The following is a 60,948-nucleotide window of genomic DNA, read 5'->3' as shown; positions in this document are numbered from 1 at the left end:
TTTTTACACAGAGAAACTCTGTCTGGAAGAAAAAAACAAAAACAAGAAAAAAAAAAAAAAAAGCAGAGTTTCTCTATGTAACAGCCCTGGCTACCCTGGAACTAGCTCTTGTAGACCAGGCTGGCTTGAAATTCACAAAGATCCGCCTGCCTCTGCCTCCCTGGTGCTGGGATTAAAGGTGTGCGCCACCATGGATCAGACTACTTTAAGAGGGTTGATGAAGGAAGAGGTGGTGCTTGTGGTCTTTACTCTTAGGTTCGGCCTTCTTGGCATCCTTGGAGATTCAGGAGCCAGGTGGGGTGACGTGAGGTGTCCCAGCCTTTTTAGCACTCACACCCAAGGCTACTGGCAAATGCTTGCCTCATGAGAGTGACTGGGTGTCCAGATGACTCAGTGGGTAAACAAGGGTAAAGGTACTTTCTTTACAAACCCAAAGACCTGAGTTCCAGCCCTAAAGCCTGCGATAGAACTGACCTCCACCTCTGCGGCACACAGAATACCAACTCTTCTCTCTCTCTCTCTCTCTCTCTCTCTCTCTCACACACACACACACACACACACACACACACACACACACACATGCACGCACGAACGCAGGAGGGGTGGGAGTGGGGAATGAATTCTGGCACTTGATTGTAATCCCACAGTTTGGATTTTGAGGGGAAGAACTGCTTCTGCTTAAATTTGAGGCCAGTGATATGAGCCCCAACTCAAACCCAAGGAACAGATTTACTAGTTTAAGGGAGAGGAAAAAGAAACACACACACACACACACACGTTTATACGTACATGTTTATGTACATATAAAGAGAAATATAACCACTTTCTGAGTATTGTGACTTGATCTGAGGTAAGGGTATGCAGGTAATATGCATACCCAAAGACCTTAATTATTTGTTGGTTATTTGCTTGGTTTTTGTTTGTTTGTTTGTTTGTTTTGTTTGAGGGAAGGTCTCACTGTGTAGTCCTGGCTGACCTGGAATTTAGTTAGTTGATTAAATGGGCATTGAATTCTGAGAGATCCACCTGCCTTTGACTCTGGAGTGCCAGGATGAACGGCGTGCGCCACCGGGTTGGTTGATTTAATATATGTATGTTTGTTGAGACAGGGTTTCTCTGTGTAGCCCTGGCTGTTCGGAAACTCTCTCTAGACAAGGCTGGCGTCAAACTCACAGAGATCCACCTGCTGGGATTGAAGGCAATAAACCACCACCACCCAGCCTTATACTTGTTTATCTTATTTATTTATATTAACTTCTAGTGACTGTTTCCTTCTTCCTCTTTCTTTTTCTCCCCTCTTTCCTCCTAGGATTGAATCCCAGGCATCATGTATCCTTGACAGATGCTGTACCACTGAAAGACCCCACGGGTGGGCTATCTTTCAATCTAGGGAGACCCCCCCCCCCAAGGAACAGCGAGAACACTCTTCGGATGCAAACAGCAAGAGGCTTTATTCTGATACACAGGTACCTGGGGCGACCTAGTCTCTCGGAGGACTGGCGCGCCTTTAGGCTGGAGCAGTGGGTTTTTATAGGGTCGGGGAGCAAAAGCGCGGGTACAGAAGCGAGAAGCGTAGTTACAGGGTTCTGATTGGACAATTTAAATAAGGCTCGGGTTAAAAATAGGGACAGCTGGGTACTTTTCAGGGGGTTTCCAAGAAATCAGATATGTAAGTTAACTTCGTTTATCTAGGGTACAAGCTGTTTCTGCTCCCTTGCTCATGGCCGGGTGTCTGACCACAGATATCCTGCTTGGCCCCTCATTGCCCTTGTTTCTCTGAACTGAACTTTAACTAATCTTCCCTGTCCTTTGTGCTGGTAAAATTTCATGCCTTGCAAAATGGCGTTACTGCTGCTATTATTGAATGGGGGTCTTTCATTCCCCCCTTTTCCTTTGAACTGAATAAAATCTTTTATTTAGCTGACTCGGTTTCCTGCATTTTCAGGGTCGAATTGCTTAAGTTGGTGGTATTGTTGGGTCAAGACCAAGGCTTGTATGACTGCCATCCTGTCCTTCATGAACTGAACCAAACGGTTGAGGATACAAGGCCCAAACAGCAAGATTAATAGTATAATCATGAGGGGTCCCATTATGGACGAGACTAGGGTGGTTAACCATGGAGATCTATTGAACCAACCCTCGAACCAACCTTGTTGTGATTCAAATAACTGCTGTCTTTGCTTGATTCGTTCCCTGAGTTTTGCCATATTGTCCCTGACAACACCTGTGTGATCAGCATAGAAGCAACATTCCTCTTTTAGGGCTGCGCAAAGCCCCCCCTGCTGTAGGAATAGAACATCCAACCCCCGTCTGTTCTGAAGGACCACTTCGGATAAGGAGGTCAAGGACTTTTCTAAGGCACTGACTGATTTTTCCAAAGCCCTGATATCGGTGTGCATGACTGCCTGTAATTGCTGGAACTGTTGGGTCTCAACCAGCGCAGCGGCCCCTGTTCCTACTCCCGCAGCTATTCCCCCCACGGTTAGTCCTCCCAGCATGAGGGCCAGTGTGAGGGACACTGGCTCTCGTTTAATTCGTGGTCTCTCTTCAAATTGCTCATAAACATATGAGGGGGTATGATAGGTCACTCTGGGCCATAGCTCTATTAACACGCAATAATCAGAAGCTGCATTAAGGACCGTAAGGGAAACACAGGGAGTGAGACCCGTACTGCATGCCCAGTAGGTCCCGTTGGGTGCCACCAGATATCCAGTGGAGTTAGTCTGAAGTGGATGGGTACCATTGCACAGTGACTTATGAGTTTGAGGGACCGTTCCTATACAGGTCCCTCGACCCGACACCTTTGACAGGGTAAGTTTATGTTGGGAAGGGGATGCACAATAGGTCGTGGCCTCAGTTTGGTTGGTATAATTGCCAATTATAGCCACTCCCTCATAGTATGGGGGCCTGGAAACCAGACATAGCCAGCATTCTTCGGTTAAGTTTGGGCTGGTGTAGTTAAGGGTCGAATATGCCCCCCTGGATCAGATTGAGGAGTCTGTCCCCTGTACCCTGCGGAGGAGTTGGTCCTGTTGGGGTGTCGTTGTGCGTGGGTGGGACCATGGTGGTGGAGAGATTGTGGGCGGGAGCTGGTCTGGGTCTGGGAGGGGGTGCCGGCTGAGAAGGGGGCTTCTGTTCTGACACGACCGGGTTTGGCCCAACTGCGGGGGAAGGATTATCTTGGGCAAAGCTATAACTAAGGGTAATTATAGCTCCATGGTCGGGGCCGGTGGGGTCATAGCGTCGAATTCCCCAAGACCCGGTCAGGGCTGGCATTTGGTGTTGGCACCCGGTGAAGGTTAAGCGTATGTTTGGGCCCGTTGGGTATGGGGTTTGGTCCCAATAAGCTATCTGTAGGGGGTCCTGTCCCCGAGGGGTGCCCCATTTGGAGGCCAGCGATCCCCAAGAGGAAGTCTCACAGCCCCAAACATCACAATAATATTCACGGGCCGTGCTATATGCGCATCGCTTGTAGCCTGAATTCCCGGGGCATGCATACCAATCAGCGTTGTTGCCCGGGGTTGGTCCTCCCACAGCCTGAAATAAAGTTTGTAGACTAGCTTTCATTTCATCGGGGCATCCTAAGTTCTTGGGCCCCCTCCGGGTAGTAACATTAAGTATTACATCCGTGCCTGCCGCTGTGAGGGTCCCATGTGCTCGTCCCTACTGTGTGGGGTGAGGCGCCGCCTTCGCCTCCTCCCGTTATCAGTACCAACATAATCAGGAACGGGAAAGCCTTATCTTTAAGGGGTTTTGAGAGCGCTGAACCTTCCATGATGATGTTGATGTTTCCTCGTCCGATCGGGCTGCTTTTACGTGGGAGGCGTGGACCCAAGCCGCAATGCCGTCGACCTTGAGAGCAGTGGGAGTGGTCAGCAGTACGGTGTAGGGTCCCTTCCAGCGGGGTTCCAAGTTCTTTGTCTGATGCCGGCGGACCCAGACTGCGTCACCAATTTGGTAGTTGTGGGGTATCACTGGTCTGTCCAGCTGGTCTCTGTAAGCGGCAGCCAGTGGTTTCCAAACTTCCCTCTGTACGGCCTGGAGTGCCTGTAAGTGAGCTTGCAGAGAGGGACTGTTAGTAAAGTCTGAAATATTGGAGTCAAAAAAATTAATGAGGGGCGGGGGCGCCCCATATATTATCTCAAAGGGAGTAAGTCCATGTGGTCCTGGAGTGTTGCGGGCACGGTAGAGGGCTAGGGGTAGTAGGAGTACCCAATCTCTAGTGCCAGTTGCAAGCGTTAATTTAGTCAAAGTCTCCTTAATTGTTCTATTCATCCTTTCTACCTGTCCTGAACTCTGGGGTCGGTAAGCGCAATGTAATTTCCAATTAATCCCCAAGAGCTTGGCCACCAACTGACTTACCTGGGAGACGAAGGCGGGCCCATTATCGGTTCCCAGTACCTGGGGCATGCCGTACCTGGGGAAAATCTCTTCCAGCAGCTTCTTGGTCACTATCTTGGCTGTTTCGTGTTTAGTCGGGAAGGCTTCTTCTGCCAGCCTGAGCGCCTGGGTGAGCGCTATGAGTTCAGCCCGCTGGGCCGAGGTCCCAGTTGGAAGAGCTTCTGCCCAGATTACCTCGGTCTCGGTGATTACTGCAGCCCCAGCTCTCCGCTGACCATCCTGCAGAAAACTGCTCCCGTCTGTATACCAGGTGAAGTCAGCGTTCTGGAGGGGTTGATCCGTCAGGTCCGGTCTGGTCCCGTGCATTTCCGCAAGGATCTCGAGGCAATCGTGTTCCTCCCTTTCCTCCGGCAAAGGGAGCAGGGTTGCGGGGTTCAGGGTCACCGCAGGCCCAAAGTGCACCCGGTCCGTATCCAGGAGCATGGCTTGGTAATGAGTCATGCGGGCATTAGAGAGCCAACGGTCTGGAGGCTGCTTAACCAAGGCCTCCACCGCATGTGGTGCCAGGATGGTCAATGGCTGGCCCAGAGTTAATTTTTCCCGCGTCCTTGGTGAGGACTGCAATCGCCGCTACCATTCGCAAGCAGGGCGGCCACCCTGAAGCTACTGGATCGAGCTTCTTTGAGAGGTAAGCTATAGGACGCCTCCAGGGGCCCAGTTTTTGAGTTAGGACCCCTTTAGCATAACCCTGTTTTTCGTCCACAAACAGTTCAAATGGCTTAGTCAGGTCTGGGAGTCCCAATGCGGGAGCTGTGAGCAAGGCCCGCTTTATTTCCTGGTATGCCTTTTGCTGGTCCTCGCCCCAACTGAACAGAGTCCCTGTTTTGGTAAGTGGGTATAAAGGGGCTGCTATCTCAGCAAACCCTGGAATCCGTAGGCGACAGAACCCTGCTGTCCCCAGGAATTCCCTCAGCTGCCGAGGGGTCCCCTTCGGTCTCCCTCCTGTCTACCCTGTCTTTGACTGGAAACTACGGTGGCCAAGAGTTTGCTCATCTCCTTATGTCTCTTACGGTCCCTTTCTTTTTCCTTTTCCTCAGCTTCCGTTCTGCGACGGTCCTCTCTTTCCTCTGCCTCCTTTCTAAGACGATCCTCCCTCTCTTCTGGAGTCTCTCGTTTATTAAAGATTCTTTCTGCCTCCTTTAGTAGGTCCCTGAGCGAACTCTCCCTTAAGTTTTCTAGGCGCTCGAGTCTGCGTTTGATATCTGGAGCAGATTGCCAAATGAAAGACATAGCTACGCTAGTTTCTTGCCCTGGATCTTCTGGGTCATACGGGGTGTATCTACGATAGGCTTCTTTGAGCTGCTCTAAGAACGCTGAGGGAGTTTCTCCCGGTCCCTGCAGTACCTGTTTAACTTTCGCCAAATTGGTGGGGCGTCGGCCCGCCCCATGGAGACCCGCTATGAGCAACTGGCGATAGAGGATTAGGTGATTCCTACCTTCCTGTGTGGTGAAGTCCCAATTGGGACGTTCGAGGGGAAAGGCGGCGTCTATCTCATTAGGCAGCTGGGTGGGACGTCCGTCTGCTCCCCGAACCGCCTTTCGAGCCTCCAGGAGGACTCTCTGCTTCTCCTCCGAAGTCAGCAAAGTCTGCAGTAATTGTTGGCAATCATCCCAGGTGGGCTGATGAGTAATCAGGACCGACTCAATTAGAGCAGTCAGCCTAACTGGGTCTTCAGAAAAAGAGGGATTGTTATTTTTCCAGTTATATAGGTCGGAGGAGGAGAACGGCCAGTATTGTAGTTGGCCATTTCCTCCGGTCCGGAGAGGGAATGCCTGAGAGGAAGTAGAATCCGCGGCCAGCTGCTGGTCTCGCCGTCCCCTTAAGCGGGCTGCCATGGGGGACGGGGCAGCGGGAGATGGCGCGGCAGGCCCCTCGTTTTCATCGGTCGAGTCGGCCACCTGAGGCGGGAGGGCCTGTTCTCGGTAGGGAGGGGGGTCCTCCGTGAGGAGGTCTACCAATAGGTCATCCCCCGCGGGCAGAACCTGCGGAGGGGGAGGTTTGGTTTTTGAAGGGTCAGTAAGGGTTGGATATAGAGACGAGCGGATTGGGGGTCCTGCTGGAGAGGAGGAGACTGGAGGGGGTAAGGTGGGAGCAGATGGAGGAAGTAGGGGTTTGGGAGGGACAAAAGGCTTAGCCCAGGGTGGTGGATCTTAAGCCATTGCCTCCCAGGTCACGATATAGGCCACCTGGTCTGGGTGCCCATGAGGGCCGGGGTCCATCATTTTGGCTTTTGACCTGCGAGATAATATTAAGGTCGAATGTACCATCCCTTGGCCAGCCCACATTAAATGTGGGCCATTCAGATGAACAGAAAGTAACCCAACGCCTCTTCCGGACTTCCACGGACTGGTTGTTCGCAAAGTCCTGGACGTCCCTCCAGTGCTGTAAAGTCAGACTCAAAGGGGTAGTTAAGGACTGTCCCATATTTTCAAACACAGACACAGACAATACCAGACAAAGGAACAAAAAGACCAATGACAAAACACCAAAATCGCGCAGCGCGGCTTCAGCGTAAAACCGAAAGCAAAGTCTGAGTTGGAGATAGCGAGAGTCCGGATCTCTCTACTCCCAGAAGAACCACATACCCTTCTGACTGCGGAGGAGCTCCAAACAGTCCGATCCGGGTAGGGTTCACAGAAAACAGACGGGTCCCGAATTGGACCCCAGATGCCCCCGGGACGTCTCCCAGGGCTGCGGTCGGGAGTACGAACTCGTCAGTTCCTCCGCGGGTCCGCCAGATACAGATCTAGTTAGCTAACTAGTTCGGACGCAGGCGCAAACATAAAAACATAGTACAGACAGTCACACAAAGCGATCGCTGGCCAGCTTACCTCCCGGTGGTGAGTCGGTGCTCCCTGGGCAGGGGTCTCCAAATCCCGGACGAGCCCCCAAATGAAAGACCCCACGGGTGGGCTATCTTTCAATCTAGGGAGACCCCCCCCCCCAAGGAACAGCGAGAACACTCTTCGGATGCAAACAGCAAGAGGCTTTATTCTGATACACAGGTACCTGGGGCGACCTAGTCTCTCGGAGGACTGGCGCGCCTTTAGGCTGGAGCAGTGGGTTTTTATAGGGTCGGGGAGCAAAAGCGCGGGTACAGAAGCGAGAAGCGTAGTTACAGGGTTCTGATTGGACAATTTAAATAAGGCTCGGGTTAAAAATAGGGACAGCTGGGTACTTTTCAGGGGGTTTCCAAGAAATCAGATATGTAAGTTAACTTCGTTTATCTAGGGTACAAGCTGTTTCTGCTCCCTTGCTCATGGCCGGGTGTCTGACCACAGATATCCTGCTTGGCCCCTCATTGCCCTTGTTTCTCTGAACTGAACTTTAACTAATCTTCCCTGTCCTTTGTGCTGGTAAAATTTCATGCCTTGCAAAATGGCGTTACTGCTGCTATTATTGAATGGGGGTCTTTCACCACTGAGACATATCATGAGCCCATTTTGATTTTTGAAAGTTAAGCCACGCATGATGGTTTATGCCTGTGGTTCCCAGAATTTGGGAGGCTGAGAGGCAGGAGAATTGTTGGGAGTTTGAAGCTGGCAAGAGCTACAAAACAAGACCCTGTTTCAAAAGGCCAAAAACAATTAAAAAGAGAAAGCTAAAGCCGGTTGGGCGATGGTGGCACAAGCCTTTAGTCCCAGGACCAGGGAGATGGAGGCAGGCGGAGCTTTGTGAGTTGGAGGCCAGAGCAAATTCCAGGGCCGCACAGAGAAACCCTGTCTCTGGGGAGAAAAAAAAAGAATTAAAAATAATTTTAATTTAATAAGCCCACTGTGAGATGATACAGGGACAGTATATATGTACATTTTAATGGGAAGTTTCAAATCAGAATGCTAACAAAGGGTCGTGCCTAAGGCAAAGCGTGTGACCTGTGAATTAACCTCCCTTAATTCACACCCACCCGAGGACTTACAGAGACAAAATCAGGAACACCTTTTATCTCTACCAAGATCCACTTTGAGATTTCTCTGCCCTCGGGCTAGGTGTAGAGGAGCACATCTTTAGCTCCAGGGTTCCACACTGCAGCTGTCTGGGAGATTCAGGCCAGCCTGGTCTACACAGTGAACTCTTAAATTTATACCTGGTTCTGAGGGCTGTGGATCAGAGGAGGGCTTTGAAGCCTGGGGAACCGACTGGCCCACTTGTTTGTGAGCCGCTGTGCTGGGAACATCACCCAAGTTCTCTGAAGGAGCAGGAAATGCCACCTCTCCAGCTCCCTGAGTTTTTATCCTATCAACCAGCATCCGGCCTGTGGTTCAGAAACTACCTTAAACTCACATTTACTAAAGAAGAATTCCCTAGATAAGAATAATTTGCCAGGTGGTGGTGACACCCCTTTAATCCCAGCACTCAGAAGGCAGAGGCATGAGGATCTCTGTGAGTTCAAGGCCAGCCTGGTCTACAAGAGCTAGTTCCAGGACAGGCTCTAAAGCTACAGAGAAACCCTGTCTCAAAAAAAAAAAAAAAAAAAAAAAAAACCAAGAAGAAGAAGAAAAACAAAACAAAACAAACAAATAGGAAAAGAATAACTTGGCCAGGTGTGGTGCAGACCTTCCGTCTGGCACTGGGGAGGCAGAGGCAGGCGCAAATCTCTGTGAGTTCCAAACCAGCCAGGACCACAAATAGTGAGACCCTGTCTCAAAACAAAACAAATAGTAACTATACCTTGGTGGCGCCTTACCTGTAAGTCCCTGTGCTGGCGAGGCAGTGAGGCCAGGGAGTCAGGACAGGCCACTCGGGTTCGGGGCCAGCAGACATTACAGAAGAAGCAGCCTTGGCAAACAGGAGTGGAAGGACTCCCTGGGCTCTCTGCCCTGGTTTGCTGAGACGTGAGGGTCCCAGCCCTGTGCTCCCACAGCCTCACGCTCTGCTAGGCCTTCTCTGTACCTCCCAGGACCTTCCTAAATCATGAGCCATGAATAAAAAAACCACTAACGGACGGGATGTGTTTGCAAAGCCAACACCCACGTGCTCCCGCGTCTTCCCAAGGATCTTTCTCCCAGCCTTCAAGCTTTAGCCTATAGTAAAATATCAGTCTGGAACCCCAAATCCGCATAACGACAGTGGGGCTGAGAGCACAGAGAGAAGGAATTCTGTTCCCAGGATTGGCTCCTGACTCTAGCTCCAGATCTGAAGAAAACCCTCTCCTTCCTCCAAACACATGCAATACATACTCTTATACATATACATACATACACACGTATACATAAATTTTTTTTAAATTTTATGTGCATTGGTGTTTTGCCTATGTGAGGGTGTTGGGTCCCTTAGAACTGGAGTTGAAGACAGTTGTGAGCTGCCATGTGGGTTCTGGGAATTGAACCCAGGTCCTGGAAGAGCAGCCAGTGCTCTTAACCACTGAGCCATCCCTCCCCAGCCGCAATTTAGAATTTTTTTTAAATGTATGTTCTCACATGGGACAAGACATTCCATTCTTAGATTTCTCCTCTGCATTCCTGGTGGCATAAAAATCAAACAGTCTCACATGTTAACTTACTTAGCAAGTGCAGGTTTCATCTTGTGTGCCACAGGAGAAAGAACACGGGGCTGATGAGCCGAGTCAGCAGGCAAAGGCCGTGGAAACCTAAGTTCGATGTCTGGGCCCCACCCGAAAGGAGTGCGGCACTCCCACAACTTGCTCCTGGCCTCCACACACAGACACACACCTCAGTGGAACCTTAAAGATAGAAATCAAAATAAAGCTACGATGACCTGGACAGGTTGTGGCACCTCAGGTGTTCGCTTGCTTGCTTACTTTGGTAGGGCTGGGGCCTGACACCACAGCCTCATTCCTGCTGGGCGAGCTCTGTACCACTGGGCCCACTAGTGATCTTCCTCGGACTTCTCCGGTGCAAGTCTCCGAAGCACTTCCTCAGGAAGAGTAGCTGAGAGCAGATCATCCGGTCCAAGGTGCTGGAGAGCAAACAGTAGTAAGCCTTCAACTCGAGCACAGGTGGCCTGGGCTCCTGTCTGGGACTCACAGAGATGGTTAGAGCCCAGTGCCAGAGAATTTGCTTCTTAACCAGATTCAGCTGGGCTGAGCTGCGGCTTCCAATTTGCATAGCAAAGAAGTTAGCCAGGTCCTGTTGATAAAGTCTTTTGGAAACTATGCCGGAAAAACTACTTGATTGAAGTATTAAAAAATGATCTAACCATCCTGCTGGGGTTGTGCTCATACGATCCCGGCCTTGTGGGAGGTGGTGGAGGCAGAGGCAGGAGGATTCCTACAAAGTCAAAGCCAGTCGGTTTAGTTCCAAGCCGCCTGAGGGCACACAGTAAAGGACCTTGTCTTAAAGAAAAAACTGGCAGTAGTGGATCGTGACTTTAATCTCGGCACTCGGGAGCCAGAAGCAGGCAGATCTCTTAGAGTTTGAAGCCAGCCTGCTCTACAGAGCGAGTTCCAGAAAAACCAAAAAGAAGCAACAAAACAAGAGTTGTGGGAATTTGAGGAAGCTCTCTTGAGTTTGAGGCCAGCCTGGTCTATACATTGAGCTCCTAGTCTATCCTATCTCAGAAAAAAAAGAAAAAAGAAAGCAAACAAAGGCTCCTGATCATCCTGGGCCACTTACTGAGAGACCTATGTGGAGTCTCTTTTTTGGGGGGAGGGGAGAAGGGGTTCGAGGCAGGGTTTCTCTGTAGTTTTAGAGCCTGTCCTGGAGCTAGCTCTTGTAGACCAGACTGGCCTTGAACTCACAGAGATCCGCCTGCCTCTGCCTCCCGAGTGCTGGGATTAAAGGCGTACACCACCACCGCCAGGCTCGTTGTGTCTCTTTTTTAAAAAGTTGCAGTGGGTTGTTGTTGCATGACTTAATCTTAGCTCTTTGGAGGCAGAGGCAGGAAGATCTCTAGAGTTTGAGGCCAGCCTGCGATGCATACTGAGTTTCTGGACAGCCAAGACTACACAGAGTCTTGAACAACAAAAGAGATATATTATTAAATGTGTCATCTATGAAACAATTCACAATTACATGTGCTTAAATTCCATGCTCTATATATGGTATATACTGCCATAAACTGTCAGCTTACTTAAGAGTGTATAACATACACGCTTATTCCCTAGCATCACAAGGCAAACAGCTCCAAAGATGAGACAGGCAAAGAAAACGTCCTAATCAGCTTGATTAGGGACTAATTGGCAGCTAGAGGAGAATGGTGTGCTCATTTGAGAACGTTTAAATCCGTTCACCCATCACTAGCCACCTCCGAGAATGTAATAAAACAAAATCCCTGATACTTCAGGAAACCAAGAGGGACTCTAGATAAAATTTCCAGTCTTTTTTTTTTTCTTTTTAGGCTTTTTTGAGACAGGGTTTCTCTGTAGCTTTGGTGAACTCACAGAGATTCACCTGTCTCTGCCTCCGCGAGTGCTGGGATTAAAGGCGTGGGCTCCCACTGCCCAGCCTTTTTTTTTTTTTTTCCTTTTTGGTGCAGGCCTGGTTTAGAATTCGCAGAGATTCCCCCCCCCCCCCCCCCCCCCCGCCGCCTCTGCCTCCCTTGAACGGGAATTAATGGTGGAGGCCACCGTACCTAGCCAAAATTTCTTTGGTTTTTTTTTTTTGTACAGGATTAGTGTTTAGGGCAGATCAGAGGAAGAGTTTATCCGACAGCATTTGCCTTTAACTCAAGTGGACCCTTTAATCACTGCTTCATTAGCATTAAAATAGCCTGGAGGGTTGGCTTACTTGAGGTTTAAAAGACCTTCCACCTGCTCACTTCGCCTCTGCTTGTGAATCTTCTCCAAAACTATCCCGTTTTATTTGGCGCTAACTTTCAAGGCTTCTGCTCACCACCATGGCAGAGCCATCAGAGTTCGACCCATCAGAGGAGGTGTTCGACCCACTCGTGGACTCGGCATCTTCTCAGACGGATGAACAAGACTCCTCGGATGATTCGGGTAGGCCAGCCTTTTGGCCCGGGGTTTGGGGAAGTCAGTAGGCATCCACCCTTTCTCATCTTGCCAAGGTGGGCAGGTGGCTAGTACCTGGGACCCCCAGCACTTGTAGATGGGAGACCAGGAGTTGCAGGCAAGTTAGTAGCCAGTATGGGTTACTGGACCCTGCCGTGGGAGACTCTGGGTCTCTGTGTAGCTCTGGCTGGCCTAGAACTCTTGATGTAAACCAAAGGTGTGGGCAGGTTTCCGTGCTTTCTTTTGTTGCTGCTTTGTTTCAGCACAGAAATTCTTTTTGTTTAGTTGAGACAGGGTCTCACTATTGTAGTACTGGGTATATACGCCGGGACTCTTAAATATTTAATTTTTACTCTGAGTGCGTTGATGTTTTTTGTTTTTATGTGTGTCTGGTTGGAGGGTGTTGGATCTCCTGCACTGAGGTAACCATGTGGGCGCAGAGAATTGAACCTGGGTCCTCTGGTAGCGCAGCCAGTTTTCCTACCCGCCGAGCCATCTCCAGCCCCGTCCTGGATCTTTTTTTGTAGCCTAACCTGGCCTCAAACTGGATCCTAGTGCACCGGTCTCGGCCTCTAGAGTGCGCTAGGATTAAACACGGCTCTGCTGCAGGCTTATATTTTAAACACTTGGTTTAATCTCTTGGTTTTCGAAATTGGGTTTCTCCGTACCCCTGGGTGTCCCAGCACTAACTGTAGACCAGGCTGACCTCAACTCCGACCCGCCTGCCTCTGCCTCCTGCGTGCTGGAACTAAAGGTGTGTGCTACAGCCCAGCTACACAGGAATCTAAAATTTTACTTGAACGTGAACTTTTTCTTATTCTTAACCATTTTCTGGGAGCGGCTTTTCAGCTAAATTTCCATTTCTGGTGAATGGCTTAACAGGGGAAATAGCCCAGGATGGCTGAGCCACACGTTCAGTGCTGGTGGTGGTGAGAGGGGGCGGCTGGCTGCAGGTGTAGCTCCTGCGCCTGAGGACCTCCAGGTTTGCCTTCAGGCCCTCAGGCTATGGGCGTTGTTCAGGAGGAGCCTTTCCTTGCTCTTCTAGATCCTCCCACACACGAGCTGAGAGGAAAAGAAATGTTTGCCCTGGATGTGTCTGCCCTACCTGACAGTTAACATGTGGCCTCCTGGGGTACCTGTATGTTTAGAAGCTATATTTTTGAGACTGTTGCCCCTACTGGCCTAAAACTCCCTGTGTTTAGGCCAGGTTATACCAAGTTCTGTCAATAACCCTGTCTGTCCCAAACCTGGAAATGAGATGAGCTACCATGGTGTGACTCAAACTTGATGACCCTTGTGGCGAGTCTGTCCTCTGGGTGTGAATGATTTGGATGGGAAGAACAGGATTGGCTTGCCACAGAGTCCAACAGGAAGCATGGGACAACTCAAACTAGATTTAGGTGGAAAGTTAACCAGTTCCTGAAGAGTTCTGGAGCCCCGCGTGGGCAAGCCTGGAGGGCCAAGCCATATTCCCAGAATAATTGGCTTGTGGTGCAGAGTCTCTCCAAGTGTGAGTTCCTGCCCTTGAACGCAGGTCTCAGAACTTCTGGACCTAGAAACGGACAGTTGGACCCCTGGAACAATGTCGTATACGGAACAGCACATGGTAAGAAGTCGGTGATCGCTACACAAACGCTAGGGTATCTATCTGCCTGGGGTTTATGACCGCATGCCCTGCGCACATGTAATACTTTCGGTTGGCGCCTTGAGCAGAGTGTCTGCTCGGGGTATTGCTTTGGAGCGTGGTGCACCTCACACTAACGGCTCTTCACCTTCTGCTGTAGGAATCTCCCAGCCAGAAAACTTAGTAAAGGATATGAAAAAACTGGCCATTGACCCCAGTGCCAAGAAGCCTCCTGCTTCCCTGGCAGGACTTAAACTTGGGCGCGGCCGGCGCGGCCGCCGCAGCCGCAGCCGCATCCTCCGCCGCGCAATAAAGATGAGAATGGTCGAGAACAAAAGTGAGAAAATCTTGAGGGAGGTCCAAAGTGCCTTTCCCAAGAGAAGAGTCCGCACATTACTGTCTGTGCAGAACAATCCTGTCGCGAAGATGAAGCGATTAATGCGGGTGAGTTGCGTTTGTGGACAGGGCTATTTATTAGAGAGCAATGGTCACCTCTGGGGCGTGACACCTGAATTCCCACATCAGTCTAGACTTAGAGACAAGCTAGTGGCTATACAGTCTCAGGCCAGCCTGGGCTATCTGCAATTGAGCAGGGGTAAACAGTCAGTGGAGCCTCATTGTAGCCCAGGCTGGCCTCCAATTCAATCTACAAACTTGCCCCTCATCCTCCAGTGCTTGGATTACAGGGTTTTGGGCTACCTTACCAGGCTAACTTAGACTGGATCTTAGAGCCACATAGCTGGCCTGTTACGGTGTAGACCAAAAACTTGGGGGTGGTCCTCCTGTTTGTTTAACAGTGCTGCCAGGAGCAGGGTCTCACAGAGTAGGTGTTTTAACTTTGTCTTGGTAAAATTAAGTAATTTTGGTTTTGTTTTTTTCCCGTGAAGATTGAAAAGAAATTAAAAAGCTGCAATGATGGAAATGTGGTAACTAACTTTTTTCTTGCTAATACATGTTGCTGGGTTGGATGCCTGTTTTATTGTTTGGTTTGAAAAAGGTGTGGGTGGTGGTGGTGGTGATCAACCCTTAGGGTATCTGGTTATTGAGCCCAGTACTAACAGTTAAGGATTATGGTTCTTTGGGTTGCAATATCCTGATTAACCTATTGCATTATTCTTCCAGTTTGACGAAGCACAACCATTCAAATGCCTCTGTACTTTCTGCCTGTACAATGGCTGGGATCCTTCTGAGAATGCAAAAATTGGAAAAAAATAGGACCGTCAATTCAGGGCTAAGTTGTGTATTGCCCTTACGGCTGATAATGCCATGCAGCTGATGTAAAAGGGTTTGGTGTTGTTTTTAAGATTAAATTGCAATAGTGAGTTCTGTGATAGCTTTGTTCTTTTTCCTGGTGTTGGGTGACCTTTCCACATGTGTTACTATTACGTGATATATAGAATGGCAGTTTGAATGCATGTGCATGAATTTAATTTGACCTAAAGAATCAAGAGTGAGTCTCGGCTTACTCAAGTCTGGGGTTAAGTTCAATAACTTTCGAAAGACTGTCAGTAGAATTGGGGGTGTTGTGATTTAGAAGGTAATAACTGGAATAGATCTTTGGGTTTTCTCGTTCACAGACATTTGTAATAAAGGCAATCTTGTTTTTAGTAATAAGTATGGAGAACAAATTAAAGTAGATTACTAGAGCTTCCATTGGAGTTCATTTTTCATGTATTCATTTACTAGATGGATGTGTGGGCATGTACGTTCAACAGTGTGTGTAGAGGTCAGAATAACCGGTCACCATTTTTCATACTTGGTATTAATCTCAGGTTGTCAAGTCACCAGGCTTCTTGGCGGCAAGCACCTATTCACACTGAGCCATCTAGATGGCCCCTTGTTTTGTGTGTGTGTGTGTGTGTGTGTGTTTATGTTTCATGGTGACAATTGTCAGGTGTCAGTTTTCTCCTTGTGAATTTTGGGGATCAAACTTGTGTTACAGGAATATTAGCAACCTGTTTTAATATGCAGCCCTGGCTGACACTCATTCTGTAGACTGGGAAGGAAATTGAACAGAGATCTTTCCCATATATCTAGGGTCTTGGGGATTAGAGGTGTACAATCAACCCTGCTTACTGAGATAGGGTCTCCAAGAGAACTAGCTCATCTTCAACTACTGGTCTTGCCTCTAGCTCCAAGTTTTCTAACACAGTAATGTGTCAGATCTGCAAAAAATGGCTTCTCTTGTTTTTCAAGACAAGGGTTTCTCTTGTGTAGCCCTGGCTGTCCTGGAACTTGCTCTGTAGACCAGGCTGGCCTTGAACTCACAGATCACCTGCCTCTGCCTCTGCTGAGATTAAAGGCATACACCACTACTTCCTGGCTTACCAATAAATTCTCAGGTACAGGTATGTGGCGTTGTATTGTGACTGTCATCAGAAGACAACCAAAGTACAGTATTTTCACGCTTTAACTTCCTGCAAAAAATGTCAAGAAAGGAATTAGGAAGATGGCCCCAGGAACTTGATCAAAGTGAGTCTTATAGCTAAGGACAGCTAGGCATCTTGATTATAAACTCCTAGAGATTAGCTCTGTCCTCAGGTTAAAGCCACCACTTCAGATGTTACAAGCCCAGGGTTGTGACCTAAGCACCCAACTGAGCTGCTATGCGTCATAATCTCATAACCCCCTCTTCTGGAGGAGAGCTGACTGCTCGAGCAGCTCATAGCTCTTGAGTAAATTCTTAAGGATGTTGCAAAACTTGTAGATGAGCAGCCAGGTGGAAAAGACACACGGGGACAAAAGTCCAGGAGAAAGCTGCACTACCCCTTGCACTACCCCTGGGTAATGTTCTGCAACTTCAGACATGTGGAGGGTAGAGGACATCCTACTGGAGTTGTCTCCCTGACCCTATCAGGGTAGCAGGCTTGGTTAGCTCAACCCCTTCACCCACCAGCCAGCTCAGCTCAGAACTTACATCCTAGAGGATGGATTTCATCACTGACCATTAGTTGATAACCCTTGCAGCACCCAGAAATGTGTTTTTTTAAAGATTTATTTATTATGTATACAACATTCTGTCTACATGTATGCCCACACGCCAGAAGAGGGCGCCAGATCTCATTACAGATGGTTGTGAGCCACCATATGGTTGCTGGGAATTGAACTCAGGACCTCTGGAAGAGCAGCTGGTGCTCTTAACCACTGAGCCATCTCTCCAGCCCCCAGAAATGGTTTTAACTTTAAGTCTTCATTTCCTAAATTGACCTTGAACTTCTGATCTTCCCCTGTGTCTAATTGGGATTATAGTTCCAGGACTACTGAAATATGGGAAATTGTAGAGATGAGTTACTGGGAAGATTGCTCTATTGAACCATGTCTAACTGCAGTGCCTAAGTGAAGTATAATAGGTATGTAAGCCTAGGGGTGAACAGTCTAAGAGTCAATGTTTCCACGCATCCACTGGGGGCTGGACTATCCCTTGTAAATAGGGAAGCTACTGCACACAGGAAATGGCGAGTCAGAGCCCAATACAGTCAACAGTGTCACAGGAGGGAGTGTAAAAGAGAGCATGGGGTTTCAAGACCCCCATGTACACAGACTCGTGTGTGTGTGTGTTGTCAAAACCAGGCTCGCAAGTGGTTCAGGCAGACATGCAGGCAGAACACTGTACAAAAGGCCATGCTGATGACGGCTAAGGGGCAGTTTTCGCCTGTTGGTATCCAGAAAGGAGGGCAGAATGGTTAGCACTAGTTAGAGACCCAGAGGATTGGTTCCAACAAATGACCAAAGCTCCACACGGAAGGACATGTTTCAGGAATACTGACATTGCCAGTTTCATCTGTAGGTGTTAATTCTACCCAGAATAGTCCACGTCAGCATGGGGAGGAAAGCGGAGCCGTCATGGATACCAAAGCCATCTTAAACATTTTTTTTTGTTTGTTTGAATTTAAGTTGCTGGCTAGTAAAAACAACCGTCTTGTTTTGGCTGCAATCACATTAAATTTATAGAAGGAATTTAATATTTATGAGCACGGGTGAGCAAGGTGTTTTCCATATTGCATTGTGAGGGCTACAGGTAAGAACTGTCTTATTACTAATTGTATTGCTTCTATTTGCATCATTATTAAAGCTCTTGACTCTAAAGAGTTAGCTGGAGATGGCCACTGTGATGCTCTGAGCCCCGTGGCTTTCACGCCTGAGTAAGCAACATTACTATGGTCCTACAGTTCTTTGGGTTTGAGACTCAGGGAGAGTACTTAAGGTTTCCAGCTCTCAGAAACTGTCACCCACGCTGCGGGGGGGGGGGGGGGGGCAGGGGGGAGTGCCCCCTGGGCTTTTGATAATGAAGCCATCTCTGCGTTATTTCTGATGCTAAAGTAACCTTTCCCATACTCCTGTAAGTAACTCTGATAAAACTCATTGATTTACTGAGTTGGACTTCTGGTCTACCTGCAGTTCCCGAACTGCAGTAAGTAGACATTTGCTCTTGTCATTTTAGGAATAAAGTCTCAGAACACTGTAGCCCTGTCTCGCCTGGAACTCACTCTGTAGACCAGGCTGACCTCAGACAGAATCTGCTTGCCTCTGTCTCCAAAGTGCTGGGATTAAATGTGTGCCACAGGGGGTGGGAGAGGTTCTGAGTGGTGGTTACTTATTTCTTTCCATAGGACCCAGATTTGATCCCTATCACCTGGGTGTGTGGCATGCACACACCTTTAATCCCAGCACTTGGGAGGCAGAGGCAGGCGGATCTCTAGCCAGGCTAGTCTATATAGTGTGTTTCAGGACAGCCGGGGCTATGTAGAGAGAACCTGTCTCAAAAAAAAAAATTTAATGAACTCGGTCCAAGTTATGTTTGACCTGTAAGTCAACTGAGCCAAGTCACTGTTCTTGGCAGGTTATTTTTTCTTCATGAACTCCCTTTATTGTGTGAAGTATTTCCATTTCATTTTTTAACAGGCTATATAATGTGCGTGTGTGGGGGGGTGTTTCTGTATGTAACCTAGTCTACGGGCCCAGTCAAGTCAGGAAGAGAGCAGATAAAAGCGTGTGTGTCCTGCCTGTGCACCGTGGTATGTGTGCCTGTGGAGGTCAGAAGACAATTTGAGGAGTTGGTTTCTCTTGGATCTCGCTTTCAATGAACTTTTTCCAGTGGTTAAATGTGGGCAATGGCCATAGGCATTTCTTTGGCTGTAGTTTTCCCCAAATACTGGCTTGCTGACACCTATGGGTTTTGGTGATGTCTTCAGGAAGAATTTGGTCAGAGTGGCTGGCCTGTGCGCTTTTGGCACCAAATTCCCTTTAGTTTACAAATATTATTTCAATACTCTTCCCCAAGCATGGCTTTGAAATTTAATTACTCACTTTTGCATAGTGGATATGGAACCCAGAGTCTTGTACACACTAGACAAGCACACTCTACCACTTAGGGAATCTCAGAACATTTTATTTATTTAGACAGATTCTCTTATAGCCCAAGCTGGCCTATGTAGCTGAGGATGATCTTGAACTCCTAGTCTTGCTGCCTCCACCCCCACATGCTGGGTCCACTAGCCTCACACACGGGAAGTAGTTCTGCTTTTTCCTTAGGATCCAAACAAGTTCCTTCCGTCAGGTCCCTTTCATTCCCTTGCATTTATTGACTGAAGTAACCAAGCCAGTTTTTTGACAAAGCTCAGTATACTCCGAATTAGTCCAATTTCATCTGTTAAGTAACTCTGAGGCTGTCTAGAGGTGTTAGTTAATTAAACAATTAAAAGGCAGGAAAGAAGAATTAGCAGCCAGCAGCAGTGGTGGTGGTGGCGGTGGCGCACGCCTTTGATCCCAGCACAGACAGAGGCAGGCGGATCTCTGAGATAGAGAGGCCAGCCTGGTCTACAGAGAGAGTTCCAGGACAGCCAGAGCTACACAGGAAAACCCAGTCTTGGAAACTCCTCAACACCCTCCCCATGGGGAAAAAAAAGTTACCCGAAGTCTTGGAGACCCATTTTATGATACCTGGAACCAGAGTCCCCTGTTGAGATTCTTACTTTCATTACTGAAGGAATTTACAGAATGGTCAAAACAGCCAGCGGCTTCAGGACAATTTATTAGAGTTTAAAAGGTAAAACAACAAAACCCAGATTAGACAGGCTGTAAATCCTGCAGGCACCAGGAAGCCAGTTGGAGAATGGAAGACAAAGCAAGAGCCATGCAGCTGAGGCAGGGCGCCCCCAGGGTGGCTGGGTGGGCTAGGGTGGGGTGAGGGGGTCAGAATTCTGAAAATGAAGAACCCACCTTCCTAGGGATGGTCCTCTTTGGGCTGGCACAGGGCCTCTCCAGGTAGAGTTCGTTCTTGCTTGTCTCCAGTGTTTTTTGTAAACAGATTGTTAAAAGCCTGGGACTCGCCTTTAATTCCAGCAGAGAGGCAGGCAGATAGGAGTTTGAGGCCAGCCTGGTCTACAAAGAGAGTTTCAGTATAGCTAGAGCTACACAGAGAAACCCTGTCTGGAATAATAAAAATTGGCTGGGTGGTGGTGTCACATGTCTTTAATCCCAGCACTCGGGAGGCGGAGGCAGGCGTGTATCTCTGAGTTCGAGGCCAGCCTGGTCTACAAGAGCTAGTTCCAGGACAGGCTCTAAAGCTACAGAGAAACCCTGTCTCAAAAAACAACAAAATAAAAAAAAAAATATTAAAAAATAAACCAAACAAAACTGAGCTGATGACTGTTTTGTTATTTGTGGGTGTAGAGGGGCAAAATTTGTGACAATGAGCTTCCTGTGACACGGGGCAACACACGGACAGTGTCGGTCATCAAGATCCCAGACAGGCAGTGATGAAGTTTGGTTTTTTAAGATTTATTATGTATACAGTGTTCTGTCTGCAGGCCAGAATGGGGCTCCAGATCTCATTACAGATTGAAATACCGTGGTTGCTGGTCAGGACCTTTGAAGAGCCGCCAGTGCTCTTAAATGTTGACCCATCTCTCCAGACCCGAAGTTTGGTATTCTAAGGCCCCAGATATGACACTTTAGCATTTGAGAGAAAGTAGGACCGTTTGCATTTTTCTCGCCTATTTTAGACTGAAAATCAGGGCTTTTAGGGATTCTCTGCAGTTGTGTGAAGAGAACAGACACACGGAAGACACTATGAGCCAACAGGGCTCACCGAGCTGTTGATTGCCATTTGATCACGTGTCTTCCATCCTGAGTCATACTTCAGTCGGTTTGTGTTTTAAACAGTCTTACTATGTAACTCTGGCTGTCCAAAACAAGCTACATAGACCATAGAACTCACAGAGATCCACCTGCCTCTGCCTCCAGAGTGTGCAGGGAATAAAGGCGTGCGAGACTACACCTGGATGTGGGTAGTTTCTTAGGGTTTCTATTGTGAAGAGACACCGTGGCCCTGGCAACTCTATAAAGGAAAATGTTTACTTGGGTACCTTCCAAGTCCTGGGGTTAAAGGTGTGTGCCTGCTGTTGTCCTGAATCGTGGGGGACCCACAGGACCTGTCCCTTCAGAGCTGCAGCAGCTCATAGATGGAGAAGATGTTCAGGTGGGCCAAACATCAAATCCCGGGATCTCATACTGGGTGGTAGATGAGTTGGCTAGGCCACCAGCTCTCGTAGCCATGCCACCGGGGCCAGCTTTCCCACTGGCCGAGTGGGTGTCAGTACCAACCCCTGTAATGTCTTGTGAGCCATTGGATTCACCTACTGGCAAATCTATATCCGCATCACCACCTGCATGTCTGATGTCTCAGAGAAACAGTCAAATTAGCCCTGTCTTCATCTGAATCACCTTCCCAGTCTTCCCAGTGATTGACATCATCCACAGCGGACCAATTTTGTCCTTTTCTTTGTGACCCCACACAATTGGCCAGGCTCTCCTTTGAGCAAACAGCATAGAATCAGTTTATTCATTCTCTTATGCTTGGAATTGTTTGAATCAATATAATGAAAAAGATGTATTTTACTTAAATGCTTAAAATTATCACTTCCTCCAAAACAAAATTTAAATATTTTACTTATCTATTTTTATTTTGTGTGCATTGCTGTTTGGTCTGCACATTTGTCTGTGTGAGGGTGTCGGATCCACTGGAACTGGAGTTACAGACAGCTGGGAACTGCCATGTGGGTGCTGGGAATTGAATCTGGGTCCTCTGGAAGAGCAGCCAGTGCTCTTAACCACTGAGCCATCTCTCCAGCCCCCATAGTATGGGTTAGCTCCTGGCTGGCTGGTGGCACCCTTCTTTAATTCCAAACCTCTAAAGGCAGAGGCAGGCGGATCTCTGTGAGTTTGAGGCCAGCCTGGTCTATAAGTTTCAAGACGTCCAAGACACACAGAGAAAACCTGTCTCAAACCAAAGGGGGAAGAAAATTTACAAAAATTTCTTCACAATACAAATATACAAAATTCAATGTATATGTAGGGTTTTTTGTTTGTTTGTTTTTTTCTTTTTTGAGACAGGGTTTGTCTGTGTAGCCGTGGCTATCCTGGAATTTAACAGGTTGACCTTGAACTCACAGAGATCCACCTGCCTCTGGCTCCCTCTGCTGGGATTAAAGGTTTGTGCCACTATACCCAGCTTAGTTTTTCATATTTCTTATGTTTCTGTATTGCAGTTTGCACATTTGATTTCGATACCTTTTACTTCCAGTATCATTTATTGATGGTTTATGTATCCATTTAATATATATTTAATATATATTTAATATAAATTTATATATATATGGGAGTTTTGCCTACATGTATGTGTGTGTATCCCTTGCCTATCTGGTTCCAGAGAAGGCATGGATTACTGGAACTGGAGCTACATCTGGGTGCTGGGCATTGAGCCCAGGTCCTCTGGAAGATCAGCCAGTACTCCTCACCACTGAGCCATCTCTCTACTATCTCCCCCCCTTCTTAAAAACATGGCATCACGTAGCCCAGGATTGCCTCCGACTTCTAAAAAAATGATGACTGGCTTTGAACACCTCACCCAGGACCAGCAAGGAACACAGACATCCAGCACTCTGAGACACAGTTTTGTAGTACCCTTTCCAGCATGCTCCAGAGATCAGGCCATGAGCCAGTGTTTATGTAAGACAGGCAGTGTTGTCATGATGTTGCCTATATGGCCATCTTGGGGAGTTCTTTTCATCCCTGCCCTAAAAGGGATTTTCTCTGGAACTAAGCAAAACAAAACAAAAACAAATTGTGTGTTTGTGGGGGGCCATTGTTGTGTGAGAAAAGGATTTCTCTGTGTAGCCCTGGCTGTCCTGGAACTTGTTCTGTAGACCAGGCTGGCCTCGAACCCAGAGCTTCACCTGCCTCTGCCGCTCAAGTGTTGGAATTGAAAGCATGTGCTACCACCTCCTGAGATCACAGGTTGTTTTGGTTCCTTAGAACAGTTTTGTTTTAGCAAACAGTATTTACTGTCTAAGTGGCTGTTGGTGTTGGTCACTACGGGGAGAAGAACAGGCGTATGCTTTTTTTGTTCCTCAGAAAGAGGAAAGGGCAAGCAGGTTGGCGAAAACAGAAATCAGCAGTTTAATTGTAACTGTGTTAGGAAAATAAATCCCTCCCCACGCCGCCTCCCTCCCCCCCCCCCAAGAATGCCAGGTCATTGCAGACTGTTAGATTTTAGGAAGGGAGAGGAGATTTAAGAGAAGCTTGACTGCCCTTCTCAGGCGGTGGTCTTTAAACCCCAGCCTCAGTGTGGGGTGGGATTGGGTGAAGTGGAATGGGGATCTGAAAGCAGTTTCAAGTCTAGAAGGAGTTCTCTCCTCTTTAAACCTGGAGGCAAGAACTGAAGCAGAGACCACGGAGGAACGCTGCTTCCAACTTGGCTCTCCTGACTTGCTCAACTTCCTTTCTGATGCAGCCCAGGCCTGGTGTGGGAGGTCCTTCTGTATATGTGTTGCTTTTATTGGTTAATGAATAAAGAAGCTGCTTTCGGCCAATGGCTTAACAGAGTGTAGCCAGGCCAGAAAAGATAGAGAAGGTGGAGTCAGAGGAGAAAGACCTGAGATGCTAGCTGGAACCTTGCTGGTAGGCCACAAGCCTTGTGATAAAATATAAAAAAAAAAATAGAAATGGGTTAATTTAAGAGATAAGAGTGAGCTAGAAATATGCATAAGCTAATAAGCAAAGCAGTAATTTAATTAATACAGTTTTTGTGTGATTATTTTGGGTCTAAGCAGCTGCGAACGTACAAGCAGCCTCCTACAGGCCCATCTGGCCAAAGATGTCAGTCCTGCCCACAGTGGGCCGAGCCCTTCCAAATCGATTACATCATGGAAATGCCTCACAAACCAATCTGATGGAGGCGCTTCCTCAACTGAGAACTGAGGTTCCCTCTTCTCAGGTGTGTCAGGGTGACAACCAAGGTTGGCCATCATGCTGAGAAAGCCTCCAGGTATGGAAAGACCTCCCACGCTCATGGACTGGACGAATTAGTCTTTTTATCCAAAGTAATCTACAGATTCAACACAGTCCAGTAAAAATTCCAGGGCCGCTGGGTGAGGTGACACATGACTACTGCCAGCACTCAGGCAGATCTCTGTGATTTCAAGGCCAGTCTGGTTTACACAGGCGAGTTCCAGAACAGCCAGGGCTACATAGTGAGACCCTGTCTTGCAATTCTCTGTACTGGGTAATTTTATGTCAACTTGACATAAACTAAAGTCATCTGAGAGGAGGGAACCTCAATTAAGAAAATATCATGGCCGGGTGGAGGTGGCACACGTCTTTAATCCCAGCAGTCAGGGGAGGCAGAGGCAGGCGAATCTCAGCGAGTTTGAGGCCAGCCTGTTCTACAAATTGAGTTTCATGATAGCTAGGACTGTTACACAGAGAAACCCTGTCTCAAAAAAGAAAGAAGAGAGAGAGAGAAAGAGAGAGAGAGAGAGAGAGAGAGAGAGAGGACTCCATGAGATAGGATTGTAAACAAGCCTGTAGGGCATTTCCTTAATTAGTTATTGATGGGTAAGGGTCCAGCCCAGTGAGGGTGGTGCCACCCCTGGGCTGGTGATCTTGGATTCTATAAAAAAGCAGACTGAGTGCTCGCTTCAGCAGCACATATACTAAAATTGGAACGATACAGAGAAGATTAGCATGGCCCCTGCACAAGGATGACATGCAAATTTGTCAAGCGTTCCATATTTAAAAAAAAAAAAGCAGATTGAGCTGGGCTGTAGCGGTAGTGATACCTGCCTTTAATCCCAGCATTTGGGAGGCAGAGGCAGCACTCTGTGAGTTCGAGGCCAGCCTGGTCCACAGGAGCTAGTTCCAGGACAGCTAGGACTGTAATACAGAGAAACCTCGCCTTGTCTCAAAAAGACTGAGCAAGACAGTAAGCCGCACTCCAATGTGGCCTCTGCATCAGCTGCTGCCTCCAGGTTCCTGTCCTTTTTCAGGTCCTGTTCTGACTTCCTTCTATGATGAGCAGGGCTGTGGAAGCCAAATGAACCCTTTCTTCCCCAGGTTGCTTTGGTCACCACAGCAGTGATAACCCTGCCTGGGATATGCCACATCACCCACCCAGAAAAAACTCCAAGGCCATTTTTCACGTCTTCACAGATAGAGAAAACTTTTTTGTCTTTCAAGATTTTTTGTTGTTGTTGCTTTTGTTATTTTTTTTTCTTGGCTTTATTTTGTTTTGTTTTTTAATTGGTTTTTTTTGAGACAAGGTTTCTCTGTAGCTTTGGAGCCTGTCCTGGAACTAGCTCTTGTAGACCAGGCTGGTCTTTAACTCACCAAGATCCACCTGTTTCTGCCTCCCAAGTACTAGGATTAGAGGCGTGCATCACCACTGCCTGGCCAGAATGTCGGCTGCTGCTGCTGCTGCTGCTTCCTCCTCCTCCTCCTCCTCCTCCTCCTCCTCCTCCTCCTCCTCCTCCTCCTCCTTCTCTGTCTCTTTCTCTCTGTCTCTCTCTCTCTCTCTCTCTCTCTCTCTCTCCCTTCCTCCCTTCCTTCCTTTATTTTTTTTTTTGTTTGTTTGTTTCTTTTAAGACAGGGTTTCTCTGTGTAACAGTCCTAGCTGTCTGGGAACTAGTTATGTAGACCAGGTTGTCCTCAGACTCACAGAGATCCACCCACCCCTGCCTCTCAAGTGCTGGGATTAAAGGCGTGCGTCACCACCCAGCTCCAGAATGTATTCTTTAACAGTTCCTTCAGTGAGGACCTACAACCATAAACTTGCTTAGTGTGAAAATGTCTTAATTTTCCAATATCCTGAGTGATATTGTTAGATAAACATACATTTCAACTGAATCAAAATACTCTGTGTTTATATAGTTTATCTTTTAAAAAAAAGTCTGATTTTATGTTTATATTTGTCCAAATGGTCTGATACAGTAAGTATTCTACTTCCCCAAATATTGGTGAATCAAATGCTGATGGGACCACAGCCGCCGTGAGTGGCAATGCCATGCATAAATATTATCTTATAGGAAGAATGAAGGCCCATCCAGGAAAACCTCCTTCTAGCCAAAAGAATAGAATCTCTGGCCTTGGTGGGGACCTTGACACCTCAGTTGGTTGTGTCAATCACCTGGCTGAGGGACGACCTAGGAAGGCAGGCTCACCCTGAGTCAGTGGGCAGGTCAATCACCTAGCTAAGGGACTGACCTAGGCAGGCTCACCTTGAGTGGGACTAATGAACAGAAGAATAATTCTCCTTTAAAGAAACAGTCTACTCTTCCACAGGATTCTGAACCCCAGCACAGTCCCTAGGAGCCACCATGAGTTTTGCCTGGGACTGCCAGCCTTCTGAGACCAGAGTCAAAAGGGCACATTTCCTTTTTCTTTTTTTTGGGGGGGGGAGGGGTGGGGAGTGGAGGGTGCTGGCAAGAACTTAAGCCCTTCCTTTGTCCCTACCTCCATGCCAGCCTAAACACCTAAGAAAATTGCCCTTGATCTTCAATTTGAGTCCATTCTTAAGTTCTTTTATTAACTAGACTAAAGACCCCGAGCTCTGGCTTTCCTTGGATTCATCAAGGCATATATCTCCTTCCACCCACCCCAGTGGAACTGAAACCTTGTTCTGTGGTTCCTTCAGAAGTTTTGGCAGTAACTTTGGGATAATAATTGGTCACTCTAACTCCGCTCTGGAATCTTGTTGATGGAGGCGTTTGTTTGTTTTCCAGATGCTCAGACCCGAATAACCACTGCTTGGCCAATAGCTTAGGCTTCTTATTAAGTAACTCTTACATCTTAAACTAACCCATTTCTATTAATCTGTAAATCACCATGAGGTTGTGGCCTACCGGTAAAGTTTGGCTGGTGGCTGTCATCTTCCTCTTTCAGTAGCTACATGGCATCTCTCTCTGTTTTCCTTTTTTCCTGTACCTCTGCTTAGAATTCCCACCTTGCTCTATTCTGCGCTGCCATAGGTTCAAAGCAGCTTTTTTTTTTTAACCAATGGTAATAAAACATTCACAGCAAACAGAGGGAAATCCCACCTTAGAATCTTGCCAAATTGTTTTGATAAAAATAAAAATTATTGCCAGGCAGTGGTGAACTCGCCTTTAATCCCAGTACTCGGTAGGCAGAGGCAGGAGGAACTCTGTGAGTTTGAGGCCAGCCTGGTCTATAGATTGCGTTCCAGGGTAGCCAAAGCTGTTACACAGTAAAACCTTGTCTCAAAAATTCAATAAACAAATAAAAATTATTATAAAAACAAAGCAAAAGATGCCATCTGGGGAGCAAGATATGATCCTCTGTGCAATAATGGCTTCACTGTTGAGGCTCTGAATGGATTTAAGACATGCTTCATAGGAGCCTGGAGCGGTTAAGCATGGTTGACCATCTAGGCTGTGGAGGTGGTAGGCCCATGCTGGGAGCATATTTATGGTGAGTAAATAAACTGAGGCAGTAACCTGCCTTCTAAATGTCTTACGCTTATGTCCATAGACAAAAGCCCTTAGCCTTAACCAAAAAAGCCCCTCCCTACAAAAAAGCAGAAACTCGTGGCTACCCAAGAGGTAGAAAAATATGTCCAACCCTAACCAAATCACTTCTACCACCCCTTTTAAGGCTTAGGGGACGTTTCAGAAGAGGAGGGTGGACGTATGTAAGAGCTGGAAGATGTGGGTGCTGAAGGACAGTGAAACACCATTCGCAGAGACTCTACCTCTGTCGTGAACTGACTTCAAGCGTCACTCCCTGCACAGGGGGCACTTGAGACCAATCCTGTCCATAGTCAAGGAACGGGGAGAGGCCCACAGGGCTCCGTGCTCCTCATCTGTAGCTATCAGTAGATTCTGTGAGAGGGGAAACTGCCATCTTTGTTTATGACCCTCTGCTGAGCCCATGAGGCTCCAACGATAAGCTCCAAACCCACAGTCACACAGACAATGTGGTTAACCTTGGAGGGTCACAGAATTCAGTGAACAGATGTGACTATTAGAGATTGGGGGGGAGGACAGACGGGAGGTGAGACAGTCACATGTGAAATTTGTAGAACAAAAAAAGAAATGGTTTTATTACATGGATTGTGTGTGTGTGTGTGTGTGTGTGTGTGTGTGTGTGTGTGTATGAGGTCACCAGGCCTCTGGTGGCAAGTATACCTGCCGAACCAGTTTTTTGTTTTGTTTTGTTTTTTCAAGCAGGGTTTCCCTGTAGTTTCTAGAGCCTGTCCTGGAACTAGCTCTTGTAGACCAGGCTGGCCTCGAACTCACAGAGATCCACCTGCCTCTGCCTCCCGAGTGCTGGGATTAAAGGCGTGCGCCACCACCGCCTGGCTGGGACTAGTACTTTTTAAAGGGAGCAGAGTTGGGGCTGGCAAGAGAGCATGACTGGAAAGCCAGACACAGTGATGCGCACCTGTGAGAAGCCAAGGCAGGAGAATTGCCGTGAGTTCAAGGCCAAGCTGGGTACAGAATGAGCTCCAGGTTAGCCTGAGCTATGGCAATGAGATTCTGTCTTAGAGGAGGAGGAGGAGGACGAGGAGGACGAGGACGAGGAGGAGGAGGAGGAGGAGGTGGCGGAGGAAAGAGGAGACAGAAGAATTTGAACTTCAAAGCAGGCCCAACACAGCTCAGCCAATTGGACAGAAGTGGGGGGGCCAATGATTGACTAACTTAACAATAAGTTGTCCCAACAATATCCTTAAAGCCTCCAAAATAAAAATAAATGAATGGTCAGAACCATAAAAATCTTGAAAAACACCTGAGGGGGAAGGGCACCCCAACTTGCCTGTGACCAAAGGGAGAGAAAGGCCTGCTACCTTTCTTTGTAGCCAGATCACACCCGTGTTCAAGGCAGCTGCAGATGAATAAAAACCCCAACTAAGCAGCAGGATTCAGAACAGACAAGCCGTTCTCCAATAGAAAGGAACCAAATGTTGGTCTGGCCACGGCTTCATCAAACATTAATTTGCTGCTGGCTTGAGACGATCCTAACCCATCTTGCCCACCCATCTCAAGTACTTGCCAGAAGGAAGAAAGGGAGGTTCGCCTTTAAGGGCTGATAGCCAGGTACCCATGGCAGTTCTACGACAGTTGGAACCCACAGTCGGTTGGCACGGCTTGATTGGCACAGGTTGGTACGGAGACTCTAAAGAGGAGTGAACAGCCCAGAGAATCTGTGGCAGAGAAAACAGGATGCAGAGCTGGGCAGAGGGTTTAGGAAATAACCTGTCGGGGAGGGGCTTGGGAAAGAACTCAGTGGAGAAGCAGCTGACAGGAGCAGAGCCGGAGAGAGGGAGCCGTGAAGGGGGCACCTTCCTCTTCTGCTCTCACTTTCAGAGACTTTCTCTTCTTCCCTGGGACAATCAAGCCCCCAGAGACAGTACATTTTCCTCCCTCCTGTTACTGGTCTTTCCTCTTCCTAGGTCCCGAGATGTCTGACAGGATGAGTACATGGGGCATAGTGCCCATGATCCTGCTGCTGGGCAGAAATTCCACAAATTTCTACAAGGGGCAGACAACATGGCTTGTCATCTCTTTCCTCTTTCTTTCCGTCATGTATTTATCGCAAATGCCCTGGATTAATAGAAAGAAAGACTTCCAGTGCCACGGGAACATCTCGGACGCCTGCTTAGCTGAGTGCTACAATAAACACTTCCCCGTGTCCGTGGTGGGAGTTTGGAACACTTTCGGCTTGACTGTCTATTCCGTCTTTTTTATGATGGAGTTTTCAGTCTCTCAGAATTTAAATGTAAGCTTACCACATCCGCAGCAGTCCTTGGAGGAAGAGTCATCCAGCGGCATGCTCTGTCGTGAAAAGGACACCGAGAGGGAGGAAATGATTTCGACCTTGTCCAAGGAGAAGCTCCTGCTGTCTGTGTTCCTGTTCTATTATCTGGTTCAGATGGCCATACAAGGGATCTTCCTGATCTTCCTATGGAACTATCAGCGATCCCTAATTAAGGAAGATATCTGGTGCCACACAACTGTGTGTCCCGGGCCATTCTTGTGCGTGTTTCTGGGGACACGGGAGAAGTTAATGTCTATGGCACTTATGACGATGCTCTCTGTGGTCATCATAATCTTCTGCTTTATATTCTTCCTCTATACCATTAGTCTATATGCTCTCACCAGTGTAATTCTGAGGGACACAGAAGCTAAATCCCAGCAGCTGTCTGGATGACCACTGGCCCAACCTGGAATGGAAACAAAACTGGACTGGTTTTCACTGTTCCCTAATGTTCTTGTCTGGGAAAAACTGCAGCTGCAATGTGACAAACTTGACTCTTCTTTTACAAGTAACTGCTTCTGTTTATTTATTTTGAAGTGTATGGGTGTTTTACCTACGTATGTATCTGTGCATCATGTATGTGCACTGCCTGCAGAGGCCAGAAGAGGGTGTCAGATCCTCTAGGACTGGAGTCACTGACAGTTTGGGGCAGGGAATTGGGTGGAGTCTGGGAATTGAACCCAGATCCTCTGAAAGAACAGCTAGTGCTGAGCCATCTCTCCCACTCCAAGCAACTATTTCTTTTTCTTTCCTTTATTTTTTTGTTTTTGTTTTTGTTTTTTGTTTTTCGAGACAGCCCTAGCTGGCCTCGAACTCATCTGCCTCCCTTTCCCAAGTGCTGGGATTAAAGGTGTGTGCCACTACTGCCCAGCTCCTAATTGATTTATAGTTTAAGAAAAGCTGCATGTGGTGGCTTTAAGCCTGTAATACTAACATTTGGGAGGAAGAGGCAGAAGGATTGTCATAAGTTCAACTCCGGCCTAGTCCATTCTCTGTCTGTCTGTCTGTCTGTCTGTCTGTCTGTCTGTCTGTCTGTCTGTCTGTCTCTGTGTGTGTCTATCCGCCTGTCTCTCCGAATGAAAATAAACTTAAAGAATCAAGCATTGTCTGTCTTTAAACAATGATTCTTTGAAAATTATGAGTATGGGGGGCTGGAGAGATGGCTCAGTGGTTAAGAGTACTGACTGCTCTTCCAGAGGACCCGGGTTCAATTCCCAGCACCCACATGGCAGCTTATAACTGTCTGAAGATCCAATTGCCGGGGATCTGACACCTTCACACCAATGCACATAAAATAAAGTTAAATAAACCATAAAAATATTTTAAAAAGAGAAGAAAAGAAAAAAGAAAATTTTGAGTCTGTATATGTAAGTGGCTGTGTATGTGTTTTGGAAGCCAAAAGCATCCGATCCCCTGAATGCTGGAAACTGAAGTCTGGTCCTCTGTAAGAGTAGCAAGTGCTCATAAGTCTCCCCAGTCCAGCCAGTGTTTTACAAAGAATATCAATAATGTCTGGGTGTGGTGGCACAAGCCTGTAATCAGAACACTCAGGAGGTGGATGAAGGAGGATCTGAAGTTCAGGGTCATCCTCTACTACACAGCAAGTTTGAAGCTAGCCTGAGGTACATGAGACTCTGTCCAAAAAGGTGGAGGGCACTGAAGAGCGGGCTCAGCACCTCAGCGCCCTGGCTGCTTTTGCACAGGATGTGAATTTGGTTCCCAGCATCCACATGGAGGCTCAACCGTCTGTAACTCCAGCTCCAAAGAATCCAAGACCCTCTTCTGGCCTGTAGACTCCGGCACACATGTAATGAACACTCATGCAAGTTTGCACACACACACTTTAGATTTACAAAAATAGAAAGTGTTTGAAATGTCAACACATATATTGTGTATGTCGATAACCGGGTGGATTAAGAAAAAAAGAAAAGAGGAAAGTGATATGTTCTCAGAGCTTCAACGATAATGACTAAGTTTGCATATATTTTAATTATTTGTAGTACAGTTATTTGTTGTTTATGTAGGGTGTACGTGTGTGTGTTTGGACACACTCTTGTCACACCTGTGTGGAGGCAGGAGTAAATTCTTGTTTTCTACTGTGTAAATCCTGGGGACTGAACTCAGGTCTTCAGGGTTAGCTGTCAGCACATTTGGCAGCTGAGTCACCTCACTGTCCCTTTCTGTGCGTGTGTGTGCGCGTGTGTGTGTGTGAATAGATACATTCGTGTGTGTGTGTGTGTGTGAATAGATACATTCATGTGTGTGTGTGTGAATAGATACATTCGTGTGTGTGTGAATAGATACATTCGTGTGTGTGTGTGTGTGTGAATAGATGCATTCATGTGTGTGTGAATAGATACATTCATGTGTGTGTAAATAGATACATTCATATGTGTGTGTGAATAGATACATTCGTGTGTGTGTGTGAATAGATACATTCGTGTGTGTGTGAATAGATACATTCGTGTGTGTGTGTGTGTGAATAGATACATTCATGTGTGTGTGTGAATAGATACATTCGTGTGTGTGTGAATAGATACATTCGTGTGTGTGTGTGAATAGATGCATTCATGTGTGTGTGAATAGATACATTCATGTGTGTGTGAATAGATGCATTCATGTGTGTGTGAATAGATACATTCATGTGTGTGTGAATAGATACATTCATGTGTGTGTAAATAGATACATTCATATGTGTGTGTGAATAGATACATTCGTGTGTGTGTGAATAGATACATTCGTGTGTGTGTGAATAGATACATTCATGTGTGTGTGAATAGATACATTCATGTGTGTGTGTGTGAATAGATACATTCATGTGTGTGTGAATAGATACATTCATGTGTGTGTGTGTGAATAGATACATTCATGTGTGTGTGAATAGATACATTCGTGTGTGTGTGAATATGTACATTCATGTATATATATACATATATATATATAGTTGATAATATAACTATAACATTTCTCCCTTCCCTTTCATCACCTCACATACACCCCTCCTTGAGCTCTTACAAATTCATGGCCTCTCTTTTTACTACAATATATTAGGATTATATATATTCCTAAGTATAGTCTGCTTGGTCTTTATGTTACCTGTATATATGTTTTTAGGGATGATCACATGGTATTGGGTAACTAGTTGGTGTGCTCTTCCCTGGGGAAAACTGTTTTTCCTGATCTCAGAATCCCTTAGTTGCCTGTAGATCTTTGTGTAGTGTTGAGGCCTCGTGGGACATGTGCATGTGTGCGTGTGTGTGTGTGTGTGTGTGTATGTGTGTGTGTGTGTCTACTTAAACAGTTTCACATGATCCAGGCTGGCCTTCAGCCTTTTAGGTAGCCAAGGAAGACCTTGAATTCGTAAAGCTTGAGCCTGTGCCCCCTGAATGCCTCCCTGGCAGGGCTGTACCGCCACACCCGCTCCTTTAACTAGTGCTGGGATCCACCCTTGGGCCTCTCATACAAGGCAGGTGCTCTGCCAACCGAGCCACAGCTGCAGCACGCGTGTGTATTTAAAGGGGGGAAGAAGAAAACAGAAAGGGCAACTATAGGCCGGTCCTTGGACCAGCTTCTAGCTTAACTTAAGCAGTCAATCGTAGAAACTATTAGAATTCGAGACCCAGGTCTTCCACGGTACAGTTGAAGCTCCTACTTCAGTCAGAGCCCTTTTGTTCCTTTGGGGGACTGAGGAAGTTCCCTTTCATCATGAAAGAACAACAATGTAGTAGATGCCATCAGGTGATGGTGTGGATAACTTTAAAAACGCTTATTATTTTTTATAGAATTAAAATCACATATAGGTAGCATGCTTTAACTGAAAGTTAATTTAAACTTTTTTTTCTTTTTTCTTTTTTTTTGTCTTTTTAGAGACAGGGTTTCTCTGTAGCTTTGGAGCCTGTCCTGGCACCTGCTCTGTAAACCAGGCTGGCCTCAAACTCACGGAGATCTGCTTGTCTCAGCCTCCGAGTGCTGGGATTAAAGGTGTACGCCACCACTGCCCAGCTAATTTAAACTTTTAAGGTTTTTTTTTTTTCTTGTCTGTACGTATGTATGTATGTATGTGCCCCATGTGTGAGCCTGGTGCCTGAGGAGGCCGGAAGAGGGGGTTGGATCCCTTGGAACTAGAGCTACAGACTGTTGTGAACCACCATGTGGGTGCTGGGAACCACACCCCTGTCCTCTGCAAGGACAGCCGGTGCTCCTTACCACTGAGCCGTCTCTTGAGGAGCCACTGGGATGGATGCTGGCATCGAGGGTATTGGACACTGATAAGTGCTACTAGCAGGGTGTTCTAGTATCTGACGTATCTGGTGTTCAGCTGTGTCCAGAGTTGAAAGGCAAATTGGTGAGAATGTGCCCACCTCCGGGTAACCGGCATACTTAAGCCCCATTTGGAAACCTACAGATCACATCTTCTCACCTATCCTGCTGTGGACTTGCCGCTTGAGGCTAACTTCGTCTCCGTCTAACATCTGTGTGGCCTGTGTCCATCATCATATGACCTTAGTATGTGTCACTGAAATCTCCGCGGCTGCCTAACGTCAGCCCTCTTCTTGGCCTTTGAGCTCTTGTTATTTTCCACAGAGAAACTTATTTTGATACTTCTTCATTGGGTTCTGCCTTGACAGTTTAAAACTTTTTTTTTTTTAAGCATAATTCACAGCGCCCTATTTCGCAGTCTAGTCCTTCTTTTTTCTTTTTTTGAGCTAGGGTCTCATGTAGCCCAGGGTACTCTTGAATCCACCTGAGGATGACCTTGAACTCCTCATTCTTCTGCCTCTTCCTCACGTGCTGAGGAAGCTGGAGAGCTTGCGCCTTTCTGTCTCCATCCCCTCCATATTTCCCGATCCTTCCGGTCTCAGCCTAACACAGCTGCCCTCTTCTCTTCCAAATCATGTGATGACCACGTTCAAGGCAGCCATACAGCTGCTCTCTTTATCCATAACTCTCACCAAGTGCCTGGTTCACAGTGCAGATGCAGAATGGTCTCCTTCTCTCCCTAATCTTTCAAGAGGCTTAATGCTGTGTTTTTACCTCAACGAAGAACCTGCAGCACACCCCTTAATCCCAGCACTGCACTTAGGAGGTAGAAGCAGGTGGGTCTCTGTGAATTCCAGGACAGCCAGAGAGCTACTTAGTGAGACCCTGTCTCAAACACACAAATACCGAAAGCAGAACGACATCCGGATAATCCCAGGGAACTCTGTTTTTGCCTTCTTTAAACTTCAGCTCCATCAGCGGTAAAGCGAGACGAGTCACACGTCCCCGAGATACATCTAGCCAAGCGTTAGGCTGCCTGTGTCTGTTCCTCGCACCTTAGCTGCTGGCAAGGCTCCGAGAGCGACTTAGCTTTCATGACTCGCTCATCTGTACTCTTGCTCTTACTCTGGTATATGGGGAAAGAAAGCTAGATGCACATGATAATTTTCTTCTCTTGTTTTTGTTCTGCTGTGCAGCAGACTTTTCCCTAGAGAGACAGAAGACACACTTCTACTCACCCCCACTAGGGAGTCCACGACAAACCAAAGTCCCCCTTGGTGAGCCAGTGATTTTTTGTTTTGTTTTGTTTTTTGGTTTTTTTTATTTATTTATTATGTATACAGTATTCTGTCTGTGTGTGTGTGTGTGCAGGCCAGAAGAGGGCACCAGACCCCATTACAGATGGTTGTGAGCCACCATGTGGTTGCTGGAAATTGAACTCAGGACCTTTGGAAGAGCAGGCAATGCTCTTAACCTCTGAGCCATCTCTCCAGCCCCTGTTTTTTGTTTTTTGAGACAGGGTTTCTCTGTAGCTTTGGAGCCTGTCCTGGAACTAGCTCTTGTAGACCAGGCTGGCCTCGAGCTCACAGAGATCCGCCTGCCTCTGCCTCCCGAGTGCTGGGATTAAAGGTGTGCGCCACCACTGCCCAGCAAGCCAATGAGTTTTATTGGGGTTACTTACAGGAGCAGAAATGACTCAAAGACAGCTGCATCACCAAAGCCCACCCCAGCATGGGTGACAGCTCACAAAGCTGGGGACCTGGAGCACACCGCACAGCCTGCAAGCAGCTCCGCGGATTGGAGAGCGTCCTTTGCTGGTGATTCTGTTGGTCTGAGCCTTTTCCAGGCATCTCAGCTGATTTCTGCCTCTTTCAGGCTTCTGGTCTTGTCTTGGTATTCTTTGCAGCTTAGCTCATCTAAAAGAAACTTTCTATTTATTTCTTTGGGAGAAAGGAGCCTACTAAATCTGATCAATTTCGGGGACTTCCTGAAGTTATTTTGAGCTCTTTACTTTCTGTCCTCATAAGCTTCCCTGCGAGATGGAATGTTCCAATCACTGTAGAAACAGCCACACAATATGTATATTTATTGGTGTGGTTGGTTTCTCAAGACAGAGTCTCATATGTAGACCAGGCTTGCTTCTCACACACCTTGTCTCATATGTAGACCAGGCTTGCTTCTGCCCACCTTGTCGCCTGAGTGCCGGAATTAAAGACCTACATCAGCATGTCTGGCTTGAATTTTGTGGGGTTTTTCTTTTGGACTTTTTCCATGTTGTATTTTAAATTTCCCCTTGGGGCTAGAGAAACGGCTTGGCATTTAAGGTCACCTTTACTCTCCTCCAGAGGATCTGAGCCCAGCACCATGCCAGGGAGCTCGCAGAGCCTCGAACTCCAGACCCAGGGAGATCCCATGTCCCCGGCCTCTGTAATTATGAGCACACATGAGCACATGCCCATTCCACATGCACATACATATTTAAAACTACTTCCTTTCTCTGGGCACCCTTCTTGCTAAATTAACATTCTACTATACAGTCTTAGAATGCCAAGCAGATCTGCCCTTTCTACACACTCAGAGTGTGCTCCCGAGGGGTGAGGGCGTGAAAATCATAAGAGAAGCTTACACACCCTGTGTCTTAAAGAAACATTCTGTTGTGTTTTTGTTTTTTTTTTTTTTTTTCTGTAGAAAATCCATACTCTGGTATTGATCTCTGTCTGAATTCTTCCCATTTCCTGGAACCTAGTGTTACAATAGCTTGTGGAAGGGCTATACAATTAAAAGTTGTATAACAATAAATAAGAGATGACACGTTTTAACATGGCTGATGTTTATATAACTTAGCTGTTTGTTTGTTTGTTTTGAGACAGGGTGTCTTTGTGCAACAGCCCTAGCTGTCCTGGGTTAACCAGCTCTGTAGTCTAGGCTGGCCTCAAACTCAACTCACGGAGATCTGCCTGCCTCTACCTCCCTAGTGTTGGGATTAAAGGTGTGCTTCACCACCGCCTGGCTAACTTAATAACTTTTGTAAATGGTTTATTTTACTTCTGTGTGAGTCTGTATATGTGCCATGTGGAGGGGGGGCTACCGCTGGAGGCCCGAAGAAGGCATCAGAGCTGGAGTTACAGGTGACTGAGCCACATGACATGGATACTGGGAACAGAATTCTCATCCTCTAGAAGAACATCAATCACTCTTAACTGCTAACCCATATCTCCAGTCCCATAAGTTAATATTTTTTTAACCCACAGGATGAAAAATCTATTTGGAATCAGAAATATATTCATTTGTTTAAAAAAAATCAGTTTATTTACATCCCATGGTTTATGGAGAGGTCGCTTCAGATGAGGCAGTGGACACAGGCTTGGCAGAGCCTCAGTGTGCAGCCACTAGGCTCTGATAAAGGCTCATACAGTGATGTGGGGGACTAGAGTGTGGAGGGTACCCCCCAAAGCAGGGCCTGCACATCGGTGAGGCACAGAAAGGCAGAGAGCAGACTTAGAGTGTCTCCCCTGGGCCGGGAGAACAGCTTCTCACAAACAAGGGAGCACGGCTCCGTGATGCAAACTGAAGCAAACTCAGACTTCATCACTGCGCCCCGGGCTGGGCCTCCCCGAGGAGCGACCCTGTTACAGCAAACTGACGCAAGCAGCACTACCTCAGGGCCCGCGGCTTCGCTGTCACTGAGAAAACTTTTAATTGCTCTGTTTTCTTGCTCTTACTTTCTCTCCTTCCCAACAGCAAATGAAAATTACAGTCTTTAAAAAGTTTGTGTCCTGTGACTCCCACCTGCCTCCAATTAGAATGGAACTTTGAAAGACAAATATGTTTTGAATATTCCAGAGCTCTCCGGGAGGCACAACTTCTAGCAGAAGGCCTTCGGAGAGCTCTGGGGATTTGGGCCTCTTCCCCAGCTGCCCTCCTGAAGTTTCAGGTTGCTGCCTGGAAGCCATTGCTGAGCGGGGTCAGAAGGTCACAAAGTACCAGGGAAAGCCAGAAACTTTCCAAAGCCAAGGACTCCTTCAGAAAGTTCAGTTAGGGTGAAGTCAGCAGAAAATAAAAAGTAAACTAAACTAGGCACGCCCTGTTCAGACTGTTGACTGTAACCAGTTAGGGACTTGCGCCAAATAGAAAAGCATTTAGGAACTATCTAGTCCATCTGTTCTGTGAATACACATGAGTACATATGTCCGTTGTCTTCCTCTGAACAAGAACAGAACTACGACGTGAGCAGTCCGTTTCCCCTCATCCTCCAAAACATAAGGAGAATCGTAGTGACCACAGTCACTAGTTTGCTACCTGTAACCTGGCAACACCATGTCCTCACAGCATACCTCCCGCCACAGGCTTAGATGTTGTTCACAATGGCAGGCCGAAGTGCTCATGACGGCGCATGCAGCCTCTGGTGTATGGGTGAGGACATCTAGGACATTCTCCACGGCCAGAAGTCTAAAGCTACACTTCGAGGAAGGGGAATTCTGTGGGGAAAGTCAGTCTCTGAGGAAAACACGACAGCAGTCATCTATGCAGTTAAAACAGTCAGGGCAAGGCCATCCTGTGGCGCACACCTTTAATCTCAGCACTTGAGAGACGGAAGCAGGCAGATCTCTTGCAGGTTCCAGGCTAGCCTGGTCTACAGAGCAAGTTCCAAGCCAGCCAGAGCTATGTAGTAAGACCCTGTCTCAAACAACAACCAAAGAAATCAGGACACTACATAGTAACTCCAGAGCACTGGACCCTTTACCGTGGACAGAGGCTGCGGCTTCGGGGCCTGGCAGAGGAAGTTAGCATCAGAAGAAAACCTGCTGCCTCCTGTTGCTTTGTGGATGGAATTGTAGCATCTCAGAATATCATTATTCCCATGTTATTCATTTATAATGGCAGCAAAATAATGTGGAAGAAATACAAGAAGGCAAGACAGGAGGGAAGAAAAACCAAGAAGGGCGGGTGAGGAGACACCACATGGGCTCTTTCTATAAGAGATAAACTACGGAGAGGCCACTGGAAAGATGGAGGAGGCTGAGGGGAAGTGTGGACCTGTGGTTTAGGGCGGTGGTGGAAAATTCAGGAGGTATTCTGAAGGTCAAGCAGACCTTGGTAGGGAGAAGGATGGACCAAGGAGATAAGACAAGCAGAACTGAGGAAAAATTACATTTTTCTTGACTGCCAGCAATGGCGGCTCACGCCTTTAACCCCAGCACTCTGGAGGCAGAAGCAGGAGAATCTCTGAGTTGGAGGTCAGCCTGGACTACAGAGTGAGTTCCAGGATAGCCAGGGCTACCCAGGGAAACCCTATCTCAAAAAACAACAACAAAATTTTTTTATCTCAAGATAAAGGGCAGAGGCTGGCATGGATCTTGTTAGAACAAAATCAATGCATTCACAGAGTCCCTTCCCTGAACAACTGGGGTTCTCGGATACATCTCTAGCCCTCTTCTAGAGCCATGCCCTCGTTGGCTCTCACGCCTCCACTTCCACAGCAGAGTGTGCTCAGGTATCTCTTTGCCTCCTTCTTCTGCTCCTCCACTTTCAAGGCCCCTCTGAGTCATTGGCTTATGGGGTGACCCAGAAACCCCCTACCTAAAGGTCATCTGATGGACAGCAACAATTCCATCTGCAGCTGTCATTCTTCTTTGTTATGTGACATGACATTTTCCCAGGTCCTGTGGGTCTGGATGTGAATCTCTTCGGAGGAGGGGCATCGTTCTGCATCCCAGAAAGGGAGCTACGTGTGTTATAGTTGGCACTAACCTAGCTATGAAAGAGTAACATGTGAGAGGCTGTACCACAGACATCAGTGGAGGATAATCACACAGAGGAGGATAATCATGGCTTGTGGTTAAGCTGGGCCTCCAGACTAGGGAAAGGCCAACTGCTCAAATCCTGCCAACCTATCTTCTCTCCCATGCTCTAACTCAGAGCAGTGTGGAGAAACAAATCATGTAGCTCTATCTCCAGGGTGCCCAGGTGGGTCCAGGGTGATCCCAGCAGCATCGCTAGCTGGAAACAAATCTTCCAATTCTCCTTAGCCTTGGCTGTGGACAGGCGAATGCTCACTTCCCTGGGTCTCAGGTTGAGAAGAATCTGGGGAGCCTTTGTTCTAACAGAGCACTAGGAGGTTAGGACCCCCCCACAGGTGAAGGGTGGGTCAGAGAGCAGAGAACAACAGTAGGATTTATTATAATACTCTTTCTTCCTTTCCTTCTTTCTTTCTTTCTTTCTTTCTTTCTTTCTTTCTTTCTTTTCTTTGTTTTGTTTTGTTTTGTTTTTCAAGACAGGGTTTCTCTGTAGCTTTGGAGCCCATCCTGGAAAGAGCTCTTGTAGACCAGGCTGGCCTTGAACTCACAGAGGTCCGGCTGCCTCTGCCTGCCTCCCAAGTGCTGGGATTAAAGGCATATGCCACCACTACATGGCTAATTATTATACTCTTTCTAAGATGAAGAAATCAAAGTCTGCAAAAGATTAAGAACTTGTCTACCATTACCTGATCAGTAAACTGAACTTGGCTAGAATCCAGTTCTCTCTACCTCTTAACGCTTAGTTGTTTATTCAATAAATCTTTCGGTTTATTGATTCAAGGTCTTTAATACTTTTTTTTTACATTATTTGTGTGGGGGTGGGTGTACCACCTTTACATGTGGAAGTCAGAGGACAACTTGCAGGAGTCGGCCACTGTGTAAGTCCTGGGAATCTAACTCAGATTGTCAGTCTTGGTAGAAGCACTTTCGTCTTCTGAACCATCTCCAACCTGAAGTGTCCAGTGTGGCTCTGCCATCATGTTGGGTTATATAGATTTAAATCTCCATAGCAAATTTTAGTGGCTTTAGTTTGAGGGATACAACATGCCTTCAGCCAGTTCACTGTAGCAGCAAAGGCGTGGATTTTCAGTGTGGCAGAGGCCAGAGAGGAGGTAGTGGCAATGTGGAAAGCTCCTAGCATGTGAGTCTTAGATGTTGAACACGAGGAAGGTGGAAACCACCCGAGATAAAATGTACTTTTGGCTTGGATGGAAGGAGGTGCCAGTTATAGATGCTGAAGACAAGGCATATTGGGAGTCCTAGAGGATGATTTCAATATAAGGTCATTGTAGGCACAATCGGGACTACATTCCACTTGCCCTGGCCTTGCTCCAATTTCCTCCCTCCTGAAACAGAAACAAATGATACCCTCTGGAGTTCTTGGGAGGTTGAAACAAAATGTCGAACAAGAACTCATTCCATCGACCCGAGTACCCAGGACCAGGTTATAAGGAGAAATTGCCCATTCAGTTCAGCTAATTAAATACTAAATGGGACGGATGTTTTGCTCTGCCAGTTTTTCTCCCTTGGGGGAGAATTCCCTTATCGAGCGTTGCACTATAAGAATCAGCACCTTGGAGAGCAACCGCGGCTGCTGGCTGGTCTCTAGGAAAAGCGGTCTTGGAGAACTAGGAAGTTGACCTTTAAGAAGTAAAATGGGATGGCAGAATGGCTTATATGGTCACTGTGGGTGTTGTGTATCAGACTTCTTGGTGAGACAACACACACACACACACACACACACACATACACACCTACTCATCCTAGAAAGGGAACCCACAATAGACTTAAAGTAAGTCTTGCACCAAAGTCCAACTTGATGAACCGATGATTCTGTTTACTGGGGGTTACTAACAGGAGTATGGGTAAAGAGACTGCATTCAGGAACATGGACAACTCCAAAGAGCTGCGTTGTGGAAAAGCCCATCCCAACACCTCAGAAGACACGCAAAAGCCGCAGCCCTGAAGATCTCTGTACAGCTTGCAGGCAACTCCACAGTCCAAGAACCTCTTCTCTCAGATAAATGTCCTCTCAGCTTGAATAACCAGAGTTATTCTCCTTTTATAAACTGGGGAGGGGTCTTTGAGAATCCTCCAAATGTCTGCTTTCTGGGATATGTGACCTCATGATTACCTCCTGAGTCCCACAAGTCCTCCCGCCAGCCCCATGTTTCAGCTACAGGGAAACTGCTCTACTACAGAGCCACCTAGCAGGACAGTTATTACTTCTCAGTCCTATGAGCACCATTTGAGGAACTGGGTCCTTCCCTTGGATGGGACTCGGTGTTTAAGTAGCCGAGACTCATCTTGCCCAGCCCCACTCAAGGCTCTAAACTTGAACCAACAGCTGTGGCTGATAGACCTCAGGATCTCCGAGTCCAGGGCCCAAGGTAAAGTCAACAAGGTGAAGAATAAAGGCGGAAGTCGTTTTAGAGGCAGGCTGAGAAGGTTCAGGTGCACTTTCTAGCCTAGCCCAGCAGGTGGCAGAGGAAAGTAAGGGGAGCCAGCATAGCAGCTAGCTGGAAAGCCCGTGCCTGGTGATTTTGTAAGCCTACCTGGGTACAGGTTCAGGCAGAAGGACATGCATCTGCCACCACAAGAGAGACCTAGACATTGAGATGCAGACTGAGAGAAGGTGCTAGACACCCCCAAACATAATTCCCACACAATTATTCTTAGAACCTCCCCCTCCTCTTGGCAGGAGTTTGATATAAAACTGGCCTGCCGAATGTGGAGTGTGGGTCCACCCAACAGATGGAAGAGCTGAGATGAGATCATCACAGAGGCTCGTGACTGACCACCCCCACCCCCGTGGGGGCAGCAGGACCTTCCCAGAGGCATGCTTGGTGGGATGAGGCCCCAGGACCCTACTCCCTGCCAAGGGCTTCCCCCTGAATCTTGAGGGTTTGTGATGATCACACCTTCAGGGGCCTGTCCCAGCTGCCTCTACATTCTGCAATACTACCTGGAAAAGAAAGACGATGGCAGGAGGTCTAGGTGGGTCAAGAGGCCCATGCTGGGAATGCCAGCCCCAGCCCATGCTCAGGCAGCCTGAGCTATGGATGAAATGGGCAGTACACAGACCCAGGGCACCGAAACTCTAAGGAACTGATGTCTGGGACAAATGCAAATTTGACAATGGTTGGGGGACAAGAAGAAGAGAGGGACTCAGGGGACAGTGATCTGTGGCTTTAGGACCATCAGAGACTCCATGCAGCTCCGGGGCAGGAGCTGGCCCATTCCTGTCTCAGAGAGTGGTAGAACAGAGAGCCCTGCAGCGGTATAGCTTCAACAAGTTCCTGCTGGCTTTTGCCTGGCACTTGGAAGGACTTAGAGCCTTGAGGTCATGGAAATGAAGACAAGTGATTGTGGATTTGTCTTTTTGTAATTTTTGGTTTATAGTGCTGGAATGGAACCCGGGGCCTCCCGTATGCTAGGGAAGCGTTCTTATAGAGCTGCGGCTACAAGCATTTATTCTGAGAGAGAGTCTTGCAGTGCCCAGGCTAGACTTGAACGCCTGTGTTCAAGTAATCCTCTTGCCACATCCTAAGCCACGTCCCACCACAGGTGTGTCTAAGGCACCCAGCCCGACTGTTTCTTCTAGACAACACCCCACCCCTTAGGAGGCCCAAGCATTGGTCTTCTGCTGGAGATGGCAAAGCATAGCCCCACTCTATGTACGGTTTCTGAGATGCAGGAAGCAATTCCCTCCAGGCAACCCAGTGGCAGCTAAATGAGCGTGTTGCTTGAAGGCCTAAAACACTTATGTGCCCCAGGACCGCTTCTATGGCATCTGCATACACATTTGGCAATGTTACAGATGATTCTGGTTACAGCAATTCTACTAGTGTACTTGTTCTTACTTTCTTTTTCTCCTTCCACACCAGTGGCATCTGAGAATATGGATGTGCTGTAGGATAATATGAGTCTTCCTGATCTGAGAGAGCGGGCAGACACTGAAGCTGTAAAGCAGGTTATAGGGGAAAAAACTGACTGATGAAAGAATTGGAGAAAATTGTTTTTAACCCGATTATAAAACTTGGAAAAAGAATTATACTGAAACAGAAAAGAACTTGGCTATGATGAATAAAGTTTCTGAGGAACATAGGGCTTTAGGGCTGACTGTCTATGGCTTTTTTTATTATTATTATGTATTATGTATGTGTGTATGTCTGCAGGCCAGAAGAGGGCGCCAGACCTCATTACAGATGGTTGTGAGCCACCATGTGGTTGCCGGGGATTGAACTCAGGACCTTTGGAAGAGCAGGCAATGCTCTTAACCGCTGAGCCATCTCTCCAGCCCCCAATGGCTTTATAAATCAAAACTGGAATTGTGAGGAACAGCAATGGGAAAGGTATGAAAATGGATTAAAACCCACTGAACTATGCTTCTGTAACTGCAGGAAGTTAGCTGCTGAGCTGAAAGCCTCAGAAGTTGTTTTATGATTAACTCAGCTAAGAATTAAGAATATAATGGCTGGCATTGGGCTTGGGAACTGGGAAAATGTCATAATGAATGTGGATACTCTGAATTCAAAGAATCCTTATACTTCTTGTGAACTGCTTTGCCCAGGTAATGATTAACCTGTGGCAAGAAAAAAGAATCATTTTCCTTGTGTAAAATTTGCAATAAAAGACTGAGGTTTGAAGCTCAGGGCAGAAGTAGCAGCAGCACAAGAAGAGGAGGAGGAGGAGGAGGAGGAGGAGGAGGAGGAGGAGGAGGAGGAGGAGGAAGAGGAGGAGGAGGAAGAGGAGGAGGAGGAGGAAGAGCCTCTCCTGCAGCTGATACACAGCTTGCATCAGAATCCTGAGTCTGAGTACTCATTTTGCCTTCCAGACATCCCAGATTGGAGATCCACTTCTTTGCTGTGTCTTAGGTGTCTTTGGAACAGAGTAAGACACATAAAGAAAGCCCTTTCTTGTCTGTGCTGGACCCCATCTCAGAATTTACCACGCCCTTTAGAACCTGCCGGAGAGCACGTGTTTGCTGTCCTGATCACACGGATGCCAATAGTGTCTGTCTTTGCTTGAGTCAGTCATGCTCGCCCAGCCAGGTCCATACAGCTTCAGCTCAAGTTTCTGTCTAGGAAGCACTTACCAGAGATGTTCTCTCCTGGGAAGAGGGTCAGAGCACAGTTGACCTAAGCCAGGCAGGTCTTTAGGTTAGGCACCATGGTGCTCAGCTGTCTTCTGTGTCAGATTAGGTTTGAGTGGCACACAAGGTCATGGGCCCTTTTCTGTCTTCTACCCTTCTAGCCAATCCCTTTGTACTGAGATCACATGGAGAATGAGGCCAGGGTGACTTAGTGAATAGCTTACAGGACAGAGCTCTATGACAGCATAGTTTTACGGCTATCAACTAAGACATTTATTAGTGGATAAGCTTGGCTGTGGCCTGAGGCCTGCAGCGAGGGGCTTTGGCAGAGGGAGTCTTTGATGCTGTGTGGGAGGCTGAGGATGGAGAGGAAGATGGGGGAAAACTTCAGAAAAGGAACCAGGAGAGCAGGCCCAAAGGCCTCAGAGGAACTGCACTCAGTGTGGGCCTTGGTCTCCTGCTGCAGAATCAATGAGTCTCACCTGCCCACCCTCCTGAGGGCCTTCCAGTCTCATACCTGTGTTTCTGTGTGCTCTTCCTTCCTCTGTCCCAGGCCAAGCACACTGACAATGCTGGGGGTGCAGCCCTGAGTCACAGATGAAGTATGTCCACACTTACTGTTCGTATTAGACATGTTTTATTATTCCTGTGGCCGAAGATCTGGCAAGAAGAGACTCAGCAAAGAAGGATTTCCTTTGAACCACGTTGTTAGAGTATGGTCCATGGTGGCAGAAATGGCTCTCAGCTGTGGATGCTGCTGGCTCACGTTCAGCCAATCAGGATGCACAGAAAGGGAACGACTGGCACTCTCCCACCTTTCCCCTTTCTTCCTTTTTATTCCATCCACAATGCCCAGCCCATACGATGGTGTCCTCACATTCAGGCAGCTTTCTGCCCAGTTAATCTTTTCTGGAAAGATCCTCAAACCCACTCCAAGGTATGCCACCATTAAACATCCTACTTGTCTCTTAATCTGAACAAGTCAACAATGCAAATTAACCCCATACCATCCCGCTGATCCCTCGGGGCCCTAATGAAGCAAAGCTTCTCAAACTCATTTTCCAGGCCCCCAAAGAGGGAACTGATAGTACATGGAAGGAGAGGTGCTAGCCCCAGCTCTGCGCCCAGATATGTCCGCTCTTACACCTCCTTCAGGTGCCTAGGTGGACTGGGTGTAAATTGTGATCTAAATGGTCTTTGATTTAGACCCAGGTGCTGACAGGACAGTCTCAGAGTGACCCTGCTTTGATTCCACACATGTCCTTTCTCCCCTTTTCTGGAAAGTTCCTGTCACATAGGAAGTGCTTGACGGTGGCATGTGATAGCAGACACCTGTATTGTCAGCACTTGAGAGGTGGAGGCAGGAGAAAAGCATGAGTTTGAGGCCAGCCTGGGCAGTATGGTGCGTCAGGGAAATGACGTGAGGCCAAAGTGCCGCCCCTGAGGTGAGGTGGGCAGGAAGCCTTGTGTGCACCCCATCTGCACCCCTCCCCTGCCCTTGCAGCTGGGTCTCTCAGGTGCTGTGCGTCTATCTCGGGGGTGATAAACTGGAGCCTTTCCCTTTGCGCTTCACAGCCTCCCGAATTCAGCTTCTGGATTCAATCAGCTCACCAAGGACAACTGAGCTCTTTGCTGGGTCCAAATCATCCTTACTCACAGTTCATTCTCAGTCCTCGTTCAGCCCAAATCAACTGGTCTGCCCCTTTACCTCCCAGAAAAGGGATGGCCCTTACAAGCCCAAGGTGAGAATGTTGTCTGGTAGGGAATAACAGCCCATTTGCTTTGGATCGCTGAGTTCCTGAAAAACCGAGGGAAGTCTGGCACAGATGATTGACAGAGATCCCCTTTGCAGGCTTTTCCCAAGCACCCCTGGTTCTTGCTAACCAGGGGCTGCATATGTATCAGGGATCCACTGGGACACCCCTCCACCCCCAGGCCTGTGACCTCATTAGTGACTGAGTTTTCCACAGACTTGGAGCTAACCAGACGGAGTTGGGACGCTGGGAGAGGAGGCCTATTCACAGAAGCGGGTTAGACTTCCAAACCCAGGGCCTCTCATCCAGCAATCCTTGAACCATGGTTGCTCCTTAGTTAAAAATGAACCCAAAGAGCAGATGGGGCCTTACCCTGGCCACAAAGCTCCAGGGTAAACTGATGACATAATTAGCTGATCCTTCCTGTCCCAAAGCTAACAGAAGTTTAAGATAATAAATTCACTCAGATATCTGCTATCTCCAATGCCCCTCCTGAGTTTGGGGCCAGCCTTAACTCCTGTAAAGTTAAACCCACAGTACCAGGGTGCAGTTAATGATTTCTTCCTTAGTTGGCTCACGGAGAGGGAGGATGGAGCCGACAGCCGAGGCTCACGTCAGACCCAGCAGGATGGTTTTTATGCCCTCCTCGGCAAAAGCTTCAGCCAGCAGACAGGGACCAGAAGAAACTGGGCTTTTGTTTTGTTCTGACAAGTCAGCCTTGCCCTTTGGAGAGATGCTCTCTCCTCTGCTTGGTCTGATTTCATTAAAAGCTCCGCTAACCTTCCTCCTGGATTTTCTCTTTGGTCCTTTGTCTGAGAAGGTTCTGTAGGGGAGTTGTCCCTGATCTTGGCTCACCTCATCTGAGGACCGAGCTTGACTGTCCAGTAACAGTAATACTGTGGGTACACTTGAACCCAGGCCTGACTTTAACCTCAGCATGACTGCTCCCCATTGCCTGGTACAGTCTACACCCCAGCCCACACATCTGTACCCTTGCAGTGTGAACATCTGGCACAAGAACATCAAATACGGCTGAACTTGGTGGCTCATGCCTTTAATCCCAACTCTCAAGAGGCAAAAGCAGGCAAATATGTGAGTTTAAAGCCAGCCTGGCCTAAAAATAAAATAAAATAATCCTTTCCTTAGCTGAGTATTGTGGCACATGCCTTTAACCCCAGCTCTAGAGAGGCAGAGGACTTGGGAGGCAGAGGCAAGCAGATCTCTGTAAGCTGGCAGCCAGCCTGGTCTACAAAGCGAGTTCCAGGACAGCCAGGGCTGTTAAATAGTGAAACCTTGTCTGGAAAAATCAAAAAGAAAAAAGGAACAAATATTTCAGAAACTTGAGTCCAGCCACAGTGTCCCCATCTTAAAGGGACAAACACTTCAAAGGGTCTTGTTGTTCAGATACTTCCAGATTTTGCGGCTTGCAATCATTCTCTCACCGGGAACGGACTGAAGAGCGACTCCCGTTTTCCAGGAGTGGAAACAGGATGGCACACGTGACTGAGGTTGGAAGACAACCCTGCTCTCCTCATCTGACCAAGTCACCACTCAGACAGACAGAGTTGTGACTTACAGAACCCCGTGTCTTATGTGGTGTCCAGTTCTGATCCCATGCATTTGCAAACATGAAAATGAGGTGCTCTTGCATGGGCAGGGAACTCAGACCACCAGAATGGCCTGTGGGCAGCTTGCCCTGGCACACACTCAAGGGTAGGGAAGCCTGAAGCATGAAGCTGCCGGCCTTTGGTCTCGGATTTCTCGCTTCTCCAAGTCTGTATTCTTTCAGGGTTCCAGACCTGAGTTGGTTTGGGCTCTGTTTCCCCTCTCAGCTTCCCCTGACTCTTGTCTTGGGTACGTGGCTTTTCTGGTCTTTCACCATTTTTTGTGAGTAGCCCTCAGCTTCTCCCAAGGTCATCCCATCGCCTGTGTGCCTAGTTTCTCACTTCTCTGCCCTCTACAGAATCCTCTAGGCTTATCTGGTTATCTCAGATATGCAAGAGGAATGAGAAAAATGGAAAAGTGTGCGGCTATAGGTCTAACCATTTGCTCATGGTTTAGGCCTGTGGGTATTTTCCTGAATGCATGTAAGTGTACACAAGAAGCTCCTGGGACCCACAAAAGAGGGCACCGGATCTCTAGGAACTGGAGTTGCAGATGTTTGTGAGCCACCATGTTACCACCTGGATGCTTGGAACAGAGCCTCGGTCCCCTGCAAACGCAACCAGTGCTCTTAACCACTGAGTCATCTCTCCAGCCTCATTATTTGTTTAGGTGTTTTGCTTTTGTGTTCTTGTTTCGTTTGAAAAGGAGTCTTGCTGTGTATCCCTGGCTGGCCCGGAACTTTCTATGTAGACCAGGCTGGCCTTGAACTCACAGAGATTCTGTCACTGCCTCCCAAGTGCTGAGGATAAAGGCAGGTGTCACAACACTCAGCTTGATGTATATAGGGAGAGTTGGGCTGCTTTGTTTGTTTGTTTGAGATTATAATATAAATACATTTCAATTTTCTTTTTCTTCCTCCCTCCAAACTCTTCCATATATGCCTCTTTGCTCTCTTTCAAATTTATGACCTTTTTTTTCATTAACTGTTATTGCATACATACATGCATATACATATAGAGTCCTATATATAAAACCCGCTCGGTCTGTATGATGTCACTTGTATGTATGTTTTCCAAGCTGACCATTTGGTATTGGATTGTGCCCTTGCCTGTTGAAGACTACTTCTCCTGGTCTCAGCTTTCCTTGGTTGCCTGCAGGTCTTCGAGTAAGGTTCAGGCCCCATGGGCTTGTCTTCATCCACTTTGGCACGTCTGTTGGCGCCATCCTTGGTCAGTTCATGCTTGGGTGAAGGGATTAAACTCCCCACTCTCACAACTGAGTTTAGGTTTCAGTTCTCTGAGAAGGGAAAAGCAGGTATCTCTCCCACGAAGGGCCGTTTATCCACACTACCTTACAGTCAGGGATGAGAGAAAACAAGCCCAAGGCCTAAGTCAGGCCAGCCTTACAGTATCTCAGGGACAAATCCAGCAGTCCCCTTCTGAGTCACCCCCTAAGTTGCCCTGGCTTGTGCACGTATGTCCAAAAACGATAAAACTAAACCTTAGCCAATAGTTATACTAGTGTAACTGCTGCCTGCTTAACCAATTATGTACGAGATGACCTAACCATCCCTGAAATTCCCCTTAACCGTGCTTAAAAGAAGCCAGCACACTCCTCCCGGGATTGTTGCAGTTTTGTACAGAAGAACCACACCATGCATATGCTGGAGTAGAAATAAATGCTCTTAGCTTTTGCATGCTATTGGTATGAGTCTGGGGTCTCCTTCAGCATTTCCTCGGACCCTTACGTGGGCAGTCATGGTGGGGAGACTTTATAGGTATAGTTTCTTTGGTTGTTTTATGTGACTTCTTTTCTTAGATTTCTGTGCAGTTAGACACTCAGTGGATTTTTCATCTGTAGTGAGGAGACCAGGAGGCTTTAAATAAATTTCCTACTCCTGATTTTATTTTTTGTTAGATTCTGTGTAAAGTATCATCTTTGAATTTGATATTTACATGTATTTAGTAGACATAGCGTCTGAGCTTAGGAAGAGAAACATCTGATAGCAACAAGGACGGGTACAGTGAACACCCACAGACTCACGGAAAGGCATTACAGGGTGGATAACGCTGAGATCTGTCTGAAAGGATCTGCTACAGTCCTCTTGGCTAAGGGAGAACAACGTGCTGGCCACTGAGTGCCACGGGCTGTATAGTGTCAAAAGAGAAGCTTCCTGCTTATCTCGAGTTTGAGAATTCTTCCAGACACACAGTCCCCAAACTCCGGACCTCTGCTAACCCCTGACAGCAAGATATGTGTAGAGTAATCTTATCTCGACAAAGCCCGTGAAGGCCTGTGCTGATCAGACAGATGTTCAGGCTGAAGGACGATGACAGGAGCAAAACAATGCTGAGAAATAAATAACCCGGGCATTCTGGAATCCTAATCCTACCCAGGTCAGGCTGTAGCCCAGGGGTACAACATTTACCTAGTAGGCTTGAAGTTCTGAGTTCCATCCCCAACACATGCATACACACACACACACACACACACACACACACTCACACGTCTGTGTGCATACACAAAACAACAACAACAAACGCAAATGAGATTTAGTGGGGGAAGGGGCGTTTTCGAAGCCATCCACTGAGATGTGTGAGGAACTGGAGCAAAGGGAGATCTCTTCCCAAGCTGCTTGCATGCTAGGCAAGCCCTGCTTTATATCCTGCTTCTCTCCCATGTGTCCTCTAAGACCCTTCTGGCCCAGCCTGTTGAGCTTCTCCCCGTTTTCCTTTCTCTGCTCTGTGTGTTATGCTGTAAATGATGTGGCTGCTCATTCGACTATACGATGCAGCAGAAATGAGAAAAGGAATCAGAAATACAGCAGAGCAAACAGCAGAGGAGCTCAGGGTGTTGCACAACCTCAGTCCCAGCATGAGGAAGATAGGAGTAGGCCGACCTGCAAGAGTTGAAAACCTACCTCCTCTGCATAGCAAGACCCAAGTCAGCCTGGGCTACATAGACCACGTGTTTGGTTTTTTGTTTGTTTGCTTGTTTGTTTGTTTTGTTTTGTTTTAAAGCAGAAAGATGGCAGATCTGGACAGAACGGGGAGCTGTATCTAAACTGCCTCAGAGGTAACTTCCGTGGGTCAGATGACTTCTGGACCGACAGTGAGTTGCTCCCCACTGACTAGTAAAGTCTCCTCCCTCTACAAGACAACCTTGTGGAGGAGACTGTCCTGGCCAGCAGTGCTCCGAATGCCCTCCACACAAGGCAGGTGACACCATCTGAGCTGCTCTTTCCAGCCCACACAGTCCCCTCAAGTGACTACGAACCCTATGAACTTTAGCGTCCTTCAGCGGGAACGCCACAGATTACCAGCTGCAAGTCATACCCTATAACAGGAAATCCAGCTACATGTTGGGCTCCGTGTTTATCGCTCTGCCTATTCCCTATGACTATGCTTTGGGTGGGGCCTTATCCTAAGTGTCCATCCAGTTCCTCCTCAAGGGCTTGAGCGAGCAGATAGCCAGCTGCCCTCCTGTTCCCACGAGAGCTACAGGGCAGAGCTCCTGAAAATGTGCTCGTCCCTCCCCTCCAGCAGACAGGTGCTCAAACAGGACAAGGAAGGGGCAAATACCAGTGTGCCACATCTGCCATCTTGATCCAGAAGTGACTCCCAAGCCACATACGTGGGCTTATGTGTGCTGGAAGACGGCCACCGCACCTGACTCTCTTGCCAGTGTTTGGATCCACAGGAGAAGTGCACGCGTTTGCTTATGCACAGACCCAGATGCCTGTTAAGCCTGGGAACTTCCAGAAGCACCCAGGCCCTCCTGGGGGTACAGCAGGCTAAGCACCTGGGATGGAGAGGCTGCCCACGCTGTCTAGCAAGCCACTGTCTGTGACAAAGACACCATTTTGTGCTGTCGGCCGCTCCATTCTCAGACTCCAGCTTTCCCTCAGGTGCGGTCGATGCTGGGGAGTCCACCCTGGAAACATTGCCTGGTGCTTGTGCCATCCACCTGCAGGTCCCGCTGGTAAACTGCAGGCGTCAAGGATCCCCTCTGTCCCGAAAGGACAAAGTTGCCTGACAGGCATTGGAAAGAGCCCCTGTTCATCTCCAATGCCCGTGCATCCTCAGGTCCCGAGAGAGGAAAGGGTACTGTGCTTCAAAGAGCCATTAAAGAGCCAGAGAGGGACCTCTGGCCTCCCTGGGACCAGACAACAGATGCAGTGACAGACATACATGCGGTGACATAGACACATGTGGTAACAGACACACATGCAGGCTAAACACCCATGCGCATGAATTAAAATGAAAATGAAAAAAATCTGCAGCCGGGTGGTAGTAGCACGTGCCTTTAACTCAGGAGGCAGAGGCAGAGGCAGGTGGATCTCAGTGAATTCGGGGCCAGCCTGGTCTACAGAGCTAGTTCCAGGACAGTGAGGACTACACAGAGAAACCTGTCTCGAAAAAAAAAAAATCAAAACTAAAACCAAAACAAACAAACAAACAAAAAAGTCTGGGGGAGAGAGCTAGAGAGATGGCTGAGTAGTTCAGACCTCACACTGCTCTTCCAGAGGATCACATTGGTGAAGATGCTTGCTGCCAAGTCTGATCAGCCCAATCTTCAGGAGAGAACTAATTCCTACAAGTTGTCTTCTGACTTCCACACAGTGGCACATGCACCCACCTACATGCACACACACGCACACACACACACAGAGACAAATAAATAAGTAAATAAATACCAATTTTTATTTTTCAACAGTGTTACAGGCCCCCAGACTTAGCACATCACCATGAATGAAGTACCATTCAGGCCGTAAAACTCCATTTCCAGTTCTGCTGTGTTCTTGCGGTGAAGATGTGATCTCAGCTTCCTGCCCAGGCCGCCATGCCGGCCACTTGCTGCCACGTGTCCCTGCCATGACTGACTCTATGCGTGTTTCTTTCAGGGGTTGCTTTTGGTCACAGTATTTTACCATGCTTAAGGCACAAGGTGAGAGTTCACCAGGTCTGCCTTCAAGGTAGAATTGCTCAGGCTGGATGTGTTAGAGCCGAGGAAATAGGATTTCCTTTGTCCCGGAGTGGGGGGTGGGGTTCAGATGGGGAATGATGTGCCACCCACACTCTCCCGTTGCCATGGTATTCTGCATCAGCTCAGGTCCAACACAGAATTCAGTCGGTCTGCATTCTAAAACCATGAGCCTATGTAACTCTTTACTTTCTTCCAATTATTTTTCTTGAGCATTTGTCACAGGGACAATAAACCAGCACATAGACTCGGACTTTTACATCATTTAAATCTTTGAAATTGTGTGCAGGGTAAGGGGGCAGGCATGCTGCCGTGCCCGTGTGGGAGTCGGAACTCCCTCCTTCCACCATGTTGTAGGGATGGAATTCAAGGCGCCGGGTTTGGCAGCAGACGTCATTATCTCTTCAGTCCCCGACTTGAAAATGTTTTACAAACATAAAAACCTTCCCAGGAAATCAAGCTTCAATGCCATAAAAGCAGGCGTCTGTAACGCCGTGTGTGAGTTGTCAATTCATCCTATAATTAAAACCTATCGCAAGGAATAGGAAAACTGAGAGTGGCCTTACTATTGAGGCCTAAACTATAAATCAGGGAGCAGCAAACGCTATTTCTGGAGGATTCGTGTAAGAAAGCTTCCCACCAGGGGCGCTGTTTCCCAGTCCGAGAAGCTTTGCGAGGTCCCGATGAGAAGGGTGATGCGCTGTTCCTCGTCTTAGCAGCAGATGGCGCCATGGGGACGCGAACAAGTTCCTAGACGAAGGGGCTGGAGGGGAGCCGAAGGGCATCTAGGTCACTCAGAATTTTCTGATGGAAAAAATGATTATAGGGCACTGTGAGTTTGAGGCCAGCCAGATCTACATAGCGAGTTCCATGACAGCCAGTGTTACACAGCGAGACCCTATTTTGGAAGAAGAGAAAAAAGAAGAAAGAGTGGGGGCTCTACTGAAAACATGACGTCACCTGCTGCGGCTGTCAAGAATCTTCCCTCTCAGAAATTAAAAAGAACCAGGAATGGTGGCTCATGCTCATAATCCGATTACTTAGCAAGCGGAAGTAGGAGAACCTCTTCAAGTTCGAGGCCAAATGAGCTAGAGAGAAACCCTGCCACCAACCCCCACCCCCAAATATCCATCTAAATATAAGCAGTTGGTATGCGCTGAGAAAGTACCGCTCGACCCTAGCAGCAGTGGCTGGCAGACAGGCCAGTTTCTCGGGGCACATTCTGCCTTTGTTGATTCTGCCATTGCCTTCTGTGTGGTCTGGGAAGGACTGGGAGAAGGAAGTGGCAAAGCTAATGGAGGGAGCGCTGACATCCACTACCCCCACCCCGCCCCTACACACACAGTCAACCTAAGCACATTGGCTGGAGCCATACCTCAGTGGTTAAGAGCACTTGCTGCTCCTGCACGGGACCCAGGTTTGATTCCCAGCACCTACATGGCAGCTCACAACCATCTGTAACCCCAGTTCCCGAGGACCCAATGCCCTCTTGTAGCCTTCACAGCCACCAAGCATGCACATGGTACACACACACATCTATGCAGGAAAAACACTAGTACACATAAAATAATTAATATTTAAAAAATTATTTTAACTTTTTAAATTTTTACTTATTATTTTTTATTTGTATTTTATTTCATTTGGTTTATTGAGACAGGGTCCTAGCTGTCCTGGAACTCACTTTGTAAACCAGGCTGGCCTCGAAATCACAGAGATTCGCCTGCCTCTGCCTCTGTGACCAGCTGTATTTTTTTTTAATATACAAGAGCTCACTTTGTATACCAGACTTGCCTGCCTTGAACTCCAATTGTAGCCCAGGATAGCCCTTTTCGGTCTGTCTGTCCACCTTTACTCCCTGAGTAAAACACTTTTTAGAGCCCCAGGTTCAAGAGTGGAACCGCCATGACCTAAACACCTCCCAAAGACCTTCGCCCCCACCCCACCCCTTGCCGCGAGGATTTCATCAGATGAGCTTTTAGAGCAAGAGGACAACCCAACCACAACGAATGCTATGGTGGCCAAAGGAAAACCTAAAATCTTAGCATTTAGGAGGTTGAAGCGGGTTAATCTCAAGTTCAAGTCTAGCCGGAATAATTTAGTGAAATCCTGAAAGAAAAGAAAGAAACAGGGAGAGGAAAGGAAGAAGGAGGCAAAAGGCAAGGTGTGGTACTTTAATCTCAGTGCCTTGGAGACGGAGCAGAAGGATCTCTGAGAGTTCAAGGCGAGCATTGTCTACACGGAGAGCTTTAGGTCAGCCACGGCTACACAGAGAGATTCCATGTCAACAACAACAACAAAAAAAAAAGAAAAGAAAAGAAAAGAAAAGAAAAGAAAGAAAGAAAGAAAAAAGAAAGAAAGGAGATATAACTTATAAATAAGGTGGCCATATTGAAATATAGCAATATTTTTCAATGGGTAATGGGTAAACTTTTCCATTTGCAGGGTTATACTAAATAAATCGATATTTTGTGTGTTATAACGAACCAAGGGCATACAACATCTGCAGCCCTAAAAATATCCCGGCAGACAAAGCTTTATAGTTTATTTAATGAAAGTAAAATTTGACAGTCTGATGACATTAGCCTCCTAGGCCTCCACTTAGGAGGCTTATTATCTCAGGCCTGACAAAGATTAATTAATAATGTCTTAATGGTCCTGACAGGAAGCATGCTGGTCAGGAGGTTTTCTGGGAAGATAATTAAAACCATGGGAAAAAAAAAAAAGCAAAAACGAACTTTATCTGTTTCAGTGCTAAGCGCCAGTCCTTGGGACTACAGACATGGCTCGGTGACAGAGAGCTTGCCTGGCATTCTCCAGGCCGTGGGTAATGCCCAGGACTGCAGACTCCATCTCCGGGAGACACAGGCATGTCTTCAGTACTGGATATACTAGCCTTCGCAGGTTTTATTTTGACAAAGTCCCGTGTAGCCCAGGCTGGCTTGTAATCCTCTTCCTCAGCCTCCCACGTGCTGTAATTACAAGCCTGCATCACCACGCCCAGCTAGCCTGCATGTATTCAGTCTGTACTGTACATATAATGGTCAGTGTTGATGGGGGAAGGGGCTGCGGTGTGGCTGAATAACAACATAAAAAGATAAAGACAAGGGTCCAGGAAGAGTTCCGTGTATCTGGAAAAGGTAAAGCAGTCTTGTCCCTTCCAGCTAAGGACCTGATGCCTGAAATACACTGTTATCGCCACCTCCGCTGGAATTTTCCGTGGAGCCGGTGACAGCTCACCCTGGAATGCTACCCTGTGAACAGAACAAGTACTCCCCTGCTTTCCTTTCCCAAGAGTTTCTGCTTCTTCCTACTTGGAGTTTCTCAGCTGCCGGCCACCGACTGAACCATCAATCTTTGACAAGACTAGGAAACTTGTCGGACTTGGCTGAGTAGACGGAGGCTAGCCCGGCATTTCTGAGACCCTGGGGTTCACTCTCCAGCACCGTAGGTAACAAAATCTCCTACTGAGTGGAGATTCAGCAAGAGACACAAGGAGGGAGACAAGATGAGATTCCTACAGAAGTCTGGTAACAGTGCTGTTGTCTGGGAGAAAATGTGACGACTGGATTGTGGGCTCTCATCCAGGAAGCCTGGAAGTGACCTTTCTCTGGGGCTGTGTGTGACACGTGGAAGAAAGGTCATCTCCCAGCCTGGTCTACAAGAGCTAGTTCCAGGACAGGCTCTAAAGCCACAGAGAAACCCTGTCTCGAAAAACCAAAAAAAAAAAAAAAAAAAAAAAAAAAAAAAAAAAAAAAAAGAAAGAAAGAAAGGTCATCTCAGCAGACGTGGGACTTTTGCTGAGGAAGTGTCCTTCCTTTTATTTTTATTTTATGTTAGAAATACTTTCTAACAGAGCCTCTCCGCCGGGGCAAAGGAATCCAATCAGACCAGATTAAACCAAGTTAAATGCCTGTGCTTAATAGACGGTGGTCCTGGGTGCACGGCAGGGGGAAGACAGAGGGAGTGCACGTGCGGATCCCAAACCACTTGTTTCTTGTTCCAGCAAGATGTTAAATACCCTGTGGGAGTGGTCCTGACACTCTCTGGGAAGGGGTCAGTGCTTGGCAGGCTGGGAGTTGGAGTCCAAGCACTGGGCAGGCTGGGGTGACACTTCCAACTCAATATTACATTTTATTTATTTGTTTGTTTGTTTGTTTGTTTAGCAAAACAGGGTTTCTCTGGTAGCCCTGACCATCCTGGAACTCACAATATAGACCAGTTTGGCCTGGAACTCACAGAGATCCGCCTGCTTCTGCCTCCCTAATGCTGGGATTAAAGGTGTGCACCACCAGTTGTGCAAGAGTTTCCTTTGAGATGCAATAGTGTTTGTACACAGGTTCTACATACAAACTGGGAATGCTGGGCACGGTCTCTACCTCTGCACCACACCCTGTACAGGCCCTTTCTGGAGGATTTCGTCCAGTAATCTCTCCCCCTGAACAGTCCACGACTACAAAGAGCATGCTTCCTGTGTAAGGGAAACTGTCCAACTTATATAATATTGAAGAACTATCCTTCTAGCATACTTTCTAAGTAGGAAAAGAGGTTTGAAGCCAGATTGAGCTATACAGCAAGACCCTTTCTGTGGGGAAAGAAAGGAGAAATACATTTCCAGATTTTTCCTGATCAGCTGATCTCCTCAGAAAACTATGCAAAGAATTTTTAAAAATACTTTCCCGCTGGGTGGTGGCGGCATGTGCCTTTAATCCCAGCACTTGAAAGGCAGAGGTAAGTGAATCTCTGTGAGTTCAAGGCCAGCCTGGACTACAATGTTCCAGGACAGCCGGGGCTACACAGAGAGACCCTGTCTAACAACAACAATTAAAAAAACCTCAGCAAATGTTAACTGGATGGAAAGAGGAAAAAAAAAAGAAATAAAAAGGAAGGCTAGCTGTGGTGGAGGAGAAGGCTTATCCTGGATGAAATGGAGGACATAGCAGAGGCAGAGACATCTGGGAGAGCGCAGAGTGGGCGGGACCCTGAGTCATATGAGGAGAGGGGAACCAAGTGCAGCAGCCAGGAGGGCAGAAGCTAAAAATGGCAGGATTATACAGGGACAAGCCTCTGGGGGAAGGGCAGCCCAGTCCCTTGGTCAGGGTAAAGGCCAGGGTATGCAGTCACACCCTTGAGTAGGTAGGGACCAAGGATGCTGAGAAAACCTGAAGCCAGGTCATATTTGATAAGGTAAATAGGCACCTTAGTGACTTGTCCCAGGGATTTTTGTTTGTTTGTTTGTTTGGGGTTTTTGTTTTTTGTTTCGTTTTGTTTTTGTTTTTTGTTTTGTTTTGTTTTTCTAGACCGGATTTCTCTGCCTGACAGCTCTGACTGTCCTGGAACTCACTTTGTAGACCAAGTTGGCCTCAAACTCACAGAAATTCGCCTGCCTCTGCCTCCCAAGTCCTGGGACTAAAGGCGTGCGCCACCACTGCCAACCTGTCCCAGGATTTTAACAGTAACTAATATTATAACATTCGGCAAATTGAATATATTATTGATCAAATCCTTATATGTCATGAAGGAAATAAAAACATTGCCAGATAAAATATGATTTTTTTGTTAGGCATGGTAGTATATACCTCAGATCTCTGTGAGTTTGAGGCCAGCCTGTCCTACAAAGTAAGTTCCAGGCCAGCCAGTGATATAGATATGAATAATTTGCATTGATATGGATTTTAAGGTCAATTTTGTTATATGTATATGTATTTTTGCTCTTGATTAAGGTATTGTGATTGTGTAGTTCATTTAAAAATGTAATGTATAATTAGGAAATATAGGTTGTTAATGGATAATCATTGATAATAGTTAAGCTTGTAGTCATGTTAGATTTTCTAGATATGTAGAGATATATTTCAGTTAGATAGACATTCCTAATATCTTTCAAAGACTGCAGAATATGGCATTAATGTCTTAATAACTTAGGATTGTTCATGACAGTGAGACACGTCTGCTCCTGACAGCACCAATCTACTTCAAGAGGAAGATGGGCATCGAAGAGGCTCCTTATGGAGTTTGATAGCCATTTGGGCAAGAAACTGCTCTTGCCTGGACTGTTGCATTAACTGGACATAGAGAACCCACAGAGAGAGGACTGCTGAACTTGCCTAAAGGTGAGATGATCCTTTGGGGTTCCTGACTCATAAAAGAGTCTGCGAGACATTCTGCAGGTCACAGCAGGAAGTGATTGAACTGTCTTTGAATTTTCCTGCTTCATGGAAATGTCTGCTGGATACTATGGGCCTGAAGGCTGAAGATGGATGCCCCAATGGTACAGAGGAACTTTGGGTGACTGTCCAGACAATAAGATGTCTCTGTCATTTCTAGAGTTTGGAAGTTGCTTATTTCTTGTTTACTTAGGTAATATTATATCCTCCTGGAGTCTTTGATGGAGTTGAAGAACAGATAGATAGTTATGGTTTTCCTTAGATATGATAAAAGATAAAATAGATATAAATATTGTAACTGTAATTCTTACTTGATAACTGTTTTGTTATATGAAATTTTACTATGTTAAAGTTAAAGTCTTTCTTTTTTTGTTTAAACAGAAAAAGGGGAAATGATGGAGGACTCTCATTGGTTAATAAAGAAACTGCCTTGGCTTTTTGATAGGGCAGGATTTAGATAGGTGGAGTAGACAGAACAGGATGGGAAGAAGGAAGTGAGGCAGATGGCTCGGGTAGACGCCATGTCTTTCCTCTCTGGGTCAGACGTGATGGAGCCAGCTGCCAGGTCAGACATGCTGAATCTTTCCCAGTAAGCCACCACCTTGTGGTGCTACACAGATAATTAGAAATGGGTTAAGCAAGATGTGAGAGTTAGCCAGTAAAAAGCAGACCTGCCTGTGGCTCATCACTACAAGCCAGGGCTGCATAGTGCTACAAAGTGAGACTTTGTTAAAAATAATAATAATAATAAAAGTATATACTATAGCCTGTATGCCTGTTGCCTTCTTTTTTTTTGTTTTTTTTTTTTTGTTTTTGGTTTTTCTCTGTGTAGCTTTGGAGCCTGTCCTGGAACTCACTCTGTAGACCAGGCTGGCCTCAAACTCACAGAGATCCACCTGCCTCTGCCTCCCGAGTACTAGGATTAATGGCGTGGGCCACTACCACTTGATGTCAGTTTTGCTCTTTAAACATTTTTATTATACTTATTAGTTTGTTGGAAAGAGATCATGATCATGTGTATAAAAGCATGCATGTCAAAGAACAGGTTGTGGGAGTCGATCCTCTTCTTCTACGTTGTAGGTCCCCAGGATCAAAACCAAGTTACCAGGCCTGGCAGCAAGTCCTTTTACCTGCTGAGCCATCTTGCCTGGTAAGTACTGAACCAAGGGCCTTGCATGTGTTAGTAAAGTGCTCTACCCCCGAACTCTAACTCAACCCTTGATCTTTAGAGACAGAATCTCACGATA

The 60,948-nt window shown here is 47.2% G+C and overlaps 2 protein-coding genes and 1 non-coding gene across 3 annotated transcripts; 2 read left to right on the top strand and 1 right to left on the bottom strand.

Annotated features, from left to right (window-relative positions):
- Window positions 1–3,793: 3,793 nt before the first annotated feature.
- Window positions 3,794–6,893, bottom strand: LOC119808157. The gene is given in 2 exon segments (XM_038320534.2): window positions 3,794–6,627; window positions 6,629–6,893. Coding segments are annotated over 2 exon segments (1,515 nt in total). The 5' UTR covers window positions 6,827–6,893; the 3' UTR covers window positions 3,794–5,310.
- An 18,012-nt stretch (window positions 6,894–24,905) lies between these two features.
- On the top strand, window positions 24,906–25,012 carry LOC119808620. Its single transcript, XR_005284529.1, has one exon. It is a non-coding gene; the product is annotated as a U6 spliceosomal RNA (small nuclear RNA).
- Window positions 25,013–29,688: 4,676 nt separating this feature from the next.
- LOC121677074 (gap junction beta-2 protein-like) lies at window positions 29,689–30,438 on the top strand. The gene has a single exon (XM_042054518.1). The coding sequence runs from the start codon at window positions 29,689–29,691 to the stop codon at window positions 30,436–30,438; it is 750 nt and encodes a 249-aa protein (XP_041910452.1).
- The last annotated feature ends 30,510 nt before the right edge of the window (window positions 30,439–60,948 follow it).

Source organism: Arvicola amphibius, chromosome 2, assembly GCF_903992535.2.
Source record: "Arvicola amphibius chromosome 2, mArvAmp1.2, whole genome shotgun sequence".
Lineage (NCBI taxonomy): Eukaryota > Metazoa > Chordata > Mammalia > Rodentia > Cricetidae > Arvicola > Arvicola amphibius.
The sequence above is the reverse complement of the archived record's forward strand: the minus strand, read 5'-3'. Positions and strand labels throughout refer to the sequence as shown.

Coding starts and splice junctions, on each gene's coding strand:
- LOC121677074 (XM_042054518.1), top strand. CDS start 29,689: ATGTCTGACAGGATGAGTACATGGGGCATAGTGCCCATGATCCTGCTG.